A 62891-nucleotide genomic window follows, 5' to 3' on the forward strand; every position below is an offset into this window, starting at 1 on the left:
ACACCGTTTTCCAAGGAAACCACTCTGCTAGTCGACCGTTACGACGGCTGTCCACTGCATCACCGTTCACTACGGCCGATAAAATACGGGCACCGCTGTCCTAGGAAACCCTAGCTTTAATAAAGGTTTCAGCTCTTTAACTTCACAAACATCAGCAGATGAAAGAATTGAAGGAATATAGATGTTCAAATATGGGCAAAATGGTGAATGTTACATAGTGTGTAAAGTGGCCACTTAAACCAGCCAATGACAGGTCATAAGCCCTGTGGATGCCTAGACTTCTATATTACCTTTTCTGAAATGTTCTTCATCTCTGTTGTAATATGTTAAAATGTACTAGTTACGAGGCGCAATGTACTGTTTGGATTACAAAATTCATAACAACAAACGAGTGGGCAGAAAAGATGTAACGCTACATCCCCATGTCTTTGCATCGCAGACTTTGCTTCCTATATTGATACATCTCATGCACGCGTGACAATTGAACGTAGTTAAGCAGAAAGCAGCCAGTCTACAATTAAAAAAAGATATATTGATGTTATCGGGTGCAGTGGTGACTTTCGTACAAAAAATTGTAATAATCACTTAAAAATAGTGCTGATCCCAAAAATGGCATTTCTCAATTTGCAGAAAACACCCACCCGCAGCTCTATAAAAATTTTACGGTACTTTATTTATTTATTTTTATTTGGGAAAAAAACAAAAAATAAGAATATATATAAACGAAAATTGTGAAAACAGTCATAAAAAAATTTCCACAGTGGTGTAAGCTATTGATTAAGTACATTATCGGTGTCAAAATAAAAGCAATTTAACCATTAAGAAATGTTAGGCATTTAGAAGTTGCAAATAAAACAAAAATACATACATTTACATACAGTAATAAAAATAAAGTAAATAGAAACAAGATAAATTTAAAGAATAAGAAAAGAAAAAAGTTATATAAAAATAATGTAATAGGTACAAAATATAATAATGAACATACGAGTACATACATAATTAATGAGATCGTATAACTAAACGGGTGTACTGTCTATAAGGAATCTTTTATATTTCATAAAGGAGATAAGAAAAATGTGACCGGAGAGAACAGTATTACAATAATAACATGATGTAAAGAAAAAGTCGTTTTTCCTTGAGTTAGTCCTAGGTACTGGTAAATTAAATGTAGTATGGAGTCTTGTTCTGTTTGGTACAAGATATTCTAAAGAACTTGTAAGTAAAGGGCAGTCTACGACGTTGTTTACTAGTTTAAACAGGAATATTTGATCTGCAATCACTCTTCTATACTCCAGAGTTTGAGTTGAATTTGGTGTACAGTGAAATTTATATTTTATTAAATTTATAAATTTCTTCCGTATCTTTTCTAGGTTGTTTATATATATTTTATATTGGGGATTCCATAAAATTAAAGCATATTCTAACTGACTTCTCACATATTTGACAAGGATCCCCCTCAATGTTGGGTCGTCTTGTTCTCAACTTTGGTAAAAAATCTGACACAATTTCACCCAATACATATTTGTAAGAATAAATTTTCCAGTTTTTTTAACCAAAATCTAGTATTTTAAATTCAGTCTTCATTTCTTAGGCATTGGCATATTAATATACATCGGCATGCTCTGAGTCCTTAAATATGATGAGACTTAACTATGCCCAACGCGAATTTAGGCGTTTTTCGACCGCCAGGAACAGCCAGGCGTCACGTTCAGAATCAAAACCAAAATGCCGGTTTGTGTCATGAAAGCGTGTAAAAACCTTTCGGATAAACATTGTAAAGGGTTGTGTAACTTTTCGTTGGTACATATTTGTTCATTAGTGATTAACAAAGTTTAAAACAAGTAATATTCAAATATAAAAGATTTTTTCTTTCAATATAATAACTGTGAGTTTATATTATTTTTGCATTCCCCAAAATGTAGTGAAAATAAATAAATGGGTCAAAATTATAAGGAATTTTAGGAAAAAATATAATTGGGATCCATCAAAAACGAATTTTGATTGTTAATGTTAAAATACAAACTTTTTTATGTACCAAAAATTGGTATCTTCTAATTTTTAGCAGCACATTCATGATTGTTGAATGCAGCCCTGGTATAAAAATAAACAAACTCAGTAACTATGGGAACGTTTTCGTGTCACTACTTTTTCAAATATTTTACGATACCGGGTGCGTCTATGTATTAATATGTCAATGTTTTAAGGTAACAAATAATTTTTATCTACCCATAGAGGTAAAATACGTGTCAATGGATCTACCTAGCGAATTAAATCGGTTTCAAATGTTTCAAATTCTTTGAAAAATGATTATTTGGGATTTTATTCTTAATAATTCTTTAATTTTTTACAATAAATTTACCTTACATTTTTAGGTTTATGTAAAATATTTTAACGCCATTATTACTTCGTGGCGTTTATTTTTAATTTTAATTTTCATTGTTATAATTTATAATTAATATAAGATTATGTTTGTTAATATTTTGATTATTTTGTTGCAATTTTTCTAGTTATTAAGTTCTATCTTCCTTCTAATATTTTACTGTAAGTTTCTCTTTTCTGTTAAATATATCAGGTTTTGGTGGGTTTTTCTGTGCCTATTTCAATTTATGTTGAAATTTTTGTTAGTTTAGTTATAATTACAATTAATATTTTGATGTTATTCTTGTGCTTTTTTGTATCTATATTGTTATTTCTTTCCGTTTGTGTTGTTCTTATGTTTATTGTAAATTAATGTTACTTGTTTTTGGCCGATGTTTTCAAGTTTTGGAAGAAGGCCTTAATAACGGAAAAAAACCCTTGTTTAATGCAACATCCCCCCCCCCCCCCCCCGTAGAAATTGGTACGTTAACAAATACTAGATATATTTTTAAACAGTAGATGTACTGCGTGCTGCAAAATTGGTAAATAAGCTAAAACCCTTAGATTTTTATTGTGTTTTAAAATAAAATTATAGTAAAAATACATACAAGCATTTCCTTGTTGTGATAGACAGAAAACCCATTCCTTCTGGGAAATAGACGAATCTCCATTGCTGTCGCAAATCCTTCCAAAGTTGCGTGCACACCTTCTGGGTTGAACTGCCTGAAATATTACAAAAAAGTGTGTTTAAAAATAACGTTTGGTAATTTCGTGGTGCATTATCAGATTCGCCGACAGTATGATTTCATCAAAAACTGACTAAGGAATAGTATTGATAATTCTGTCTCACATCTGTTTATTTACTATACACGGCGATGCCGCTGCCGCACATAATTACGCAAATTAAATTTGACGGTATCTCTTTTGTTGATTTATTTAAAGTTCATTTACAAGAAGTAGTGTACTTTGGCGGAGTAAGGGAATATCTTCCAGCCATCTCATACACAGATTGGTCAAAAGAAAAATTAGTCATAATTTTCATTAACAAAAAACATGTATAGATACACATAATTTGATCCAAATTACAGCTGTTTTTTAGTGGGCAGATACAACTGGCACATATAAAAAATCTGGTGTAATACACATTTTCTATAATACGATGAGGAAAGTGGGATCAGGGCCTCGATTACAATGAGAAGTTATCATTTATCTTCAATTTTATCTAAAAAGAAAAATTAAGTTTTCCGTGTGAAAAACAGAATATGTATACAATTTTTTTCTTCTAAACATGTTCATCTATAGGTTACCGACGAAGATACTTAAAATCTTCGTGCAAATATACTCATTTTCGTACACAAATATCGTTTTTTTTATAGACAGTCGAAGATAACTCTGTTAACTTCCCACTGTACTCGGGGCCCAGGTAGTGAATTTGGAAGGAGACACGAAGAGGATTCAGGAAAGAAAAAGCTTTTTTAAATGAAATTATATTTAATGTGTCTCGGACTTCAGCCGTTGTCTAGTGAAAATTTGTTTTTAAAATCAACAATGTTTTGAGTTTGTCCAAATTTTTGTAGACAAGGACTGGATTAAACCCCCTAGCAAGCTGTTAATATTAACATATCACAACTGACATGAAGAACATTTTACAGAAGGGAATATACAAGTCTAGGCATCCACATCGACTATTTAAAAAAAATACGTAAAAACTTTTACCTTCAATTTTTTTTTTCCCAAAAATATTGAATAACTTTTCTGTTTTTTGCCTTAAATCGTTAAAACAATTCAATAAAAATTGAACAAAAAGAAAATAATTACCAGAATTTCCTAAAACCTAAATATTTCTTAAATGAGTGTAAAAGAAAGTGATTTATTTTTTATTTATATTAATAACTTATTACTTATAAGATGCAGACTTTTCCTTTTTTAAAGTTTTTTCATATGACAATGGCCTGTCACTTAAGCCCGGGACACATTGTATTTACAATTTATATACATTTAAGGGCGAATTTCTTCCTAAAAAGGTTTTTTTTTCAGTGGAATTAGTTTCAGCAAAAAGTCAAATCTTGTAATTTCACAATTCTTATAAAAGAGCGTAATGCTGTTTATTTATTTATTTGGTTAGTAAATTTACTTATAAATGCAACACGATAAAATAAACAATAAAAATGTCAATCAATAATATTTTAAGAAGTCGAAAACTTTGTTAAAACATCGGCTGATCAGTGAATGTTTTACAGTGTGTAAAGTGGCCACTTAAATCAGCCAATTACACGTCATATTTTTTTCTCAAAAAAGTATTTAGATTTTTGTTGAAATATTGGTTAATGTTTAACTTACTTTTTTGATCAGCTGTCTGAATTGGCGGTACTCCGGTTCATCTAGGACGCCATTAGCATCAGTGTCTATGGTAGAGAACTTCCAATCCAAAACGACAGAGTCGTCGGCAGCAACACTCTTGGACCGCTCATGCTCCGCCTTGAAGATATTCAGCAGGTTTCTACTGAAGTCTATTCTATCGGGTTTACTGCAGCCTGAATTAGAAACGAAACTTTTCAGGTTTTAAACATGTATGACGTATATAAATAACCTCTGTAATATACAGCCTGTAACTGGGGGGACGGATCATCGGTGGCAGAGCGATGAAGGACCTCAATGCCTATCGATTTAATACCTATGTATGTTTAGCGATATTCAGTCATTTAAAAGTTATTCAGATTTTTAAGAATTTTTATTAATAATCCAATTTTAGGTTGCATGTCTTAAGTGTAGCTAAACTATTAAGTCTACTGACAGTAATTTTTTTACAAGTAGCTGGCCTTTTATCCTACAATACTGTTTTGAGTCGTTATTTGATTAAATTCCAAATAAAAAATAATCTTTTCCAAAAAATATCCAAACTTAATTTTTCAACTATTTTTTAAGGGCTATAAAAAAATGATTCTGCACCCTATTTCAAAAACTAATTTTATTTATGAAAAAATAACTCTGAAAATTTCATTTGGCTAGTGATAAGGCATCATGTTAAAAAGTGAACTTGAATTGTACAAGTGCTAAAATAAATATTTTTTCTATATATAATATTTTTCGGAAAATATTATTTTTTTATTTGGAATTAAATCAAATAACCACTCAAAAATGTATTGTAGGATAAAAAACCAACTATTGAGCTACTTGTAAAAAAGTTTTTATCGTAGACTTAATAGTTTGGCTACACTTAAGAAATCCAGCCTAAAATCGGATTTTCACTAAAAATTCTTAAAAATCTGAATAACTTTTAAACGACTGAATATCGCTGAATATACATAGGGGTTAAATCGACAGGCATTAAGATCCCCCATCGCTCTACCACCGATGATCCACCCCTCCAGTTGCAGGCTGTATATTGCAATTAAATTTTCTGGTGTAACTGTATAAAAAATATTGATCTTTATGAAAATGCAAAATAACCGCCGTCTTCGCTATTAATATTATTATTTTATTTTTAAACCACATCAAGCTAAGTGGCCCAATTACAGTGACCCAGGCTGCATATTCGTAAATACCTAGGCTGGTATTCCAAACGCTCTCGCGGCCGTATTATCTCGTGTATTTACATACAAAATACACGAGAAAACCGTTTTCTCGTGCCGCGAGAGTGGTTCAGAATAGCACACCTGACGTGTTATCAGTTCGGGATATTTCGGAATCCACCAGGGCCCCGATTACAGTGGGAAGATAAAGACGTCATACTTTCACCTTGACGGTATAGTTGAAGATAAATTATCTTTAGTTATGACGAAGATACACTACCGACCCCACACCTTCAAGTTTTAGGTAGGTACATCGATATGAAACAAGGGGAAACGTACGTCACGGTACACATGTCCATACACTAAAATGACACAGCTTCATTATGACGTTTGCAAAAAATAATGTCGCTAGATTCTGTCCTATATTTTTTTTTATTGTTATTATATTTTTTCCATCTGTTTTACTATCTTTCTGAGTGTAGGTATCGAGGCGTTAAAGAGATCAGATTTGTAATCAATCGGTAGATAAATACAGACGATAGTTAAGCGTACCGTCTAGGGAATTGCCAAAAGTCATTTAAAAATCGTGTTCAAGCGAGCATTTTTTGCTTGAATTGGGATGTATTGGAGTTTATAATCGCTTTGAATTGAGCACTTTTTATCACAGAAGCCTATTGAAAATATATATGAGAACTATTTTAAATGTTAATGAAGTAAGGAACGCGGAATAATTTTTGCGATGTTGAAATGACAAGTAGGTAGAACATACCGAGGTAGATACAGATAGTACAGAAGTTAAGTATACCGTCTCAATATATACAGATGAAGATAGCGTTCATAATTGAGACCCTGAAAAGACTTCGTAAACAGCAGACGTGTCAGGTAGAAATACCTGACGCGTTATACACCCCAGTAATAACCGAAACAGTTGACAGGCGCCGTGTTGCAGTTGGTTAGACGGCCAACGGTGAAATTGGCGTTGCTGGTTCGATTCTCGCCAGTTGCAAGAAAAAATTCCAAGAATTTTTTTTTCCCAATTGGTCTGGTTGTTGTGGTGTATTTTTTATTACCTCCTTCCATATCTCCTCTATTACAACTGCTGACAAGCCTCAAAATAGAGGCATAGCTCATAATTCCTTTTAAAAAAAAAAATAGTTAAAATTATTTTATAAGACATTTATGGTGTAGCCGAGATACTACAATAAAAACGAAAATAATTATGTTGAGTGATGTTAGCAGGCGCTACTCAGGGGCGATTTTGTCGCGTTACGAAATTGAATAGTTCTAATAAATTAAGAGCCCCCGAGTGATTCCGAAATATCCCGAATGGGAGACGTATTTCCGGGTGATATCGAAACATTCTGAATACATAATGCGTCGGGTATTTACGAATATACACCCAGGCTTGAGAAAAATCGATTTTTATTTTAAGGTATTAAATAATAAGATTTTGTTTTCAAAGTGCCCACAACTTTCGATATTTGTCGCCGACACGTGACAATCGTCAAATTTCAAAAGTATGGCTTATTTTAGATGGATCGTACAAATTCTCGACGCACGGTAAAATATCCTAGGGTAGATTGATTTTTATTGTTTTAATGTTATTAATTTATTGAGTTGCACACAAATGCACTTACTAGTTTACCTCGAGGCCAATTAATCTGAACTCGATTTTCTTTTCTTAGATTTTCGCCTGAGAGTAGCCACTAAATAAATACAAATAAAATAATGAAAATAAATCCATTCTAATTTTATTGTATCATGTTGTGATTATTAGTATCGTGTTAATTAGCCTATTTAGTGGCTAGGTGTCGGCGGTATTTTAGACACACATATCTTGACATTTAACGGTCGACATTTTTGTCGGCGACAATGATTTGACGATCGTGTAAATTCGGGAAGTAACTCGCGACATTATCAATTTAATGATCGACATTAGTCGCAGCTTGACGATCGTCAAATATCGAGAATGTCCATAGGCATCTTATCGAATACGGGCATCGAAAAAGTTATCCTATAGGGTAAGGAATAAACAATGAATTATATAACCTACTGCTTATTACATGGATTACAAATTAACTAAACCGCTTAATGCAATTTTTAACCCATGTTGACATTTATACTTTGCGTTTTAAAGTGTTATATTGAAACAGTTTTGATCCGCAAAACAAAAACTATTTTCATTGTTGAAAGGCAACCTTGTCTATCCACCTTCCATCATATTCCTGGGAAGCTCTATTCGAGTTCAAGTTCTGTGTCAAACTTCAAACCTTGGTGTAATTCCTAAAATAAATTTGTTTTCTGCATACTGGCATGCTAGGAAAGCTGTAAATTCAGGAATAATGGCTTTCCACAAGGTTGCATGCTCGGCCAGAGCCAGCTGGGGGTTCTCTTTTGAAACATTAACGGTCTATTAGAAAACAAATTACTTTAGCATTGTGTGCTCTGCAGCTGACTGTAAAACACATCTATACGAATCGCAATATTGTATGGGAATTATTTAAAGTCGACAAAAACAACTTCTCTTAGCTCTTGATACAGCATATAGGACATGCTCGACGAAAGGACTCTCAGTTCTAACTGGTTCTGTTTGTCTCCTTGCCTCCTTTGGATCTGAAAGTCCAGCGTCATTCCGCGAATTGTCAGTAAAAAAAAAAGCGTTCCTCTGTTGCGCCGGTGGCATTAGTGGTGTTCGTCTACACCCAACTAAAGGGATGTTTCAATCGGATGATAAAAAAATGACTATAATGCTCTACTTGATGCTAAGTAATCGCGTAAAGTCTCTTTGGGTTTTTTCGGACGTCCCAGTTTATCAGTTCGTGGTTAATTTTATAAAATATTTTTTTCGTTTCTATATTGATTACCCTTCGTGCGGCTGCGGATATCTTAATCAATCTTCTGGATATATATTGTGGTCTTGTCCCTTTTCCTCTCTCTTTGAATACCAAATTAAGCTTCGCGCTACTATCCGTGCCCCTTTTATAGGTCCTGTCAGATACGCACATCTGGCGACTTACAAGAAAAAATTTAAGGCTTTTAAAAGGGTTTCTTATCGTTTCGGCGAATTGATTAAATCTAATCAATTTAACTCCAGTCAGTAAAGAATTCGCTTCCCTCATTTCCTCGATCCAATAATGTTCACATTCTTAGGATGCCAACGCTACCAGATTACATAGAGCTCCTTCGAATAGCTTTTGTTGTTCGGCAACGAGCAATTTTTCCTTATATGTGGACACCACCAAGGGGCGCCAAGGATACCCAAGTCCTCAAAAGCGTTGTGCTGTATGTAGTGGGCAAGCTGTTATAGGGAAATATTGTCTCAGAGAACATTTATATGAATAAATATTTAAAAAAATATTTTTAAAATAACTACTTAACGAAACCAACTTAACAAAATACAAACTACCAAGGTTTAGACAACGATATAATATTAAACAATAAGTGAGTATTACATACTGCATGCACAAATAATAATTGAAATAATAATTTCTGTCGTGAACCTCAATAAATTGTCTTATTGCATTAAACATGTTAAATACTTTGTTTTTTTTATTGTTATAAAACATGATAAAATTTGAAGCCATTAATTTCAACACCAGTTAAACTTGGTATCTTAAACGACATCGCAATCCTTTACCGTTCTGATAAGAAATTCTTGAATAATTTGTCATTTGGCTGCATTAAAAAAACAAAAAATATACAAAATAATATGATTGACATCTTTGTCTGTCCAATATAAAATTTTTAAGAAATCATATAATGCATTGCGTCATTTAGCCATTTTGCGTTCAAGTCCCATTATTGTTTTATATCACTATTATTTTTATATTCACCGGTTGCAAATATGTTAACCTAGGTACCTACTTAGGTAATAATTTAAAAAAATGTAAAAGCTCCTTGAGGTCGTCTGAATGTCGTCTGAAGGTCGTTGAATTGCCCAAATATGGATAGTACAAATTATTGTTTTATTTGTACCCTAAGAAAAATAAACTAGAGATGAAGCGGATACCGGATAGTAGCTCAAAATCCGACCGGATATCGGATAGAAGTTCAATATCCAGCGGATACCTAATATTTTTATAACTGCGAAAATTTCTTGGAAACAACACCACTAAATCGATTAATTGACATCGACCGTGTTTGAGAAAAAGGAAGTAACCTTTATTATTTTTAAAAAAACTGTTTTTTTTTTTCATAAAAACATACATCAGTGTTCAGTATAGGTAAACCCTAGAAATAAAATATAGCCCGCATATAAAAAATGTTTAACGAAAATTATTTTTTGATTAAAAATATATTTGTAGAATAAAATTAAGCGCAAAAACTGTTATATTTTTTTTTATTAAAGAACTTATAAAACATATTCAAATGCAACTCACTGATCGACACCTGACTGCTAAAAATATAATTAAAATATTTTAATCGTTTTTAATTTTCATGGATACAAAAATTTTTGTTTTCGAGAAATTCAATGAGTCATACAGGCTATCCGACTTAGGTGTTAGCCGGATATCCGGTATCCGGCCAATCCACTATCCGTTTCATCACTAATATAAACCATATTTTTTTCGTGATATATGTATCTACATACTTGAACATATTGAATTCATAAGCTTCTTTCAGACGGGTCTTACAGATCTAGATGCCGCGGTACAATTTGGGTGGATCATTATCATTTCCCAACTATCCTAACACTCGCACTAAGTGTTGCATAGGGCAATGCATTGCTATTGCGTTGCGGCGTATCTTGGTCGATCAATACGTCAAGACGAGGTGCTCAGTCTTATGCTTTAGGTCCATTCCGAGAACTAAAAAGACGAGTGAAAAGTCACCCGTAAAACAAATATCTCACGTCGATCCGGTCGGGAATCCAACCCGGAACCTCACACTATGCGGGCGCACGCTCTAACTGGTACACGATGAGGCTGACTAATTTCCACTCGAATTTCTTTTTGCAGGATTTGTACCTGAGAATACCTAGCGAGACAAAAACGCTAGTCCATTTTTCTGGTTATATTTTACAAAAAATACCGTACGCTTCAGTTCTCCCATAAACGGTATTTTTTTCATACAATCCAAGCCAATAGTTCACTTCATCATAATCATTCTCTTTCCGCACATAATGTTGATTAAGGCACTGCATTGGTACACCAATCGCAGGGTATCTTGATCATGTTTGTTACATGAAGGTAAAATGATCAGTTTTACGCTTTAGGTGCCAACCCAGGGACTATAAAATAATATCCTAGTGCAAAAATACCTTTTTCAATAAATATTTCACGTCAACCATACCGCGAATCGTACCCGAGACCTCTTGCATGGTAGCCAAACGCGCTGAACACTACTCCACGAGGCCGACAATAGTTTTTATTCTTAGAAGTGAGGGTCAGTGCTATTCAAACTCCTGACGTCACTGCGGCCTGTGAAGATTTTAAAAATCAATCGATTCCAGGTACTTTTACTGTGTCGTTTGGATTTGTATAATCCGCCTGAAATAGACCATAGACCCATTTTACACCCAATGCTAAAATTCAAACTGCACGATTAAATATCATTAATTGATTGATATTTCGGTGGTCAGATGGCAGAAGGGACCATCTAAAATATTCAAAAATGTTCAAGAGAGCTGAAATACGTCTCAATTTCAAGACTTTAATCCAAAAACAAAAATATTTTTGTGTTGCTTTTCAATAATAAATTACCATTCTAAATGACGCTGATTATTTTATTTTTTTGCTGCGTGTATTTACTGAAATATTAATTAAAACTTTTTAAAACTAAAACATAGACAAAAATACAGGTGGTCCCTTTTGCCATCTGACTACCGATTTATTGTATTAGTGAATCATTTTTTTTATTTGAGAAATTATTTATTAACCCTTACGGATAATTTCATTCATTTTACAAAAATAATGTACAATTTTTAATTTATACTCTGTTGTTGATAATAATTTCTTCTGCCGTTTTCCAAGAGGTAGCGTTAGCGGCAAGTAGTGGTCGAAATAAATAGATCATACACGTCCTGCAATAAACTTGGGCATCTGTCAACAGAACCCCATAGAGACATTAGTCGATTTATGTCTGCATCATAAAGTTACTCTCGATTGAAAATGTCAGTTTACGAGCCAAATTCTCGCTATTTGCGGGAGGTTTTAATTTTCTGCTTCAAAATGAATAAATCTGGGGCTGAGTCAAGAAGGATTGGCACGATTATCGGGAGTGACTCAACAAGCAATTTCAAAACGCCTCAAAAACATGGAAATGACAAACTTATTTATTTATAATATTTTGAACATTATTTTTCTTATATATTTTTTTATTTGCGTATAATTAATTTACCATTCAAATTTATTAACAAGAACCATAGGTTTTTTTTCATTATCAATATGTATGCAAGGATAGAGTGAAATGGCGTTCTATCCTTTCTGCTTACCCCTCAGTGAAACAGCGCGATGTTTTTGAAAACATAATATATGGTAATATCATATAAATATGTAACGTGTGAGCTTTTTAGGCGTTTAAGTTTAAATAATTAAATTTTATTATTCATGTCTAAAATCGAGGTTTTATTTTTTTTTCTTCAAATCGTAACCTCCCAATTACTTTAAAAAGTATTTATACCAAAAATAGTATCATTATATTGGATTAAAAGTAACAATTTCAAACATGGTGACTTATAAGCTCCCAGAATACGAGTTTAACCTCAGAGTAATAATGCGCCAAGCTATAAGGAGCCCAAACGTTGGAAAACCATTCTATGACTATTGGGTATTAAGTTAGCTAAAGTTCGCAACAAAACAATGGGCCGTACTCAGGTCGAGAATTGCTTAATGGATATTAATTTGCATTGTAATTATTTTTAAATATGTACCTGTGTATTTATTATTGCAGGGTTATTCCAATTTATTTTTCTATAATTCGCCTGTATTTATTTTATAAAAAATACATGTGTGTTTATTTTTTTATTAATTTTATTCACAATATACTTATGTTACATTTATTGAGACATAAATCCCAACTCCATAGAACCAAAGTTCTGTGTTGAGTTTGTTTGTTTGTCCGCCACATCTCTGAAATAACGAGTCGTAGCGGCCTGAAATTCGGACACGCATCTAAATGCGACTTCAAGTTAAAAATTTGAATCGACCTCTACGCGGTAAAAACTCAAACTTTATATGGATGCCTAGTGCGGCCCCGACATACCGTAATCAACCGTAATCAACTGTCATTATCAACAGTAAAAATACTTTAATTCACAAATGTATCCCCTAAATTGAGAAAAAATAGTATCTGAAGTAAATATGTTGGTAAACGGAAAGTTTTTAAGCAACCTAATACACGTGTTGGGACAATAAATGCCAAAAATCAATGTAAATCAAGGGAAAATATTCGAAATCAATTACCTGTGAAAACTGACTTCTTTAACACCTTTGATGCTCCCACTGCTGCAACCAAACATACTGCAATTCGCCATAGTCGATTTTTATTTATTATAACGGAAATATCCAAGTTATTTATAAATAAAGCCAAGCACAGCTACAAAAGCATCCGATTGAACCGTGTTATATTTATGTTGTCAACCAAAACAAAATGGCCATCAATTGGTAGCTAACCAACAAATCAACAGCGCTTGCGTTCTATGAAACATTGTGATAGGGCTTTTCTATAGGTTAACGGATTATTACTCTAAGAGTTTAATCCAGTGTCGCCTTATGACGTTGCTCTCTCTGACTACTCGTATCACTTGTTTTAATCAATGGCACACGGCTTATCTGACCAGCACTCCCGGTCTTATGAAGAAATAAAATAATTGGATCGATTCGTAGATCCCTTCAAAAGATGACCCGTTTTTTCAGCGCGGGATTCGTACGCTTCCCGTAACATGGGAGAAAGTAGTGGCCAGCGATAGACAACTTTTTTAATCATTCATGTATAACCGGTTTTTTATAATAAGGCATCGAATTTATGGAAAAAACGGCGGAAGAAAAGTTGTAAACCTGTGTTTTATAATTATTTTTAATTATTTTTATTTTTTCAATGACTGGCAAACGCAATTACTAGTGCACTATGAAGCTGACTAATCTTCACTTGATTTATTTATGCGGGATGTTTACCTGAGAGTATTCATATTTTTAATTTGTCTTTTTTTCCCCACAACAGGCCAGGGTACCCAAATCTAGAGGTTAATTACATTACAGAACACCCAGGCTTGAGAAAAATTACTTTTTTTTGTTCTCACCGATAATCGAACCCAGAACTTTCCGTGTGTGAGTGTATTAGTTATTACACCACGGAGGCCGCCACTAAATGTATTTAAAATAAATAATACAATAAATACCAATCCACCATAATTTTACTGTGCCGTGTGGATTGAGACGTTTTGGATGAAATGGGCCTATTGCGAAAATTTTATATGATTTAATAATCATGTGTAATAAGAGACGAGAATAAATAAATAACGAGACAAGTAAAACATAAGTAAAAATTAAACTTAGAAAGTTTACTTTTTCGTCTATTGTAGCAAATAATACAATATGTTCCGCTTGCAAAACAATGAAAAGGGTATAATTAAGTCAAATAAAGTATGATACATTTAAGTAAAATTATATCATAAGCAAACATATAAGACTCTGTCTATCCTCACAAGGTATGGTAAATACCTGTTCTGAGGTAGGCAGCTACGTTTCAAATCAGACATGGGTAACCTTTTCCGATCTGAGCCGGATTGACAATTTTCCTACGAGTTGTGAGCCGGAATATCAAAATGACCATCCACATTCACAAAACATGAATTAATTCTAGGAGTCAGCGAACACAGTATTAAAATAAATCGCAGTAGGTAAAAATCAAAATAAAATAGACTAGATTGAAATATTTTTCTTGACACATAACTGCAGTTCATTTCACATACTGACGGGCTCTGGATAAAAATGTTTCCAACGTTCCTAGCGATTTTTGTTTCTCTATTGTCGAGTTTGATGCATCGCGCATTTTGGATTTGTTCGCACCATTCTTGACAATCCATGTTACTTCATTTCGTCTTGTATTTAGTTTGAGTTTTTTTTGCAAATAAAAAACGCGCCGATAAAAAATGATCGTTTGTAATGGTCCTCAAAGCTCTATCTTCTTACGATTAAATATGACATGGCATCCTGTGATGCTACAATTATACATATTTTATATTTATTTCACTGTATTATCATGTGCGCAGGTTCTTATATTTCACATATTACATTCTTGTTTCAGGTCCCGACTAGCTAGGAATTTCCTGTGTTTAGGCAGGACCTTTTTCGATACATGTGTTTTTTCATTAAATGATGCTTAGACAATTAAAATTAATGACAATATTGAAACATAAATACAAATCAGAAACCATACCAATAATAATTAAAATTAAAACATGAATATGTACCACTAATAATATTCATTTTAACATAAATAAAAATGCTAAAAATAATAAAAATATGAAAAAATATTTCAAAATGAAAACAGACAAAACATTATACCAAAGAAACAATTTACAGGATATCAGCTGTCAACTGTCAGTTGCTATGCATATTATTATAAGAAGAAGATACTATTACAAGAAGGAGAAGATCAATTATATTATATACAAGAAGATATAATAATATGCAATATTTTGAGTTTGTCCAAGTTTTTGTAGACAAGGACTGGATTCAACTCCCTGGGGAGCTGTTTATATTGACATATTACAACAGAGATGAAGAACATTTAAGATAAGGTAATATAGAAGTCTAGGCATCTACAGGGCTTATGACCTGTCAATTAGATGAATCTCACCCGCATAAATAAAGGTTTCAGCTCTTTAACTTCACAAACATCAACAGATGAAAGAATTGAAGGAATATAGATGTTAAAATATGGGCAGAATGGTAAATGTTACACAGTGTGTAAAGTGGGGACTTAAACCAGCCATTGACAGGTCATAAGCCCTGTAGATGTCTAGACTTCTATATTACCTTATTTTAAATGTTCTTCATTTCTGTTGTAATGTGTTAATAATAATATGCATTGCAACTGACAGACATTTTTACGTCAAGGCCCAACATGATAAAAAACTTGAGGCTTAATACTGTAAAATGCCTATAAACAATGGCAGTTCTGCTTTAAACTACCCTAAAGTTAATGCTCTTTGCGCACCTTATTTAATTATTTTGTTTGGTTCTATATTAATTCTTCATTAAAGACTAAACATTAATTCAAACCACCTTGACAAAGCTGTCTGAGAGTAAGCAAAGTAGTCGATTCAAATGGAGTACCAGAGGGGTGGGTGGGTGGCAATTTTAGCATTATTTTCAAAGTTTCTTGGAGAATGGCCAATGGCTTAACTCCAAACAACCACCAATTGTTCCATATGGCGAAATCGATTGGAATAGCACAAAATATACCGATTTAACCGCTCTCTAATCAACACCTAGCAGTGAGTAGAACACGTGTGTCGATTTCCTAAGCTTTTTGGTGGTCAAAATAATGTGGGATTTCCATCTAAGATAACTGTCAATTACTAATCCCAGATACAGTAGAACTCCATCCATCCGAATTCCAGTCATCCGGATTGCCAAATATCAGGATCGTTATCAGGAAATAAAAAAGAAAGAAGATGTTATAATAACAAATAAAAAAGGACGCGGGCGGCCGGCGCGATTCTTTGTCAAAGCAATGAATTTTATATATATTTAAGTAAGTTTTTATATTATAGCGTCTGGCACTTATTAATCCAGGTAATTGTAGTTTTACTGTGTTTAATTTCGTGTACTCTTTTGAATGGAGAGAAGGTTCACGACACTGTATCGTGTCCAGGAATTTGGTTAACACAACATTTGTGAAGCATTATATTACAATAAAATAAATAAAAACAATTTTGGTTTAACCACTTATTTCAAATTATTATAATTAAATAAGTGATAAAAAACAAAGTTAGTGCTTCAAAAATAAAATTTACATTATATTACATACCGTATAAGGCTAAATGTTATGCAGTCTGTTTTTTTAACATTTAAGGAAAGTTAATTTAGGTCTAACCACTTTCGAGTTTTTTGGTGGTCAAAATGATTTTGAATTCCCATAAAAATAAAGGATAATTTATTAAAAAGCATTTTCTTCACCTGAATCTAGCTGATAGTATTTTTACCGAGGTATTATCAACAAAAAAAAACTTCAACTTCAATTCAACACACACATTTTATGTTTTGAGTTTATGAACAAATTTTGGGATGATATAAACTCCACATTTCCCCCGGCCGGATCAAAATGTCCCTCGGGCCGGGGGTTGCCGATTGCCGTATGTGTTCTAAACGAATAAGGCCCTACGGGAAATATAATAAATAAAATGTTTTCTTACGCGCGGTGAAAATTAGAGCATCGAATTCTACGACAAAGTTTCTTGAAAATGTTTTAAGAAAATAAATAAAAACGAACTACTTTGAACGACGTCACTAGTTCATATAAATTAACCAATGATAATAGAGTTGTGAAAGATTTCCGGTTTACGGTAAGTCAACGGACCAATCGGCAGAACTGACGGAGAAGAAGCGGAAGAGAACTTGAGACGTCACACGCGGAGTATTTTTAGAAATACAAAACTTTAAAAAATCAAAGCGCTGGTAATACGATATATTTGATTTAATTTTAAATTGGCTTAGTTCAATATATATGTATAAATATTTCAAAAACACTGATCTTCCTTATTGAAGTTGATTACAAAATACTTGGCTGCATGTCATGAGCAAAAATGGATGCAGATTATTAATTTTTTTTTTTTTTAAATACATATTTGCGTTCTTATGATTTACCCAAATATTTAATTTTGAGGGCCATTTTCAACGAGTCGTAAATAACTCAATATTTGAAAATAGGAATCAAGTTGCGGTAGAGTGGGAGTCGAACCACGGACCTTTGAGCTGTGAGTCCGAGACAATACCCACGGAAACACAACCCGATTCGGATGTTTGCTATTAAAGCCATATAAATATTTTTAGAGTGAAGTGTGTAGGATTTTTGTCGAGGTGGGAGATCCTACCCCAGTTGGAGATGGGCAGAAGAAACGATATTGTAGTTTTAATGCGTATTTTTTACAAGGCGAATAAATAATTAATTAATTGATTTCGCGCTGATGAGTTGTTAAACTGGCCGCACTGGGGCTCACTTACCGAACTGACTGAGCGTTACTACGACCTGTGGTCTCTTTATAGGCCACTTTCCTTTGTTATTTATAACTCCATGGTACGAAAGATGTTAATGTATTGCAGGACAGCGCTCTCGTCTTTATGTGCCATACAGCTAGACTTGCATAATATGTTGTATTGGATTCAATAGAAAACGCTGACTTAGTTCATCGGTCGTCACACTATATTTCAGGTGAAATTATTATGCACGTGTGTGTATGTGTGTCATTGATCATGGACTATGAACCCGACAGGTGTAAAAAAATACACGTTGAAGATATTAAATACAGATGTTTGAAAATTAAATTATTTTGCTTATTTCATTAAATACCAGAACCCAAAACCATCAATAAAAACATATAAAATATAAAACAAACTTACTTTTTTTATTGCGCTGTCCTCTATCAGGGGAGCGTTTCTTGGTATCAGATTTTCCTACAAGAATAAACAAATCTGGTTAAATTATTTTTTCATTCATATAAATAGTGTAGCGAGAGATTTTTTTGAAAAATATATGTATATTTTTATATTTATATAATTGGTACACATATTATTTATATTTTTATGTATTTCATTGCTTTAAAATTATTTTTTATTACTATATTATTTATGTTTCAGTAACTTGTATTCTTGGCACATATATATACTTTATATTTGCATAATAACGATTTTTTAATTCTAACATTTGATTAGCTGGGCATTTATAATTAAGTAGTTTTAGTTTTTTTTAAATGTTATTGTTTTATTAGTATGGGACTACTTATTCTCTAAAAGATAAAAATCTCCATCTTAGAACAGGCTGAGACATGTTAGATCGTTAGATGGAGACTATCATAAACCGAGAACACTCAGTTTTCATTTTATATTAATTATTTTTATATAGATTCCCTGTTATTAAATATGTTTACTAATTTTATGCAATAAATTTATAAAAATAAAAAATAAATAATAAAAATTGAAAAAAATAAAACTTTTAACATTTACATAGGTAAATTGCATAAAAAAATACACAAACATATATGTATTAACAATCAATACTTTGTCAGCGATTTAAAATGCAGTTATTACACGTATATTTATTAGTATTTTCGTAATAAATATATGATAATTATGTTATTAATCCCCACGGAATTAGAACCAAAACCTACCTAACCAGCTAGGAAAGCATTTAATAATTTTCTATTTGATTTCGTTTTTAGTTTTGTTGACAAGTAATTAGCACGTAGCGACGTATTTTTTTAAAAGTTCTTTTTTAAATTTATGTATGAAAACTTTTCTCCTTTATAATTGATTTTGAAAATACTATTAATTATTATAAATCCGTTTCACATATTTTTATCGGTATTCATAGTAGGTGATATTTTCCTATTATTAAAGGTCACTTTCGTCAAATCATTTCGGAGCGAATCGAGACATGACACTTTCTTCTCGCTTTAGTTGAACATCACTAAATACAAGGGGTCTTCGAACTATGCCTGCTAATAACTCGCATCTGGTCCGCGGACCTAGCGTACGTCAGGCTTTTATTTTTGTAGCGTTTTGATAGTGGATGGGGTAGCTTCTTTACCAGTCGGAGATGACAGAGAAATAACGTTGAAATTTATACGTGCTTATTACACAGTGTAATACAGTGTCCTTCTCATGGTCTAGTGGTCTACCGTGCATCAGGTCTCCTGACAAATTTGACCTAAGCATTGACATTCCGATTGGTCTACCATTGCAGTTCCCTATGCACTTTTGGTTGCGGTTTAGAGAATGATGATGGCAATAATTAATAATACAATACGGATTTACGATGCAGCGCGAGAGCGACTGTTGTGAATTGCTACGTGAACTGCTACGAATTGCTATGGTGTTCTGTGTGAACTGCTGTCCTTTGGTGTGTAAACTGCAGCTATCTGCTATACTCTGCTTTGTGAACTGCTGTGAACTGCTATACTCTGCTTTGTGAAATTCAGCAAACTGCTATGCTCTGCTGTGTAAACTACAATGGACTGCTATGATCTGCATCTTTTTTAGCGATTTCATTGACAATACGCACGCTAGCATACTGGTCAGTGCAGCGCAGCGTGTCGAGTCGTCTTAATAGGTAGTACATGCGTACTGTGTAAAAACAGAAACTGCAAATTTGCTTTCTTCGATCGACGCTAGCACCAGACTTCAAGTAAAATGTTTGCAAATATTTATTACCTTCAGAAATTTTATTTTATTTTGTGAATAAATATACAAATGTACACATTAATTGGGCTTATGTATTTATGCATTATTAAGTTCGTGAATAAGATCTAATGTAAACATTTAATTTACATCAGATTTAGTATTATAATTTATCAAGAACGTATTTTTTTAGTTGATTTAAACTATTTTTAGATTGGCTTTTTTTATATATTTCTTCAGGTAACTCATTGTACAATTTTAAACCCCTGTATAATGAGTTTAAGACTTCGTTTTTCTCCTCGTTCGTAAAATGATCTTATTTTGATCTCTGTTTTCATGTGTATGGAATCAAATTCAAAATTTAAAAGCTTTCATTGATTGATTTTAATAACTTAACACACTATGTAGTACCTATTTACCATTCTACCAATTAAATGTAAGTATCATTTTTATTATACTGTATGAGAATATTTAATATTTCAAATTAAATAACATTTTCTCACTAGTATTTGTGGCCTTTTTATAGGCTCTGTGAGATATGGAGATCTTGTGACTTCCAAAAATAATTTCAAGGCTTTAAAAAGGTATTGTAATCAGTTCGACGAATTAATTACGTCTAATCAATTTTACCAACGATGTGGTCCATAGGATTGTCAACCAGAAATGGTGCTGGACTGGTCATCATATGGTCATAGGAACTAGAACCACAGACTCTAGATGGACTAAAAAAGTCCTGGAATGGCGATCTAGAACAGGTAGAATTGTCAGCAAGCCTCAGGCAAAGTAGTCTGGTGACATAACACTAGTTACATGAAGTGGTTGGATACCTTCTAACCGCTTCTTGTAGGAAGATGGTTGGGCTCAGGATATTGAGATCTAAGGAGATGGCTTATGTTCACCATTGTACACGAGAGGGGTGATGATGATAATGAATCAATTTTACCCCGGTCAGTGAAAAATTCACTCCTTTCTCTCCTAAATAATACATATAATGATCTATGTTTTTTTTTTAGATTACAAATAACTTCTGACTTTTCTTCATACAAACGTATTCGCGTAAGGGTAGGCAGAGAGGATAGAACGCCACATCACTCTATCTTTGCATTCAGATCTCGCTTCCTCTACATTCATAGATTTTCTCATGCACGTGCGCCGATTATTCTGACTTTTACCATGTTCTTTTTGAAGTATTTGTTAGATTTGGTCATGCCATGTCTTGCACGGTCTTCCTCTATTTCTGCATCCATGAACATTTGCATTTTATATATTTTTAGCCGTTCTTTCGTTGTCCATTCGCTCTACATGTCCAAACCAGTCCAGAGCTCTTTTTTACGCATTATAGATATTTACAATTGGCGTGTCCCAATAATGTTTTGTTTTTTTAAAAATGATTATTCTGGGAACTAGAACCATTCAAACCCGTAAAAAAGCTCAGTTTTATCTGCTGTCTTCGGGCGCACGGCGCACGGCGCACATACAAATATAACTATTTTTTTAAAAACGCACAACATACCGATACAGAAAATTTTATTCTGATACTCTGTCCACTGTAACAAAAGGTCTGACATGCAGTTGTCTTTTTCGCACAGTATTAGGGGAGGCATCTGCAAGACAGTGACAGGAAAACAATGTTCGAATACCTATTTATCGAAATTCTCTGTCATCATAATTTATGTAAACAAAAACACAAAAATAATAATTTATACGTAAATACTCGTATCTAATCTGGACTAAATACAATAATTGATATAAAAAAAAAACAAAACAAACCATCACGCCGTTTCCCCGTAAGGATAAGCAAAGAGAATATAATGCCACATCACTATTTATTTGCATATAGATCTCGCTTCCTCTACATTCATACATCTTCTCATGCACGCGCGCCGATTATTCCGACTTTTAGCATGTCAATCTTCGTGTATTTGTTGAATTTGGTCACGCCATGTCTTCCACAGTCTTCCTCTATTTCTGCATCTATCAATATTAGCATTTAAAATAATTTTAGCCGTTCATTCGCTGTCCATTCGCTCTACATATCCAAAGCAACGCAGAGCTCCTTTCTTGATTCTGTTGTTAATGCTTATCCCAGCCTTACATCATGTACGGATCTCAACATTTGTGCATCTATAGTACATATTTTAATCACACATTCGCCCGAGAGATTGTATTTCAACAGGATTCGATTTTGTTCATTTAATCCATATACAAGTATGAACTCAAATCTAGCAATAGCAAAGCATTGCCGGGTTTAGATCGTAGTCTATATTTATAAATTTAAAAAAAGAATAAAAAAACCTCTGAACTTCCTCATTGTGTATAAAGAAAAATCTAATTTTCTCTACGAAAATGTGTAAATTTGTATGTTTTTTTTCAAAACGTGATAAATTACTGGTTGTCGATGAATATACATTAAATTTGTATATGAATATAGACAACAATGTTTGAGTATGTCCAAATGCTTTCAGACTGGCTGGGTTTCCTCCCTAGGGAGTATATTTTTTAATTTATTGCCACAGAGAGGGAAAACACTATTGAGAAGGGTATATGGAAGTCTAGGCATTTAAAGGGCTTATGACCTGTCATTGGCTGGATAAAATGGCCACTGTAACATTCACAATAAAATTATAAAAAAGATTCAAGTATAAAAATTGGAAAATTGTTTTTTTTTAGGCGTTGCCTAGTAGGTGATTTGGTTCAGCCAGATGAATCTCACCCACATAATAAAGGTTTCAGCTCATTTACTTCACAAAAGTCAACAGATAGAAGAGTTGAGGAAATGTGGATGTTTAAACATGGGCAGACTGGTGAATGTTATACAGTATGTAAAATGGACACTTAAACCAGCCAATAACAGGTCATAAGCCCTGTAAATGCCTAGACTTCCATATTCCCTTATTAACAATGTTTTCTCTCTCTGTTAAAATAAATTGAAATATGAATATAGACATTCCCATTTTTATAGGCATTGAAGATAACTTTGTTAACTTCCGTTTGTAATCTCGGAGCCCTGGAGTTTCGACACCCCTGTTCCATATCTATATAATATGTAGTCGTATTCTACCTTAATTCCGCTTAAGTAATGTACCCACATATATAATGCCATTATTTATAGCCGCGGTGTAAAACAACTTGTTCTGTGGCGAGACATGTGTAACGAGGAAGGACCGCTTCTACTCAGAAACACGATATAATTTATATGTTCTTGCAAAATTAATAATCTTCTACAGTGCGTCTCGAAAGCCGTTAAAATATTTTTAATACAATGTTTTCACTGACAAAGAACACCGGTCTTAACGAACGAAAAATCAATAATAATAAATTTTCTTTCAGTCCGCCCAGCTTTTTAAACATTAAAACTTATTCGTGGAAGTTGGCTGTCATTTTGAAAATAGTAAAAATATTTAACCCTCACGTGTAAAATAATTTTTAAATAAAGAAATGAGCTCATTTAAAAATATTGGCCAATAGCTACAAATGTGTACTTTTGTTTTATGTAATAAATAATGATTATTACACTGGGAATTACACTGGCTACGTTTTCCACAGAGGGTGGAATACAAACTCTGTTAGCTTATGTATAAGTTACTGCACAACTCTGCTCCAGAATATCTAAGGGAACTCTGCATTCCAGATGAACTTTCTGACAGACGTCTTATACGCTTAGATCAGCTACATCTACGTCGAAAGGAAAAGTTATTGTACCTCTACGCAAACGGCGCACTAAATTCGGCGAACGCGCATTTGCAGTCGCAGGCCCTACGGCATGAAATGCTCTCCCAGCAGAGGTCCGAAACTGTGAGAGTGAAGTGATGTTTCGGAAGAAACTTAAAACCCACTTGTTCTCTAAATCATTTGAATAAATCCTTAGCATGTGATGACAAAGTACATTATTTTCCATAAATTAAAAAGTTAAATTAAATTTATATCTATATATAATCACTTTGTAAAGCGCCCTTAAGGTATTATATTACGAAAATGACGCCATATAAGTTATCCATAATTTATAAGATATGATTATTTATATAGTAAAGTTGCAACCACGTGGATAGTGAATTGATTAATCAACATGTCACTTACTAAATTTATTTTTAATCACGTATTATATAAATAATATCTACGTGCACATACCGGACGCTAGACTACCTACAATAGCTACCCTCCAGTTATAGGTGATCGCTTTCGTCGTATAGTGAACCATAACATGTTTTAAATCTAACGAGAATATTGTAATTGATGTAAACCTACACTTATGTTTGTACAACAAAAATATATTTTTAAAAAACATACACTCCAAGCCAGTTGAGTAGCATAAATAAAAAAGTAAAATAGAAATCTAAATGTAATATATTTAATAGGTTTTTTTTTTAACTTTGTAAATATTCGTATTTCATTATTTGGATAAGTGAATGTGAACATCTACACAGAAGTTTTAAATAATAAAATTGTTTAAATTTTTTACGGTTTGTTTTTAATGCCCGTTATATCAAGTGCACTGGCCGAACTCATTACTGTTCTCAATGCATTTTTTAAAGATACTTTTAGTAATCATTTTTAAGTTGCTAGAACTCCATTCATCCATGCGCTTTGTAGCTGCAAAACGTTATATTACATATATTAAATCAAATTAATTTACAGTAAGTAAAAATCTAACTGTGTGTGTGTCTGTACATGTGTATATATGTGTATATTTATATATACATGTGTGTATATATGTGTATGTCTGTATGTATATGAATCAAAATGTGTATCCGATCAATGTATCCGATAATCAAAGTTTATATTTTGTTTGTCTGTGCTCTATATTAATTTGTTAACTATTATAATATATAAAAATGTAATTGCCTAGCTTGGAACGGGGTATGTACCCTTGTTAGCTGGGCAAAGTGAATATGGAATTGTATTTTGATAAAGAGTGTGAATAAATAAATAAATAAATAAACTTAAATTTCAAGTGTAAATACGGTCAAGATTTCCAACCATCAATGCACTCTGTAGCTGCAAGACGTGCTGTAATATAGCTCTTATATATGAGGGGGTTAAAATAATAGTGGTGTATCTCCAGGTAAGGGATTTTGAGAAAAATAAAATTTTGTAAACTGTGCTTGGTAAGTACCATTTATATAACTTTGAAAACAGTTTTATTTTAAAGATATAATTATATCTTACAATATTAGAACATTATAATTAATAGAAAATATTTTTTTTTTTTCATAAATATTTAAAGCTAAGTTAATACTTATAGATACTTTGCTTTTATTCTGAAAAAAGGAGAATATTTATCTTTTATTAAGAACATGACAGAGCATTGCTTAGTGTTTTTATATGAAACTAATACAAAAATGTTATAAGTTCTACATTATCTCATCATCAGAATATATGTCCTAATTTGAACGTAGTTATGCAAAAAGCAGCCAGCCATAGATAAGTGAAAGTGAGATAATAGCTCATTTGTGAAAGAGCAAAAATCAAAACTGCACAACGGTTGGAATATTTTTGACTTCGATAAATGATAAACAATGAATACCTTATTTTTTTTTATTTATAACAAACAAGAATCTAATTATATGTTTGACCAGCGTTAATGATTTTCAAAGTACCGTAAGAGTATTCTGGTTATGCGGGTGTTTTCTGCAAATTGAGAAACGCCGTTTTGTGATCGAAACTATTTAGAAGGCGATTATTACCGTTTTTTGTATGAAACCGGTCTGGCTGTTTTTAGAGGAACATATGGCACCCGATAACACGAATATATTTTTTTTCAAAATTGTAGACTGGCTGCTTTCTGCATAACTACATTCCATTTCTGATTAAATTAACGTGTTGCTGGTTAAGTGGGAAGATTTTTATAAAAAAAATCATAATGAGGAAGTTCAGAGATATTTTTTTAAAATTATTGTTAATAGACTATTAAACTAGGCCATATTTAAAAAAAATATATGTTTAAGTATTGTATTATAAGCGCCATGATTTTTAAAATTTTGCATGTCTAAAATTGCTCCGCGTGTGACGTGTTAAGTTCTTTTCCGCTTCTTTTCAGCGAATCGGCTGATTGGTCCATTGACGGTAAGTAAATTGGAAATCTTCCGCAACTCTCTTATCATTGGTTGATTCATATGAACTAGTGACGTCGTTAATAGTAGTTCGTTTTTATTAAAATATGTTTTAATACTTTTTTTGTACATTTTCAAGAAACTTTGCCGAATACTTAAATCAACAATATTTTGAGTTTATCCAAATGTTTGTAGACAAGGACTGGATTCAACTCCTTGGGAAGCTGTTTATATTAACATATTACAACAGAGATGAATGGTTTCAGATATTTAACTTCACAAACATCAACAGATGAAAGAATTGAAGGAATATAGATGTTCAAATATGGGTAGAATGGTGAATGTTACACCGTGTGTAAAGTGGCCACTTAAACCAGCCATTGACAGGTCATAAGCCCTGTAGATGCCTTGACATATATAACAAAATAGAGACTTCAATGATTTAAGAGTATATTAACTTTAGTTACCTACGTTACTTGGAATAATTACGACACCTAAATCTCATTACATTGTTGAGTAAAACCTTCTTTTCAATGTTCTTCATCTCTGTTGTAATATGTTAATAAGAATACTTGAATGCTCTAATTTTTACTGCGCGAAAGAAATATTTTTTTGTATCTATTTTTTGTAGGTCTGAAGTTACTTATTACGTGGGATGTATGTTAGTTAACCCATCATATCCCTTTTTTAGAAGAATAAATACGAGTAAGTTTTCCGGAATAACATAATGAATTTTGGTGAACATTTGCTAGATCACGGAGCTGTCTCCCAGTACCTCTTTTGCTTAAATTAACCGATTAAAACTCTATCCCTCCATTGAGAGTTTTCTTGAATTTAAATATCAGAGTAGACAACTTTTCATAGTAGTCTTAATTGAGCCAATTAATATCATACCCAGAAACCGTTTTATTTTTTCTATTAGAAATAGATTCCCTTAGATTTTTTTGTCGATAGAAACTCATTTCTGTTTACTTCTACTACATGGCTCCAAAATACCTATCAGATCTTTGTATTAGGGAAAATACATGTCGAAAAAAATCTACCCTTAGGTCGGCATTTGATTCAGGAAGAGGAAAACTTGTCAAAATCCAGCGCTCCCCAAACACTAAATTTGGAGATCAAGCTTTTGCCGTTTCCGGCCCCTCTGCCTGGAACCAATTGTCTTCAAACTTACGAGTCATCGACAGTCCCAGTCAGTTCAGATCCCAATTGAAATTTCACTTCTTTAAATTATCATACCCTCAATTTTAAATCAGAAACTATAACATGTCACTTTGGTTTAGTTAGAATGTAAGTTTAAGTATACAATTGTAAAGCGCCCTTGATGTGACTTTTCACAAAATGGCGCTATATAAATCAACCAAATATCATTATTATGATTTTAACTTGGGTAGTTTTCGTTACGCATTGAGTTGTATCCAATCTTAGGAGCCAAAAATATTATTATGACGTCGGCTTGATCTTTCAATAATCCCGAACTCCGCATCATCATCGATATGGTAGTTTCTATGGAAGTATTGATAAGAGATACTTCTCTTTTATTTTGACTTAAAGTGTAAAAACAGAAAATACCTTTATAATAGAAAATATCATCGCCGTTCAGGCAAAATGTTTTAAAATATAATAATATAGAGTCACAAGTTAAAAACAATTCAATTGGTTTACGTTATTTTTTCAAACTAAGTTATCTTGATAACGTTTGACCTTTAAATAATATAATTTTACGCTTCAAATGGCATACTTAACTCAAAATTGTCAGTTTTAGAGTTGGTGGCTTTTGCCTGAACGGCGACGATATGTTAATTATGAAAATACTTAATTGATTTTTTTTCTAATAAATCAACCTTTTATGAATAGGAATATATTACATACTACGAATACAAAAAAAAACACTTTAAATTGGTTTAGAAAAATTAACTGTATTTTCAAAATCAATATGTATATTGTGGAAAAATGTTTTCAGACATATTTTTTTTTAATCGTGAAAAAACATGTCTTTACAAAAATGCGACATGTTTGGCCTTGACAATAGTGACGTCAAGATTCGTGACGATGTTGTTTTTAAACTTAAACGGTCGCAAAAAAGTTCAAAATTTAACCGAATCGTGACGTATTAGGGGTGTGGCCAATGCAACGTACCGTTTTCGTGGGAATTTAAAAATATGTTTTGCTACTAATATTTTTTTTTACTCTACAGTAAATATAATGTATATACCCTTATTCATTTAAAATCGTAAAAAAGTGATATTTCCCTATTCGCTTAAGGTATTAACTCATTTTTTAAATAAATTTGGAGATACACCATTATTAATCTGCACCATTCATATATATCATAAAAATGTAAAATAATTGGAAACGAAGAACTAGAATCTAGAATAGCATCCGCCCATACGCTCTGTAGCTGCAAGATGAAGTGGGATATTAAAATTATTTATTGTGCAACGCCCTTAAAGGTATTTTCACAAAATTGGCAGTGAAAAAAATATCCAAAATAAATATTTTCGAATAGATCTAGAAAACTCTAAATATGATAATTCCAAAACGTAAACATAGGTTTTATATTTAATATTCTTTTGTATTGAGGAAATCTATGAATATTAGTATAAATTAGTACTATCCAAAAATATTTTTTATGAAATTGGAAATGTAGTATCAAGTAAAATTTCCAATTTTATATCACGGAATAATTAGTATAAAATTAAAAATTTAATATCAAGTAATATTTTTTATAAAATTGTAAATCAATTACTAAGTAATGTTTTTTTATTAAATTAAAAATGTAATATCAAGTGATATTTAAAAAAAAATGGATATGTAATATCGTGTTCTATGTTTTATAAAATTGGAAATTTGATACCAAGTAAAAAAAAATTGCACCACAGCAGGCTAGGAGGCCCAATTACAGGGGTGAATTACAACAGAATACCCAGGCTTGAGAAAATTCACGTTAAATTTTTGTGTTCTCATCGGGAATCGAACCCGGAACCTTCCATGCGTGAATCTAGCTTCTCGACCACTACACCACGGAGGCCGCCCTTTTATTGTATTATAATTCTTTTTTTGTATATTTATTAATTTAAAGACAGACAAACGCAATAACCAGTACACCGTGAGGCCGATTAATCTCCACTCGAATTCCTTAGCGTACCTGCAAATAAATTTTAAATAAATACTTATTTAAATACACCCTCATTTTACCACGTTCAGTGGATTTAGACGATACTTTTGTCGGAATGGAGCTATTTTCTCAGAGCGATATTTCATAGTCCCATCTACCTCGATGTATATTTAAAAAAAAATCAAAATTCGCTTCAGTTTTAGTGCTGCAGAGCAGCGTTTATTTAATAATTTAAAATACATTTAACAATTTGTTACCCACTAAGTCTAAAGACTTTTCGGTGGGACACATTTTTTTTTTAATTAGAGGTTTATCTAACATTATTATATTTGTATTATATTTATTTATTTATTAACTGGCACTATAAAGCATTTAGAAGATATTTATTCAGTTCTTTTTTTCATTTGAAGATCTTTCATATTAATGGTGGTTTGTGGGAGATCATTGAACAACTTTGAAATAATGCAAGTTAATGTTCGCTCTCTGAAGTAATTTGTAATTTGGGGAACGATCAGGGAGCCCTTAGTTTTTAATCTAGTGTTGTGAGTGTGGGAAACTCTTTTTTTATATTCCGGATCAACAAAGTGATCTACAATCAATTTGTAGTCACAAAGTTGTTTTACCGGCAGGACATTACAGAATTAAAGAAGAAAAAAAAAAAAAAAAAAAAAAAATCATATATATATATATATATACAATTTCACCCATACATTTCGCCTCACGGATTATACTATCCAGTACGATCCCCTTTAACAGTCTCACCTGAATATCATAAACTTTACCCAGGTAATACTATAAGTTGAGACCCCAGACACGCACTCCGTAAGATATAATCGATTCAATGAGCGACGTATATATGTATCTTAGCGTTTTGAAAGGTAGTATGCTCTATAAATCACCTTAATCTGTCGCAGATTCCATCAATATAAACACCCAAGCTAAATTTAGAATCAATAATTAATCCTAGATATTTATGATCATTTACAACATCTATAATAGGACAATTACATTTATCTGATTCTATATTTAAATTTCATTGAAAGCAAAAATTTATATGAGCTTGTATGTCTATTTCAAATACACATTTAGTAATATATGGTGAGGATACGGTGAACAATTTTAGTTTTTTTAGAATGTATAACAAAGCCATAGTCATGCGCCCATTTAATGAGATTTGAAAAATCTTCTTGAAGCAGTTTTTACATTTGAATGGCTTATTACAAGGGCAGTATCGTCTGCGAATTGGAAGCAATTCGAAAATTTATCATGGTTTTCCATTGAATTACAATATATTGAGTAATGAATCGGTCCAAAGACTGATCCTTGAGCTGTTCCAATAGACACAACTCTTTCATTACTAAAGTTTTCTCCAACTTTTACTTTCATGCAACGATTTTTTAGGTAATTTTCCATAATTTTACTATATCTTCCCCTTATTCCTGCAACTTCGAGGGATTTTACAAGTATTTCATGGTTTAGCGTGTCGAAAGCTTTTGAAAAGTCTATCATTAATACAAAAACATGTTTTTTATCATTAAGCTCCCCGTTTATATAATTTGAAAATATAGAAAGTAGAAGCGTAGTACTCTTTTTTTCCTGGAATCCATATTGATTTGAACATAAAATATTATTTCTAGATAAAAATACATTTATACATTTGATAAGATATTTTTCAAAAAAATTATTTATGGTTGGGAGTGGAGAAATGGGACGATAATTTCCGTAGTCTGAATGTGATCCCCCTTTATAAATGGGTCTTACAATAGCAGTTTTAAGAGCATCTGGATAGGTTCCGTTTTCAATACACATATTTAAAATATGACTTAGAATAGGACTGATTAGTTAAGAAATAGTTTTGAGGTCTCGCGCTCTAATACAGGAGCCTTATTGTTACTAAGAGAGCCAATAATATTTTCAATGTCCCGTGGTTTACATTTAGGTATATACAGTGACACTAAGGAGGAACTTTCTGCGTTATTTTGCAGAAAAAGTGATTGGCATTCGTGTCTAAGTTTTTTATATCGCCAATAAACCTCTTACCAAACTCATTTGTAATCTCTTCATTAGATTTGTCTTTTCCTAGATATGTTATTATTTGATTATCATTGTTTGATTTAGATTTCCCCATTATTCCATTAATTATTTCCCACATTTTTTTAGGATTTCCCTCCGCCTTACTTAGTTCGTTTTTGCAATAAATTCTTTTGGCTTTTTTTATTAGCATCATTGTTTTATTTCTCGCTTTTACATACTCACTTCGATAGTTTATGTTTCTATTGCTACTTTTCCATTTACGAAATAGATTATCCCTCAATTTCATTTCGTTAATTATTAAATTATTAATCCGTTTATTTCGCGATATATTCCTTCAAGAGTTAGAAGGATCATATACGACGCTTTCACAATGTACATTCGTGGTTTATGCGATTAAACGTGTTATTTAGTTGAACGATCAAGTCGTTTGCATTGTCGGAATGCGATAGTAATATACTACCCCAGTTTATTTCACAAAGTTTTGAGAGTATCTTACGCTCTTGTCGCACTCGTACCTTAGAATGCATTAACTTATCGCCGTCTCTCACTTTGCGTAAACTCATTATAATTGGAAAGTGATCCAATATCTTTAACCTAATAATTGAAAAATTCGACATGTAAAATTTACTCCTGAAATAAAAATAAACGAGACACGATTGTTTAAGGGATCCTGATACTATGACCTCCCGAGTAAAACCCTTAATTAAAGATTTAAGTCCATGGTTATTTACGATATTTAATAAATTCGACACGTTATTTATTTGTTTATTTGTTAAGTCGATGTTTATATTTCCACATATAATAAGGTTATCATTTTTTAAACTGAAAGGATGCACTGTTCGATATTGATAAGAAATTTACTTACTGGCTGGTTTAGCGGTCGATATATTGCGATTATCACAAATTTACGTGTATTCCAAGATAAATTCACTTTCACTTCCTCGAAACCATCACAGGAAAGATCCACAAATTCACATAAAATAGAAGATTTGACAAATATTAAAATACAACACCTGTGTTATTTTTCCTATATTAATAATGTCTTTGAAATCCAAGTATATTCGGAACAATCTCTTTTGAATGAAAAAAACAAAACTATTTGTCGTTTTGTTTTTTTTATTTTTTCTGGCGAGACTTCTACGAAACCATACGAATTTAAAGGTAAGTAGTTTATTCTTCGTTTTCCAGAGTAAATCTTTAAAGAATGGAGTCATGTGTTCCTTTATGAAGATAGGATCTGCGTTTTTATTAAATATCTTATTTGTGGTTTTCTTCTTATTTATGAGCATATCTCGGACTTTTTTATCACTAAATTGAACAATTATAGTGTCATCCTTTTTAGGATTTTTGGATTTGTTACGGTAAATATAATCGACAGAGTTACTAACATTTTTTCTAGGATTTTCTGAGCTAGTAGCTCAGATTCTGAGACTTTTACGCAATAAATTTCTACATTTTTAGAACGGTTATCTTGCTCGATGGTCGCGATTTTAAAGTTTAATTTTTCGATCACCTCATCTTTTTCGTTGCAATTTTTTGTCAGGTCATTCAAAATCTTTTGGTTTTCTTTTAACACTGGTACATTCTTCAAGTTTGGCTCACATCAAGTCATACTGATCACTAATAAAGTAGCTTGCCACCTATATCTCCTTTAGTTCCTTTTGCACTTCAAATATGATATTCATTTTGCTGTTAAAATTAAAAAGTAACTGCTTCACTGAGCATGTTTTAAGGTCAACTTCACCATCACTATTCTCCTTCCCTGGAGCTGTGCTGGCGGTTGCACTGGAGCTTGCGCTGGACGCGGATTCCCTGCAATTGTTACATTTCCAGGTGTCCCTTTGTCTCCGAAGGGTCGATTCCCTCCCAGGTCCACATTTAAAATGAAAGAAAACTCCACATGGTCCCTTGCACTGAAGCACTTCTGAGTTTTTGTTTGGCATTCCGCCTTTACATTTATTGCACTGCATTTTAGGTTGTAGGTAGTTAAGAATTTTATTTCTGTGTACTGAACCTGTCACCTCAATGGTTTATTGACAGCTGCTTCATTTGGTGTTTTTACGTAATTCCCTATGTATAATTAGGTGAAGATATGTAAATTATAATTATTTTTTAACAAATAGTGGAATTAATCTAATTAAAAAAGAAAATTTTGTAACACTGTGTTTACTAAGAGTCATATTATAAAACAAATTTAATACATATAATCTCTTTTTTTACAATTTCAAATTAATATAAAATATTTTTAATTTATAATTTTGAATTACTAGACAGGAAGCTGAGGAATATGTTTCATATATAAGAATGTAATTATAGTTTCTTGAAAATCCTTTCTCGTTTTATTGATGTAGATATGTTTTAATTTTTATTATTTTTTTTATTTCTTTTAATTTTTTACACAATTGATGTGAAATTATGTACAATTATGTATGAATAAAAAATACACTGACACTCCGGAACGTGCCTGTGGGCCAGTGGAGTGGCTATATCCATAAAAATATATATATATTGAATGTACCTACCTATTGTATAGACATTTTTGTTAACTATGTATTTGTATTGTATTTTATATTGGATTAAATAAAAAAAAAAAAAAAAAAAAAAAAAAAAAGAATTCCCGCGAAAACGGTCTATTGCATTCATCATCGCATCACGAATCTTAACGTCACAAATATCAAGGCCGAATATGTCGTGTTTTTGTGGGGACATATTTTTTAATAATTTTCTTTTTAAAGTTATATATGAAAATATTTCTGCACAGTATCCATATTGATTTTGAAAATACAATCAACTTTCATAAAGCCATTTTATATATTTTATTCGTAGAGCAGTATTGTGCGAATTAATGGAATAAAATGTTATGTCAGTGTTATCAACTATTAAATTTCCAAATTTAGTAAATGGGGTCTAGAATTCCAACCGTCTATGCGCTCAGTAGCTGCAAGACTTGTTGTAATCTAACTTATATTTTTATAAATTTGTTTTTTATTTAATTTTTTAAAAATATCACTTTAACTTTAAACTTCATGGTCAATCAAAAAAATAAAAAATGTAAATAGGGGCTAGATTTCTTACTGTCTATGCGCTCTGTAGCTGCAAGACGTGCTGTAATTTAGCTCCTATATAACATAATTGGAAACGAGGAACTATAATCCCAACCGTCCATGCACTCTGTAGCTGGAAGACGTGCTGGGATATTTATTTATTGTACAGCGCCCTTGAGGTGATTTTCACAAAAATAGCGCTATATAAATTATCCTAATATATACATAGATATAAAATTCCTTGTAATAATGAAATACGTTTTTTATTAATATTTTGAGTGACGAACAACCATAAAATATTTTTTATTTATAAGATGTATGTCATTCTTTTGCTTTTAAATCAGCCTGAACACGTTTTGGCATGGAATCAATTAAACTTCGGCAATTTTGGCATTGAAATACTTAAGCACAAACTTCGATACGTGATAAGGAGCTGAGTCCTGTTGAAATACAGCTCCACTATTGGGACAATATTTACTCAGTTATGTATTCAAGTGCTGCTCCAATAGGGCTTTATACTTGAGGCTATTCATCATTCCTTTTATTGGTATCAGAGATCCGGTCCCCATATACAAAAGCAGCCCTAAAACATCTTCTTCACAGGATATTTCACCGTTTGGTCAATATGAGCCACAGTGAGTTTTTCATCCCCACTTTTTCTAACAAATTTTGTGCGATATCCCTGCACGAGAAAGTGGCTCTCATCTGAAAACAGACCTTCCTCTAGTCTTCTACAGTCCATTTGATTTATTTTCTAGCCCAAATGAGCCTTTGCTTCATCATACGTGCCGTCAGGTGCCGTCAGGAGCTGTTTCTTATGTGGTCGAATTGCTTTTCTTCCAGATTCAATGACTCTTCCTCGCACTGTTGAGTCATGCATCATCACCCCGGTGGCTGACAAATCTCGTTGAAGTTTGTAACTTGTTTTTCTGGGGTTAAACTTACTATTTCTGATTAAAGATATTTCATCTCGGATACTAGTTTTCCGGTTCTTTTCATATTTCTCAATTATCTTTGCTTCAACTGACCCTGTTTCTCTTTTCTACTTAATAATCTTGCTGACTGCTCCCCGACTCACAAAACATTAATTTGTAATCGCTTTCTGAGTCATTGGTGTATGTTCACTTAAGTTTGTAATCTTTTCCCTTTTCCTCGATGTGATATCCATGATTTAACCCAACTCAAAAACACCGTTTAATATGCAAGCAATTTATAAAATTAGTCCTTTATTGAGAAAATGTAAAAAAAACTACAGATAGTACACGAGCAAACACCAATATGAGCTCCAAAAGAATTAATGAACCGTAAGTCATAACTTTTGGCGCTAAATAACTGTCAAATTGACAAATAATGTGTATAGTACGAGTATATTAATATTTCATACTCGATTTTTTTATATTTTTATTTTTAAGCACTCTTTATACCACATATATGTAAAAGGCAGAAATGCCGTATATAAACAAATAAATAAATAAAATATGAATGTTGCTAGACGTAAAAAATGACAAAATTACTCATATTCCATTAATTCGCACAATACTGTATGTGATATATCTACATTACATTATAAATGAAATCATTATCGTTTTATGTAACATTATTTTATATTCTGTAAACTATTGCTTTGCGACCACAATCGAGTGCATTCATTTTCAGGGTCAACATAAGATGCCATAAATACTTTATAATTACACTGTTTTTAATAAAAACGTAAATGATGTTTTTACATTAAATAATGTTGAGGTGTCAATTCTATTCCGTATAAAGGAATAAATAATGTATGATGAGATGCCTGGGCTCCGATTACAATAGGCAGATTCATTCGCCGCGGTGCTCACATATGTCTGTGAGCGCCTTTGAATGCACTCCTACGAAGTATTATTTATTATCAAAAAGGTTCGTAGCTTAAGCATTCATCAAGTAAGTATAAAGTATATATTGTCGCCGTTCAGGCAAAAGTCACTAACCCTAAATATGACAGTTTTCAGTTAAATATTTTATTTGAAGCGTAAACATATGTTTTTTAAGAGGCAAACGTCACTAAGGTAATAAAGTTAGAAAAAAAAATTCGTAAATCCGAATTATATATGTTTACAATGTGACTTTATATTATCATTATATTAAAACGTTTAAAAAACTTGTTAAAAAATATTTTTTAACCACATCATTACAAAAATTCTTTTTAATTTTCACTAAATCTTATAGCTAGCTTTGCCCAGATTAGGAACAAGCAAAAGTCACATAAAAAAATGTTAGTCACTTTGCCTCAAACCTTTCAGATATTTTTAGATGTGTCAGAAGGAAAAAGTTACCAATGGAATTTATTAAAAAGACATGAATGAATTATGTTGTGCACATAAAACCGCCAAAACACAAAAATCTGATTTTTTCTTAGTCTCCAAAATTTCAAATAGCGATTTCTCAAATGACGTTTTTTGGTTTAGTGAGTTTTGTACGAACGGCGACAAAATATGGATGGTCACTAACAAAATAAGTTTTTGAAATAATAAATCTCAGATCTTGATCGGAATACGATAAATTTCATATAAAAATGTTACAACAATAGTATAAAAACTTTTAAGAATTCTAAAAAAAAAAAAGTTTTTTTTTTATTATTTCAAATCCCTCAAAAATGACAACTATTGTTTCACAACACAAATTTAACTAATTTTATGTTTTATTCCGTAAAGACTAGCAGTAACTTGTGTAAGATGTGGTGAATATATTTTGTGATTTTTTCTAGTGTCTTTGATGATACAAATAATATTAATATATGTATATAAAACTAACTATTTAACCAACTTAAACAGTAATATAAACATACAATTATCTCATATTCAAATTGAGATGATTGTCATAAGAAACAGTATTCATAAACTGTTATGGTCCGAACAAAATACCTACACTACTGTTGAAAACATGTCTTGACTTCCTTGTACAGGTGTTCTTTAAACCCTGTCATATCCGAAACCACGACGATCAGTATGAACAAGAAGACATATTAGCACATTTAAAAAAATATTTAGAACAAAGGAAATTTAAAAAAAAAAAACATTTAAAAAAAAACAAATGGTTGCTTACTTCTGCCGGGGTGAAACGAGGAGGGGTAAGGGGGGGACACTGCGCCGCGTCTCCCTCACTTCTCCCCTGCAGAAGTAAGCAACCATTTGTTTTTTTTAATATTTTATTTTTTTTAAATTTCTTTGTTCTAAATATTTTTTTAAATGTGCTAATACGTCTTCTTGTTCATACTGATCATCGTGGTTTTAGATGTGAAAGGGTTTAAAAAACACCCTATACGCTTATTCATTCAAAATTATAGAGCTGATACCTTTATTGTTATTTTTAACTAGTAGCTTTTTAACTTCACAAAGGTCAACAGATGGAAGAATCGAAGGAATATGGATATTCAAACATAGGCAAGACAGGTCATAAGCCCCGTGGATGCCAAGACTTAAATATTCCCTTCTCTGAAAAGTTCTTAATCTCTGTTGTAATATGTTAATAGTAACAGCTCTCTAGGGGGTTGAATCCAGTCCTTGTCTACAAAAATTTGGACAAACTCAAAACATTGTAGGTTGAGTAAGGTTAGGTTAAGTAAATAAAATATATGTGTATAGTGTATAGATACTATATATATAAATATACATATGTATAAAAATAAATGTAAAACGAACTCCCTCTCGGTAGAGGTAGAAACGTTATTATTATTCATGTATATACCAACCATTTTGTAATTTTATACTTATATTGTCAAGATTTTTTTCAATAAACATAAAAAAAGTTGCTTAAAAATTAAGGGTAACTTACCTATGCAGTAGTCTGTCAGATTGTATGTGATGGGAAATCCTTCACACTGAATCTTGTACTGTAAACATCTTGACACAAATGTCAGATTTTTCTTTTCACACAATGCTCTCCTGTCATCCTCATCAGCAAGACATGCGGCCACTTTAGACTCACAATTTTCCTAAAAAAAAAACACAGTTTTATTTTTTACCAAAAATTGATTATTTATTTTTATACATACTGTGTATACGCCTAAAACCCTTTTTATCATATTGCATAAGGATGTGTAAATCATACCATTAAATAAAAAAGCTAATATAATTTTAAAAAATACAATTTATAACATTTCTTGATTTAAATTTTAACAACAGAGTTTCAAACATTTTACTAAGCTCTTTTTTGTTCCATTTTTAATATAATTACAAGTTTTACAGATTTTTTTATACTTACGCACCCACACACACGCACCTTCTCCCTCATTCATTCCCACACGCACATATCCCTCTCCCTCATTCATTCACGCATACACACATTCACATACACATGAATACAAACGTCGCACACATACAATTACGTAAACTCTTTTCTTATATATTATGTGTCATTAGATTTACAGTGGATTTTTTTAATTGGCTCTAATATTGTTAATATTTTTCTACTTATTTTGTTGATGTAATAGCTGTAAAAATTCAAAATAAAATAAAATAAAATAAAATAAAATAAAATAAAATAAAATAAAATAAAATAAAATAAAATAAAATAAAATAAAATAAAATAAAATAAAATAAAATAAAATAAAATAAAATAAAATAAAATAAAATAAAATAAAATAAAATAAAATAAAATAAAATAGAATAGAATAGAATAGAATAGAATAGAATAGAATAGAATAGAATAGAATAGAATAAAATAAAATAAAATAAAATAAAATAAAATAAAATAAAATAAAATAAAATAAAATAAAATAAAATAAAATAAAATAAAATAAAATAAAATAAAATAAAATAAAATAAAATAAAATAAAATAAAATAAAATAATTTACAACAAAAAGGCAAAACCAAACATTTGTAACACAATTGACATCATTACGTAACAATTTACAACTATTTTGGATACAATATCAAAATAAACAAAAATACGTAGTTAGTATTTCCAAATTATTAGCAGTTTCCAGTGCAGTGATATGGTGTACGAATGTTGAATAATTTTTTAGTTATTCATTTAAAAAGGAAAGTTAAACAAAATTATTTTAACATTAAAATAACTTCTGTTCAACATATTTATCAACGACATTCCGGAATGTTTTCTTCATGCCAAATATGTACTCTTTGCTTATAATAGTAAAATATTTATGAAAATAAATTCGATCGAGGACTGCAATCTCTTATAGACTGATTTGTACCGCCTCTCAGATTATTTCTCGCGTAAACGTAACACAATTTTCAGTATGCTCTGATGAATAAAATTATACCTAGAAAGAACTTCATAAAACTTAGGAATAGTTTTTAGATTCAAAGCTTGTAATCGATATTCATATTAATGAAATTATTAATAAGGCATATAAAATGCTAGGTTTTTTATGCGAATGTCTAACGACTTCAAAAATATTAAAACATTAACACTGCTTTATAACACAAATGTGAGAAGTCAGTTGGAGTATGCTTCTATTATATGGAATCCACAACATAAGGTATATATTAATAACTTAGAAAGGATACAGAAAAAAAAATATTTAACAACATTTTTATTTGATTGTACTCCAAATTCAATTAAAATTCTGGAGTACAGAAGAGTGATTAAATATCAATTATTCCTATTTAAACATGTAAACAATGTCATAGATTGCTTTTTACTTATAAGTTCTTAAGAATATTTTATGGTCATGAAGATAAGTCTCCAAACTACGTTAAAGTTGCCGATACCTAGGACGAATTCAAGAAAGAACGATTTTTTGTATAAAGCATACAATACCGTTCTCTCCGGGCACGCAGACATTTTTTATCTCTCCTATACTAAATATAGAAGATTCCTTATAGACGTTGATAATACGCCTGCATAATTACATGAGTATGTCATTAAAAATGTATATTCATGATTATGTTTTGTACCTTCTTCAATTTAATTACATAAGTTTTTTTTTCTTTTCTTATTTATTATTCATATATTTTATTTTTCTTTTATTTAATTATTATAATTTATTATATATATACATATTTTATTTGAAGTTTCTGAATTACGAACATTTAAACACATCTATTTTTTCCAATTCATGTTATAGCTTAATTTTAAGATGTATTTTTCTAAAGTGTATTTTTGTAATTATATTTCTATGTAAATAATATGTGTAAGGAAAAATAAACAAATAAAAAAGTAAAAGAATAAATACATTCAGCGCCGCTGAGAATCAGTCTATATGACTTGTTCGGCAGTGCCGATGTTATAAATATATTGTATATAAATATTATTGTTTGGCTTTATAAATATGTTTACATTGTACTTTTCAAAATTGTCTTTTTTGTATATCTTAGATTGTAAGTATAAGATTGTATAACTATATTTTTCAGTTTTTATTTTTTAATTTTTAAAATTAATTTTATTTTGACTACATAAGACTGATATATAGTATATATAAGACTGATTATCTTAAATTCATGTAACAAAAATGATCAAGATACGGTGTACCAATCTAGTGCCCTAAGAAATGATGATGATGAATTTTATTTTATTACTGGGTTATTATACTGTGTACTTCTACTACTACCATCATGCCATTTCAAGAAGGCCGAGAGGATAACCGCCACACTCGTCTTTCTTGGCATATATAGCTTCATCCACATTCATACATATTGTCATACACGCTCTTCGGTTTTGCCTGCTTTCGACAGGACCAGACTTACGATTTTTGTTTATCTGATCATGCCACGTCTTCCTTAGTCGTCCTCGTCTCACATTACCGTTAGTGTGCTGTGTAAAATGATTATTGTCTGTTTTTACAATTTAAGTTCTAATGTACATTTATCGTCTATATAAATTATATGTAAAAACGGTTGTTTTTTTTCCTAAATAAATAAATAATAATCGACTATATTCGACTTATAACAACTTACTTAAAATCAGGTGTTAATCCAAAACATGACAGAGAAAGATAAAACGTCATATTATATATATATATATTGCTAATTTGCCTATTATTCATGTAATAATTTAATATATATTTATTGCAGCAATGTTTTTTTATTATTGTTTTGTATTTTCGTTCGCTTTTATAAAAATAAATTGACATGTAAATGAATTCACCTTAAAATGTAATTTGCCTGGCTTAGAACGGAGTTGTACCCTTGTTAGCTAGACAAAGTTTAAAACAAGAAATGTAAAAATTATATAATAAAACACTTATTTGTAAAATAATTGTAAAACAGTAAATATATATATAAATAACATATAAAAATTATTATGCTATAATTTTTAATACTAAAATCTTGAACTAGAGAAGAAGCAATAAATAAAATCCTTTATAACGACAAAGGTATCCGGTTACACCTTTGAATAATTTATAGCTATATTTGACATTCTCATTGACCTTCATAGAGTCATAATAAAACACAGGTGAGTAGAATAATGCCAAAAATTAATTCCTAAATATTAAACAATATATTTTTTTAATACAAAATTAAAAATTAAGGGCGGCGGGTAGTGTAATTCAACCAGTCGTAAAAAATATAAAAATTAAAGTATTTTTTTTTAGGAAATAAATATTTAAGTATTCAATTTTATGTACAAAATATTTTTTTTGTAGAAAAGCAGAACATGCATACATTTTTTTCTTCTAAACATGTTTAATTATAGGTTACCAACGAAGATAATTTAAATTTTCATGCAAATGTTCTCATTTTTGTACACGAATATCGGTTTATCTTTATAGATAGTCGAAGATAACTCTGTTAACTTCCCATTGTAATCGGGGCCCAGGAGAGCGAAACTGAGAGAGTGAAATGATGTTTCGGAAAAAACCTTTAAACCCACCTGTCTTCTAGATCAGGTCCTTAGCGTGTCTTAATTATATAAATATTTTTACTTAGATAATATAATTACGCATTTAATTTTGTTCAGAACATGACCGTTCCCTTGACAACGCTTAAAAACGAACTAAACAATAGGACTTAAAACAATTTACCCATGTTAGCCAATGATGTATTTTAGGTATCTAATTGTTGTTGGTAAGATAATCTTATTTTATTTTTAAGCCTTTTTTAAAAAAAAACAATCAACGGGTTATTAAATATACTTAAATAAATAAAATCAATAAAATGTTTTGCACTTACAGCCAATCTGCTGGATCAACAAAATGGATTTTTTACCCTTGAAAATAGACGAACTATATTTGAATTATGCTATTTATAAAAATTATTAAATAGTAAAGTAGACTCTTTTAACCTACTCTCCAAAATTAATCTTAATGTCCCCTTTCGCGTGACAAGAAATAAGTACGAGTATTTATTCCATCTGCCAGTCTGTAGCACTAGTTAGTGCACAACACTCTTTCCTCTATCGTTCTTGCTCTAACATTAATGTTTTTTTTTCATATATTGATATATATTTAACACGCCCCTTTATTTATTTATAAATAAATTAAGACTCATTCTTTCTGGCTGCGATACGACCCTTTTCTTGTACCACAATTTAATATGCACGATTTTTTATTTAGAAACTTTGCTGGTCTGTCTTAAAACCTTTTTTTTATGTTATTGTATCATTTTCGACTGTTTGTTTCTGTAAAATAAAAAAATACTTTTAATTTTTAAAGAAAAAAAAACTTAATCTTTAATTTAAATTAATTTAATGTTGCATATAATCACTTTTGCACGTGCTTTAGGTATTATATTATGAAAATGGCGCTATAAAAATCATTTATATGAATAATGATAATCAGTGTCCGAAAGGCGACATAAATCTTAGAATTGTAACCTTTAAATTATTAGTAAAGTGGGTTCACCTACATACATAAAGCATTGCATTCTCGGAAGATACCTGTTATAAGAATTATTTATAGGTATTTAAAAATAAAGGTAATATTTTTTTACCTAGGTAAGGTTAACAAACAAAACACAAAGAATATTTTAAATACGAGTGTACTTACTCGAACATACAAATCATTATAGACAAGTAACTACTTGTAACCCTCTAAGGCACTGTTTTTCAAGTGGTCGCGGTCAAAAAAGGATGATGAACTGGTATCCCACTCAATTTATTTTATTTAACCTTAGCATTGTTCGCGACTGCGACATCTAAACATGGCAATAGTTGGTCTTTGGGGAGAGGTGTAGCCAGTGGCCAGCTATTTTTTTTACTCGTAAGGGAGTCGCTTATTCAAAAAGGTTGAAAAGCACTGCTCTAAAGAAACGGGTTTTAATCCACTCTACCACAACTTGATTTCCATTTTCTAGTTTACTCGGTGGTTCACCGAGAGGCACTGACACATCAACACCGGCTTATTAAAAAATCGAACAAACTTTACGTATGCCTATGGATTTCTGTAATTCTATTCTTTATATGTTTTTGAAGCTTTGAATTTAAAAATGATAATATATTTTTTTGAAAATGAAAACTTTTTTCTTTAACATTCATAAAGGAAAAAATATATTTTATTTTTATTTATTAATTTAATTTCACAATATGCCAAAAGGGCATTTACAAAAATAACACAAGTAAGCACAGACATAGGCATCATTATCATCATTCCCTTTTCCCCACCTCATGGTGCATATAGTACTGCATTGGTACACCGATCGCAGCGTATCTTGATAATTTTTTGTTACATGAAGGTAAGATAATCAGTCTTAAGCTTCAGGTGCCAGTCCAGGGACCATGAAATATTCTAGTAAATAAATAATTTCATATCAACCGTGTCGGTAATCGAACCGGAGGTCTCTGGCATGGTTGGCAAACATGCTGACCACTACACCACGAGGTTGACGCGAGCCGACAAACATAGTAGATAAGTAATAATAATAATATAAGAAACAATATAATAAAAATAAAGACGTGTAGCAACCGAAAAACCACGCTTCAAGTATTTATCTGCCTAACAAAAAAGAGATAAATAAAAAATAAAATAAATGCAAACACATTATTATTTATATAATACCATAATTAAACGAAGTTATGCAGAAAGCAGCCAGCCATAAAGAAGTGGAACTGAGATAATATCATTTTTGTGAAAAGAGTGAATAATCAAATCTACACAACAGTTGGAATGTTTTTTACTTTAATAAATGATAAATAATGCAAACATTAGTTTTTTTATACTTCGAAAAAGAATTTAATTATGTACTTGACCAGTTTTAATAATTTTTAAAGTCTGGCTGACAATACAACCCAAGATGTGAATTTTGCAGAAAACAGCCAGCCCTAGTAAAACTCTGATGATGTTGCGTCATTATGTATTGAACATATCATTTCATATATATATTTGGTAATTAATTGTAAAAAATCACTTAATTTATTGGTTATAACTGTGAAAATAATTGGATCTTGTGTTAAGGAGTTTTGGTAATTGTTTTAAGTCTGACCGACCACACAACCTTAAATATATATTATGCATAAAACAGCCAGATCTAATATTGAATGATAGCTATTTCAAACTTATACCCGTATGCAAAGACAAACCTTAAGGTGAGGAAAGTACATTCTATTGTCTTCACCTTCGGGTTGTTCTCTGCATTTGAAATTAGAATGTACTTTCCTCACCTTAAGTGTTGTCTCTGCATACGAGTATTAGCAGAGACAAACCTTAAGGTGAGGAAAGTACATTCTATTGTCGTCACCTTCGGGTTATTCTCTGCATTTGAAATTAGAATGTACTTTCCTCACCTTAAGTTTTGTCTCTGCATACGAGTATTAGAGTGTATGAAGTGCCATTCTGTATTAAAACATGTTTTTTTAAATTTAATGAAACCTATGTATTTATCCACTTTAATTTATTTAAGAGAACTAGGTTTCTGGAGGTATTAATCTTCTCATCTGCATGTATACCGTAAAAAAAATCTAATGCTGTGGGTGTTTTCTGCAAATTAACAAATGCCGTTTTTGTGATCAATCCTTTTTTCATTTTCAGTAGGTAATTACATATTACAGTTTTTTGTATGAAAGCGGCTTAGCTGTTTTTAGCAAAACATACAATTGACCTTATAGCACCCGATAACACCAATATCTCATTTTTACACAATTTTGGACTAGCTGCTTTCTGCATAACTACATTATATGTTTATTCTGCTTTTGCACATAATAATTAAAAGTAAACGTGTAAATTCATACTTTCATTCTAATACCCATTATTATAAATGCGAAAGTATATTTGTCTGTTTGTTTGTTTCATTCACGTCGCAACGGAGTGACCAATTATGTTATTTTGTGCAGCGGGATAGCCGAATAGCTGACAAGTGTCGTACGCTCCTTTTCATCTCGAAAAAGCATCTCACTCCTTCGGAAAAGATGTAGGTCCGAAGAAAGGCCTGAAATTTGTAGCATATAACATTCAGCGACAGCCGACTGTTTTCTAAATAAATATTATTATATACTTGTCTCTAAATGAATTTACAAAAACTCCATGGAAATATTGTATAATGTTGTATATAATGTGTTAACAAAATAAATCATTAAAATTTTGATTTTCATACACAGATAACTCACATACAATTGATTGACAGAAAATCACAAAGCAACTGGTATGAAAACATTTTTTAAATAAATAATGCATTATTTGTCACTGTTTGAGTTACTTTTATTCATTGAAGCGTGTTTCTATTATTTGCTATGCAAATTAAGGCATGTGACATATAGATATGTTTTACGCTACCGGTCCTCTTTATAATAAACGCGCTAACCACTTCACAATGAAGCAAAATAATTATGAACGTTGTTCTTCTAACTTTTACCCCCACGACTAATGCCTAGGGCACTTACTACATTATATCGACTGGGGAATATTCAGATAATTCATTAAATAAAGGCAAAGTGATCAGTCTTAGTTTATTCATTCAGATACAATTTATTTGAAATTCTTGAGAGAAAAATGTTTTATTAATGTAACAAGTCATTTTCCATCTGGACAAAACTAAGATTTTAAACGTGTTTTAGCTGCTATCAATTATCATACAAAGTGTTCTTTAAATACGTCAAATTATGCCAATCCTTTTAGGTTATTACGCGTTTATTTAATCAACAAAATTAAATGTGGTATTATATATTAATTGCATCTATATAATAATTATTATTTTAAAAATGAATGATTGCGTCTGTCACGTACGGGCCCGTTTCACACGTATCGCGCCAATCCACTCGGTCCAGTAAATTTAGGGTGGGTGGACACTTCTTCTTCTTTGTCTTCTTGTAGATCTGACGATCTGTTCTACTTGGACTACTCGGTCTCGAGTGATGAGCCCTGACTATCCTTCCATCGCTTAGGGGGCCTTCCAGGTGGGCGCCGTCCGGAAGGCAATTATTTTGCTGCTGTCGTGTGTATTTGTACGATCTGAAATGGGCCGACGGATAGCTTAATGATATAAAATGTTTTATTGAAAAAAAAAGTGTTTGCGTTTTTTTTAACGTTATTATCATGTTCCGTTTCTCGTTAATAACCGCTTTAGAAAATAGGAAACAAGTTGTGGTAGAGCGTGGTTCAAACCTCAAACCTCCTGATTCTGAGTCCATGACACTGCTGCGGTACGAACATTGGTATGTTTTTAAGAATTAATTTTTTAAAGACCAAAATTTTCGATTATTTTGATAACAAATTGTCTTCTTTCGCGCATTATTTAATGAAAAAAAAAATAAACATCTTCCACTTTTTTTCTTCTTAATTCACCCTATTTTAATTTTTAAATATGTTCCGTTAAATTCTAACTGTAGTTTCTCTTTTTTATTTCTTATCTCGGCTTCATTAAACAATATAATATTGCCTGTACATTATTTATATCCACTTTTTTTCCATGAGTCCGCTTTTTGCCGTTTTGAAGTTAAAAATGCAGAAATTATCGCAATAATCTACGAGTATTTTATACCTGAATTAAAACCGAAGTCCACTTTTGTCATAAAAATGCTTTTTAAAGTTGAAATAAAAATCTGAAGCCCACTTTGTTTTAATGCATAAAACATCAGTAGTCCCAGTGCAGAGATTATAAAGGCTATCTTTATCGGCACATACCGAGACGGTATACATAACTTTTGTAGTATCTCTATCTACCTCGGTATGTTCTATTATTTTAAAACGTACTAATATTATCAAAATAATCATTATTTTTAAATATTATAGGTTGGAAAAAAAAAACACAAAATCTTGTTGTCTGAACATTCCGTTCAATGTGACTCCCGAGGTACATTCGGTACATTCATACAGGGTGTTCTTTAAACCCTGTCACATCCGAAATCACGATGATCAGTATGGGCAAGAAGACATATTAGCATATTTTTTAAAATATTTAGAACAAAGAATTTTTTTTTAAATAAAATATTTTTAAAAAAACAAATGGTTGCTTACTTCTGCAGGGGAGAAGCGAGGGGGGCGTGAACGCGCGGGCCGTGGTGTATCAGACTCCCCCCTTCCCTTTACTCGTTTCTCCACTGCAGAAGTAAGCAACTATTTACTTTTTTTTATATTTAATTTTTTAAAATTTTATTCGTTTTAAAAAAATATTATAATGTGCCGATATGTCTTCTTGCTCATACCGATCGTCGTGGTTTCGGATGTGACAAGGTTTAATGAGCACCCTGTATATTTATGTACCCCGTGATGATTACTGTATTATTTTTAATGAACGAAAAATTGTATATACCTACTGCAATCAACCATTATAACTCTTATTCATCATTCCCTTTCCACATCTAATAGTACAAAGGGCACTGCATTGGTACACCGATCGCATCGTATCACGATCATTTATAAGATACCCGCAGGTAAGATGATCAGTCTCACGCTTCATGTGCCAGACCAGATATTATGAAATATCCTAGCGTAAAAACACTCTGTTAAATAAATATTTCATGCCACCCATGGGATCGAATTCGAGACCTCTTATACGGTAGGCAAACGGCCTGACCACTTTACCACGATGCGGAAATGCTTTTTAAGCATACGCTAGTACATACAAGTTCTAATTAATCGCTATATGACGGCAATTGATATTTGTTTATGAAAGTATTATATAAAGGGTGTTCTTTAAACCCTGTCACATCCGAAACCACGATGATCAGTATGGGCAAGAAGACATAATAGCATATTTCAAAAAATATTTAGAACAAAGAAATTTAAAAAAAATAAAATATTAAAAATACAAATGGTTGCTTACTTCTGCAGGGGAGAAGTGAGGGGGACGCGGAGCAGTGTCCCCCCCCTTACCCCTCCTCGTTTCACCCCTGCAGAAGTAAGCAACCATTTGTTTTTTTAAATGTTTTATTTTTTTTAATTTCCTTTGTTCTAAATATTTTTTTTAATGTGCTAATATGTCTTCTTGTTCATACTGATCGACGTGGTTTCGGATGTGACAGGGTTCAAAGAACACCTGTATATATTTGAGTTATTGGCATAAATTCGTATTATAATTATCATTAAACTCCTCCGTTAGTTTATTCTTACATGTATCATTCAGAATGGATTACACTGATCTACAAAAAAAAGTTTTTTCTAGCCTCGACACCATTCCTGTTCATTCTAATGTAAAATGACTTCCTAAATCAAAAAACAACACAAGTTCCCCCAATTGTTTTCACTTTTTGACAATAAGTTCATGGCCATGAATTTTATTTGAATGGGTGGAAAGGATTATTTTAGCTGTAAATTCAAAATTCATGTTTTAGAACTTTTCACCTCAATAGCCCCTCATAAGTGACGCAAAGGCTAAAATAATCATTTTCATCCCCGAAATATCGAAAAAATAGATGTGAGGGGCCTCCGCTGAAAATGGTGGGTTATGGGGGGAAAACGGGTGTCATATTCGGATCAGGAGATCATTTTGAATAAGAATCAGCATGAATAGTTTTAGGGCCGATTTTTATGCAGACCTATGATTATTGTATTGAAAAAATACCAAGGAGATTCACAAAACGTCCATAAAATATTGACTTGTAAATAACAATGCTACAAAAAAAGAATCAAGTTGTAGTAGCGTGACAATCAAATCTCGGGTTCCTATTGCGGAGTCGCGGAGTCCAAGTCAATAACATCAGACGTTTCGATATTAAAATTAATATGTAAATTGTCAAGAAGAAATATATTGTTCTTTGATTAAATAACAAACTGCACCACAGCTGGTGTTGCATAGGGCAGTGCATCGGTATACAAATTGCAACGTATCTAGATCATTTTATACATGAAATATTATTTGTCTTACGATTTTTAATGTTACAGTATTTGAGTACAGTATACAAATTAGCTATTGATATTTTACAGTAAATTTTTGTGTGTTTTTTAGGTAAAGTTTCCGCGGAAAAGCGCTTGTGAAAAAAACGGTTATTGCACTTAATTCATAAATTAATTACTCAAAAAAATTATGCCATATAGGAATAGGTGAATTTTCGTAATATTAATTTACTTATAAGACATTAGTAACATAATTTGAATTATAATAATAACAAAAATAAATTATTGAAAAATAATAAAGGGAATAAGAAACGTAGTTAAAAAACTGATTTAAAATGTAAATGCAATTATATCCATAGTGTATTTGGATAAAATAGCTATTGTTTTTTTTTAAAGGCACTACTATGTACATATAAATAGGTAAGTTATAAAAAATGATAATGCTCGATTTGGTTTGCTGATTTCGAATACATCATTAGATATACCGTGATGGGGGAACGGAAAAGGGTAATAAGAAATGTCTGTATCCTGGAATGGAAGACTTCCTCGCGCGACGTGGGCGAACCTTACGCGAGCCGCCTCTGAGCGGGAACCAGTAAGTCAATCTTGGTCGCGGACGAGTAATTAACGGGCTAATTAAAACAAACACCTCGGACGTCGCGTCGTCGGGCGGCGCTGGCGGCCAGGTGAGTATCGGGCAAGGAATGCAAGGAGCACCGCAGGAAGGGCAGTGGACAGCCTACCTTAGCAGTCGGCAGAGCCAGATGACTGGACAAGCAGAACAGGAACACCAACCGGAATACGACGTTCGTCACCATATTTTTATTTAAGTAGCACATTCTCGGAGATTAAAGAATTTATTTTACTACCATACTTGTGGAATTCACGATCGGAGCCGGTTTTTTAGTAATATTTATCTGTATATGGTTATGTTTAAGTACATTGTCTTTTGACTAAATCACATTATCTGCGAACTGCGAACGGAGGAACTGCATTACGTAGTGTAAACAAATGGAGTGTCACCGTCGCTGCTCGAGCAGTGCGGGCAGTGCGACTCGTCCAGTGCGCTCGATGGGCCAACGCGGTGACTGTTCGCTTACGGAGACCAGCGCTTCGGGACACGCGACACACGGCGACCGGTCCGCTAGGCCGAGGCTTTAACACTGAGTTCAAGACAAAACAGATGTTGAATCGGCGGCCGCTCGGCCGGGCAGTAAATCCTGCAACCGAGTCGAAACAACATCTCTTTCTCCGCCTCCTTGCCGAAGCTCGCCGTCGGCGTGCGCTCCTTGTTGCGTCGCCCCGAAGCTCGCGGGCTCTCCCACTCTTCCCAGACGGGATGTCTGGGTAGACATGTTGTCTCGCTGGAGCGTCGCGCGTATTGTATATTGTATTATTGGAGTCAAGTGGTTGGACCCTCGGCCTAGGTGAAACTCACATCATGCGACGACAGATTTACGGAGAGCGAGGAATAATCGCACGCTTCCTTTCCTATTAAGACTGCATACCTACTAAACCTCCTACTTTCATTATTATGTACCTACTTCCGATATTTTGATAGGTGCCCTTTTATTTATTGCTCGTATATTTTCAGTCTATTCTTATTTAATGAGTATTTTTTTAATACCTTTAGCGCAAGGTACATTAAATATTTATCACTCATATCAATAAATTATAAAGCACCTCAAAAATTGTTGTAGCGTGTATGATGATGTTATAATTATAAGCTCAGTAAAATAATCGTAATTATTATTTATAAATTTTCTAGTGCTGATGTTTTGAAAACTACATTTTGTTTTAAACGCGTATAATTTTGAAATGTATTTTATGTCCATAAATGTGTGAAATTACTTACTTTTAGTATCACCGCATCGCAACTCTATACAAACATGAATAAAATTAAAATAAGTTTATTTCTAGAATAATACAACTATCTTTATGTAAATATTATATGGTTCATTTGGTATAGAAAACGAGTTGAAAATTTATGTTTTTATTTTTAAATACCTACCTACGTAATGTGTTAAAAACAATGTGGCCTTGAGACGATGTATTATAAAAATAATGAAGATGACATAGTGATGTGGCGTTCTATCCTCTCTGCATATCCCTACGAGAAATTGGAATCATTGTGCGTTGTTGTTTAACTTACCTAAAGTATCGGTAGATTGCTTTTTTGAAAACTAAAAAAAACAAATTCAAAATGTAATTATTTTTTGGTCCCGCATTTGCAAGATCGTTTGCATTACGCATATCATTGTTTTATCATAAAAATGAATGGAAAAATCAAAAGACAAAAACGCACGGACTAGGAATGAAAAACGTGACTCAGGGCGTTTCTCCTTCCCACCCGCCCCTGCTTTTGTGACGTCATTAGTCATTGAAAACGTTCACGGCTTCTCAAACAAGTACCAATTTGATAATACCATACTTAAAGCAAATCTTCAGATTTTTTGACGCACTCTTAATAAATACTTACTAACAGGAAACATCACATGAACATCAAATGACCTTACCAAAAGTTCTGGTAGACATAATTGCAAGTACTTATTTAATGTGACAAAATAAATTTAATAAAACGCCAAATAAATATAAATAAAGTCCCCTTACAGTAGCTTATTACGAAACTGGTACTATATAAGTCCATAATAATAATAATAAATGACATGTATTTTTTAGGATACTTTCTTATTAAAAAATATATACAGCGATATGTACATAATTGATTAAAAGTGAAATTATTGTTATACACACAATACATCATGCTCTAATTATAGACACCGGACATCGCTTTTTTTAATTAAAATTTATTATTTATTTATTAGACATTTTTGAGACATAAGTCCGAACTCCATGGGACTAAAAGTCCCGTGTTGAGTTGGAATGAGTAATTAGTTGGCCCAGCAAATATATCACCATTTCATAACTGATTGAGCACTTTCGTCTTCGCGCTTTTTTCGCGCCTTTCGTCGCTTTTTAGAAGACAGGCGGTAGGTAAGAAGTATTTGAACATTGTCTTTCTGTAACTCTCCCTCAGATGCCTCCCCGGTACAGTGCGAAAAAGACAACTGCACGACTCCGACGGCCTAATTTTAGCCAACTGAAATCATCGAAATCGACGTTTCGCAGTCCCGTTTTCCGCACCTCAAAACTAAACCGATTTCGATGGTTTTTTTTATAAAAAAATTATCAGAATAAATTTTTCTGTGTCAGCACCATTTTCGTTTTAAAAAAATGTTTATCGTATTTGTATACCGCACGTCCGATGACGGCAGATAAAACTGGACGCTTTTTGAGTTTCTGGATATAAGAAACAATTTATCGACAAAAAAAAAAACAAAACGATAGAGACTCGCTAACGGCAAATATCTATATTAAATAAAAAAAATCATTGATCTAGTGCACTAGTGCCATAAACCAATGAGAAAATACGAAACTACGTTTGTATTCAGAAGAACAATACCACCTTTCTTCTTAAAAATACAAAATAGATACGTATCAAAAAGTGTGATTGATACTTTCTATTAAAATGATAAATATTTTTTTTTTTTTATTGAATCGGCATTCACTTCGTAACACTTCATTATAAATTATTATGTAAATAAAGCTTTGTTATTAGTGTTACACAATTTTATTATTTTACAAGAACACTACCATAGTTTCGGGAGAGCACTCCTCCCATCGACGGGTGATATAAAACTAGTGTTTTTGTAAAATAATAAAATTGTGTAACACTAATTACAAAGTTTTATTTTCATAATAATTGATAAATAATTTATTCATTTATTAGCAATATTAGTTTAAATGAAACATTTAAGTTTGTAAGTGAAAATTATTGATGGAAATTCATTGTAGTTTATTATGTTAATAAAAGACGAGCGATACTTTAACCAAACTCATTAAAATAGCATTATATCAACTCATTAGTTAACCCGAAGAAAAAGTTTTGATAATTATCCTTAAGATAAAAATAACTTTATTTACTTTACTTTCATATAACTTTGAATTATCTATCATTACCTCTGTTTTGTATAAATACATTGAACTTCTTATTAAAGATACCAGTCTCGAAGATGTCGCGAAAACGATGAAACCGGTCACTTGATATTCCAAATTTGTGGATTAAAGTATCACTCGTCTTTTATTTGTATAATACATTAGTTTAAATGTACCAAAATCCAGATATATTATGGGGGAAATGAATGGTGACGTGGGTCAAAGATGACCGAGAAAGACGTGGCATAAAACAAGATAAACAAAACAGAAAGATAAACAAAAATCTCATGTCTGGTCATGTAAAAAGCCGACACAACCAAAACCGTATGGCAATGTGTGTGCATGGGGAAGAAGCTAAGAATGCATGTCGGGTGGTAGCAGTAATTGTATAAGAAACATTCTTCAGCTCTCCGGAAAGTCTATTAGGATTGAAAAGCATTTCAACAATGATGAAGAATCTTTCTGAGAAAGGAACATGAAACAATGGAGATATAAGCCCGCAAATCACTTCATCTCCTTCACTCGTTCGATAGGGTCATATTAGGAACTATGTTAAATCTTTGCCAGTAAAACTTTCTCATATTTTCAAGTCGATACGTAACATTTTATCCCTAATCAAACGCAAACAACTGTATTTTATTTTATGTAACTCAAATATAACTTATGGTATAATAGGATGGGGAGGCACTAATAAATGGATATTAAAACCTCTCGAATCTGCTCAAAAATCAATCATTAAAATGATTTTTAAAAAGGCCTGAAGTACCCCGGCGTCAAGTTATTTGGGGAATTTGAGATCTTAGATTAATTATATATTTTTAGAATAATAATATTTGTGAAAGTAAATTATTCTTGATTATTATGAGGATAGGTCATGGGGTCTATCACAAACTCTGAATTCGGGCAAAGAAATTTCAGGTTTCTGGGCCCCAAAATATTCAATATATTACCCATAGATTGCAAAACCATGACCCGGATACAATTTACTAAATTTGTAAAAAAATGGTTACTGAGTTTAGGTCGAGAAAAATCGGAAAATTTACTTAAAATACATTCCTAAATAATCAATTAATATTGTATAACGGTATAGTAAAGTAACAAGCGGGTAGTAATGTTATTGATTATTTTTTGCATAAAAATGTCTGCCTTAAAACAGGTTGTACCTAGTTAGGCAGAATAGATATGATCCAGAGAAATCTATTACCTAAGTGTGTATGAACATGTGTAGTAGATAAAGTAATTGTTATTTTTGTAAATAAACTATGATTATTATTATTATTATTATTGTCTCGATAATTTAATGTACTTTACTTATATGCTTTGAAATGCAAATTTTTTTTCGTTTTTGAGCGCGTGTTGTAAATAAATTCTGTCAATTTTCCCTAGACGTAGGTGTAACAAAATTTTTGTAGTTGTTTATTTTGTTTGTATCGCTACGTTTTTATTATTTCCGAAGCGGAATATGGGAATTATGGCCACAATCCCAATTCGGAACAATATTCCTTTGCTGTCATGCAGAGAAACTAGAATAAGGTGAATGTACTGACCGCGTACGTATTTAATTGATTACAATTCTAATAATAGTGACGAGTATAATACATGTATTTATCAAGTTTCTATGTTATGTCATGTTCGCGGTTTGATCATCGTTTCCTTTCCACGCCTAATGGTGCGTAGGGCACTACATTGTTACGCCAACCGCGGCGTATCTAGATAATTTTTGTCACATGAAAGTAAGATAAGTCTTTCGCATCAGGTGCCAGCCCAGGGACTATGAAATATTTCAGCGTAAAAGTACATATTTTAAATGAACATCTCATGTATAATGTGTCGGAAATCGAACCCGAGACTTCTCGCATAGTAAGCAAACGCGCCGATCAATTATATAACCACGAGGCGGACGACAATTTTATTTTAAATTAGCTTTTTTCGATGCTATATTTTAGTACGCGAGCCAGATGTTAAGAAACACAATTTCACACACACTAAATAAGGAAAAAAAGACCAATGATGACGGAAAACATCTGACAATCGTGCTAAAAACAAGAAACCATAACACGAATAGATTCCACTCGCTCCGTGCGTCATATACGTCCCGTGAGTTGTGAAACTCAGGTGCCTGGAGCATATTGGGATTTGAGCCAAAGCCCAGATGTGCACAAATCTTGTTGGTATTCAGAATATAGGGCCAGGGTGTTAGGTGGTAGTGAAAAAAATGGACCCTAGTTTTTTCTAACCGACTAAGCCTTATTATTGTTGAGAATTCGTACAATAGTCGATATGCATAATAAAAGAAAATCACACCGTGTATTTTAAATGTTTGTAAATCTCTGTATACACTCAATGTACGATAGCACCTACCTGCCGAAATAAAATACGAATTCGATTTTATTATCTTTAAATCCTGTATTTTTTTAATTATTACTACCATTTTCCGTGTCCAGGCGGATAAATAATACAGTTTTGTGTGTGAAATAGAACCAAAACCCTGGACGGGTGTTTTCGACCCGACGGGCGCTCTCAGGTAAAATTTCTTAATAAGGAAATCGAGTGGAGATAAGTCCGCCTCGTTGTATAGTGGTCGCGCGTCCGTCTACCGTTATTTAGGTCCCGGGTTCGATTCCTGGCAGGGTGGAGGTGAAATATTGCTTTCAGAAATTCTTCAAATTGCAATAATTCATTGTTCCTGGACTGGCTCCTGAAGCGAAGGACTGATCTCCTCGCCTCCATGTCATAGATCATCGAAACACAGTGCATGTGGTTTAAAAATGCAATCCCCTATGGGAATAATGATGTTACTTTTCATTGAAATAATTTTTAGGCTGCTTAAATTACATTCGTCTGTGCGCTTTGTAGCTGCAAGACGTTTGTTGATCCAGCTTACGGGTATAAATGTCAACTATCAAAAGGTTAAAAAATATATCTTAAAGAAGGTCTAGAATTCCAACCGTTTATGCCGTCTGTGACTTCAGGACATTTTGTAATCAAGGGCTGGTATTCCAAACGCTCTCGCGGCCGTATTATCTCGTGTATTTACATACAAAATACACGAGAAAAACTGGTTTCTCGTGCCGCGAGAGTGGTTCAGAATAGCACCCTAACTATTATTAGTTAACAAAAAAGCGCCACTAAAAAGTCAATTTTTAAATCATGTAAATGGGGGTTAGATTTGATACCGTCTGCATCTGTTTGGTCAGATCAATACCATTCAGGCATTGTTCACTGATAACAGCGGGAAATAATATTTGGTGGACTGTTTGGAAATTTAAATTTGTTGCAACAGAGAGGGAAAACATTTTGAGAAGGGAATATGGAAGTCTAGGCATTTACAGGGCTCATGACCTGTCATATGCCGGTTTAAGTGGCCACTTTACACGCTGTGTAACATTCACCATTCTGCCTATGTTTGAACATCTACATTTCCTCAACTCTTCCATCTGTTGACTTATGTGAAGTAAAAGAGCTGAAAGCTTTATCATGTGGGTGAGATTCAGAAATGTGGATGTTCAAACATTGGCAGAATGGTGAATGTTACATGGTTAAGTGACCACTTTCTGCCTATATTTTAACATATATATTCCTTCGACTCTTCCATCATAAAATAATTCAATCAGATGAATCTTACCCGCAACAATCCGCTTCAGCTTTTTAACTTCACAAACGTCAACAGATGGAAGAGTCGAAGGAATACAGATGTTTAAATATAGGAAGAATAGTGAATGTTACACGGTTAAGTGGCCACTCAAACCAGCCAATGACAGGGCATAAGCCCTGTAAATGCCTAGACTTTTATATTTCCTTCTCAAAATGTTTTCCCTCTCTGTTGCAACAAATTGAAATATGAATAACTCCGTACTGAGGAAATCCAGCCAGTCTGCAAGCATTTGGACATATTCAGAACATTGTTGCATGGAAATTGCTCATGCAACACTAGTTTTACATTGTCAGAAGTATGCAGACGCAGGATAAGATAAGGATTTGTCAGAATAACACTTTTCATAATGTGACTTGCTAATGAGGAAGTTCAGTGGTTTATTTATTTATTTTTTGTTTCTTAATAGACTAAACTAAGTAAAAAATTATTTTTTTTAATTTTTGTATATCGTATTATCAGCGCTACGATTTTTTAAAGTTTTGTATTTCTGAAATAACTCCGCATGTGACTTCAGAAGTTAATTTCCGCTTATTCTCATTCAGTTCTTCCCATTGGTCCAGAAGCGACAAGCAGACCGAAAATCTTCCATAGCTCTCATATCATAGGTTAATTCACATGAACTAGTGACGTCATTCAAAGAATTGCGTTTTTGTCAAAATATTTTTTATTATTTTTTCCGTACATTTTCAAAAACTTTGCAGTACAATTTAATACTCTAATTTTTACCCCGCCTAAGAAAACATTTTTTGTATCCAATTTCCCGTAGGGCTGAAGTTCCTCATTGTGAATTATAATAGGAAGGATCTATGAAGTAGGAGGGACGGGATATTTACAGTCTTATACGAGTTGAAAGTATGACAAAATGTAAATTTAGTACTTAACACCGTCCATGCGCTCTGTAGCTGCAAGACGAGCTGTAATCTAGCTCCTATCTGTTATTAAATTATATTATAATTGAAAACGAGAAACTAGAATCCCAACCGTCCGCGTCCATGCTCTATATAGCTACAAGACGTGCTTATTTATAAGTGATTTTCTCAAAATCGTGCCAAATTGTAGTAATAAACGGACATGGCATGACCAAACTCGACCAGACGATTTGATGTGGTGTCCTATCTGCCTACGTCCACTCCTGTGAGGATAAAGTGTTTCCCTAAACGGCGTGATAGTTTGTTTATTTGTTTCGTGTTTATAAATAGTTGAAAATGGCCTCTAAATTAAAATATTTAGATAAATCGTAAGAATCTTAAATTAAAAAAAAAATATTACTACAATTTAGATGATAGATAATTTTTTGATGTAAATCAAGATAATATAAATTGTAATTTTACACACTACATACTAAACGCAAGTATTCCTTTAAAACATGACACAATCAATTAATTAATAGAAAGAAAAAAATGCCCCTCTCAAAAATGTTTTTTCTGTTTGTTGTAATAAATTTAAATCACAAAACTTAGTTTTATTAATAATTATTAGTGGTTCAAAACAAAGCGTTTTATTCTAATTTAATTTATAAATATAACGAATAATAATTAAAAACTTAGTGCTTCAAATATAAATTGTATATAATCTAAGATGATATTCTTCGGCGGAAATTTGAAATGCTGTCAGGGACAGACCGTAAATTGTATTTTTTTTTTGCCCTATCACAGTGGTAAATTACACAGAATACCCTGGTTTGAAAAAAATCACATTTAATTTTTGTGTTCTTACCGGGAATCGAACCCGGAACCTTGCGTGTGTGAGCCAGGTGTCTTAGGTGTCCAGAGGTCGCCAATTATTAAGAGGATATGAGATGCCAGACATTTGAACATTATTTTACTGTCACTCTCCCGTTTCTGCCTCCCCGATACAGTGTGAAAAAGACAACTGCGCGTTGAACTAATTTTATGCGTAACTAAAATCGACAAAATCGACATTTCGTAGTCCCGTTTTCCTCACCCTAAAACTGAACCTATTTGGTTACTTTTTTTAAGAAAGAGTATCAAAATGAAATTTTCTGTGGTACGTTTTCCGTTTTCCAAAATTATTTATTATATTTGAATACCGTATGTCCGAAGACGGCCAATAAAACTTGGCGCCTTTTTGGGTTTTTGGGTGGTTCTAGCTTCCAGCAATTTATCAAAAAAGAAAAAAAAACTAAATACGCCAATGGCAATAAAGAGTTTTTTATTATTGCTATGGGGTCATAATCCTGGGAGAAAATACGAGAATACGTTCGTATGAAGACAAGCAAGACCGCGTTTTCTTGTTTTTGTATTGTCAGCGCGTTTGCCTACCATGCAAAAGGCATCAAGTTCGAGTATGGTTGACATAAAGTATTGATTTAAAAAGGTACTCAAGAATATTTCATTGTTCCGAGGCTGGCACTTGAATGTAATAAAAATAAGCTACCTCTTCATGTAAAGATGCACCATTCTCTACTTTCAAGAAACGGTCGAAACATTACTATATATCTTTAGAACGCTAACCTCCCTTTTAATTTTTATTATTTTAATAGAAAAAAATAGTAAAAACATTCCTTCTTTACCGGTTCCTCTTCCTGTTTCCTTCCAAACTCACTGCCTGATCTTACATTCCTCGACCTTTATGAACATTTATTGAATTTATATGTGCGACCTTTATCCCCCATTAGAAAACAATAAATATTTTGAATGTATTAAGTTTATTATACGTATATATTTTCATATATTTTTTAGTACACATTTTTGACCAATCTGTTTTTTGTTTAGCTGGAAGATATTGCTTTTAGCAATAAGTCCGCCGAAGTGCTTATTCTTTGTACTTAAATATTTAAATAAATAAAAATGATCAAGGTGTGCTGCGGTTGATGTAGTGCCCTGTGCACCATTAGGTGTGATAATGATGATGATATCAATAACAATTATAATATACTAATTTTAGATGCAAGTACACTTGTTATTATTAAGTCAAATTAATTTTTAAATTGTATAGAATCGGTTTTGTAAAGTTCCCTTTGTGTAAAAGAATACGAAAATGATCAATTTTTCATAATAATATCAAGAATTCAATTGCATAGAATTACACTGGCTGCGTTTTTCACAGATGATGGAATACAAATTCTTTTGTCTTATGTTTTGGGTGTTAACATAAGATGTGTCCGTTTTTTTTTCTAAATAAAAAAACAAGAGGATAAAACAAAAAAAAATACAACTAATTGGTCAATAATTCATAACATTTTCACCGTAGGTACATATCGCGAGCAGCTTTATTCCCTCGATTGAACACGAATAGAAGATGTCAAAAATGTTTACTTTTGTCTAATTGATATTTTATTTTAAAGGCTTGTTATAAAAATAAGTGTAACGTAAAATCAAACACAATATAACGTAAAACAGAAAATTTACATTCGAATGAAGTATACTTTATCTTTAACATTTTGTTTTGTTATTTATTTTTTAATAATCATTATATTTTATAAATGGTACATGCTTTTTTTAAATCTATACAAATCTACTTTTATACATCTAGTTAATGTTATAACTTACTGTAACTCTCCAAAAAAACTCTTGTGCTTGGAGAGTGATTTACATTGTTATAGTTAGTTATTTATTTATTTGAATTTATATCATTTTGAATATACGAGTAAATAAGAAAAAAAATAAATGGGATATAAAAGGAAAAACAGAAAATAATAATACATTCCTACTAATTAAAATTGAAAGCAGTTTTTACACTTGTTCAAAAAATTTCTTTAAATTTACTTTGAATTAATTTATTGATATAATAGTTTTAATTATTTTTAGTTCGTTGGGGAGATAATTGTAATTTTTGACACCTTCGAAAACAAAGCTATTTTAACCATGACTTGTGAGGAATTTAGGGATTTTAATATTATGTTGGTAAACGAGTAACTTTGAGATTCATCTCAAATTCTTCACTGAGATTCATCTCAAATTCTTTTATTTTAACTTCTTTACAAATTTGGATAATTTAATTAATTTTATAAATAGTGTCTACTGTGTGAACTTCAAATAATTTATATAGAATTTCCGTATTGAATGTTTTACTTTTGGTGCTCATTTTTAAATTCGAAAAAAACAGACACAACTTATGTTAACACCTAATGTAAGTCACTGCAAAACTCTGCTTTGGAATATCTAAATAAACCACCCATTTCAGATAAATTAGCTTACAGACGTCTTACGCTTAAACCAGCTACATCTATGGAGATCGGAAAAGTCAGTATACCTGTACACAGCTAAAACACTAAATTCGGTGAGCGTGCATTTGCGGCCCCCTGGCATGAACGCTCTCCCAGCTGAAGTGCGAAAGAAACGTGCGTTTCAGAGAAAATTTAAAACCCAGCTGTTCTTCAAATATGTGTATCGAAAACCTTTGATTGGGCTAACCTTTTAGTATTTATGTGAAAAACTCTATATCTGCATGTATTAGGTATATGTTAAACAATTTTTTGAGTTTGCCTAAATTTTTGAAGACAAAGACTGTATTCAACCCTCTAGGGAGCTGTTAATATTAACATTTTACAACAGACATGAAGAACATTTTACAGAGGGAATATAAAAGTCCAGGCATCCACAGGGCTTATGAACTGTCATTGACTGGTTTAAGTGGCCATTTACACACTGTGTAACATTCACCATTCTGCCTATATTTGAACATCTATATTCCTTCGACTCTTCCCTCTGTGAAATAATTAAATCACTCTTTAACTTTACAATCGTCAACAGATGGAAGAGTGGAAAGAATACAGATGTTCAAATATATTATTAATATTACGTGTTTTACAACACATAAACCTGAGAGATCACATGACAACAAATTCCTACTACTTTCGTATTTTTCCTCCAACCACATACGATAGTTTACCCAGCTGGACCAAAGGGGGGGATTCGAATCCCCCATAGACCGATTAAGTCAATTTCACTTTATATACATAAGCATTCGGCAAACTAATAAAAAATAATAAAATACACAAATGAGTAAAATATGTGCACGCGAAAACATGATAAAATTATTGTACGGTCATAAACACTTCCAACGTTTTATTCTCCTGATGCCATATACAAGTAGGCGCTGAGATCGTTTGGTCCCCCGTTTGGATCATGTGTAATTTTTGGATGCTTAGTGAGGGAAAGGTTAATACATTATTTAAGCCCTCCGCGCCTAAGGGGAGTATCTATTGTTCCCCAAGTGGCATATTTTTTCAATAACATCATTAAGATATCATTTTAAGCATAATACTGTCCAGGGCCTCGATTATGATGGGAAGCTAAAGAAGTCATACCTTCACCTTGATGGTATAGTTGAAGATAAATTCTCTCTAGCGATTACTAAGATACACTACCGACACCTTCAAGTTTTGGATAGGTACATCGAAATGAAACAAGTGGAACCATACGTCACAGTTCACTACCCACTAAATTGACATAGCTTCAGTATGACGTCATAGTTGAAAATAAAATTCTCCCGACCGATTACAAAGATACACTACCAATCCTCCCACCATCAGGTTTTGGTGCAAGTACAACGGTTTGTATCGACGGGTCTAGAACCCCTCGATACGTTTATCTACGCATTAAAAGTGACAAAAATTTTCTTCCACCTAGCAATTTTTCCTTTAATTCCGATTCATTATCATTTTAAATCGTTCT

At 32.1% G+C, this 62891-nt stretch overlaps 1 protein-coding gene across 1 annotated transcript; it reads right to left on the reverse strand.

Moving 5' to 3' along the window:
• Positions 1–2966: 2966 nt before the first annotated feature.
• Positions 2967–50766, reverse strand: LOC148275849 (testican-2-like; the record flags this gene model as incomplete). The annotated part of the gene is made up of 5 exons (XM_088235119.1): positions 50345–50766; positions 38269–38428; positions 18437–18490; positions 4699–4892; positions 2967–3081 (listed from the first exon to the last, which is right to left on the reverse strand). Coding segments are annotated over exons 1-5 (619 nt in total), but the record flags the coding sequence as incomplete, so codon positions are not given.
• Positions 50767–62891: the final 12125 nt, after the last annotated feature.

Source organism: Micrasema longulum, unplaced genomic scaffold (assembly GCF_059751315.1).
Source record: "Micrasema longulum isolate JH-2025_06_02 unplaced genomic scaffold, ASM5975131v1 h1tg001333l, whole genome shotgun sequence".
NCBI classification, from domain to species: domain Eukaryota; kingdom Metazoa; phylum Arthropoda; class Insecta; order Trichoptera; family Brachycentridae; genus Micrasema; species Micrasema longulum.